Raw genomic sequence first — 72,089 nt, 5'->3', positions numbered from 1 at the left:
GGCGGCAAGGCCTTTTGAGCCTGTTCAAGAATTTGGGGGCTTTCAGGGACGTGAATAACATTTACGCCTCTATTGTTTTTTGTTTCTCTTAGTTCTCAGTCAGTTTTCTCCCTGTGCATGATGGGAAAAGAGCATAGTGCCTTCTGGCTGCACAGGCAGGCAGCTTTATTCATCCCTGTAGACCACAGCAGAGCCAGGCAGCTCTATTCATCCCTGTAGACCACAGCAGAGCCAGGCAGCTCTATTCATCCCTGTAGACCACAGCAGAGCCAGGCAGCTCTATTCATCCCTGTAGACCACAGCAGAGCCAGGCAGCTCTATTCATCCCTGTAGACCACAGCAGAGCCAGGCAGCTCTATTCATCCCTGTAGACCACAGCGGAGCCAGGCAGCTCTATTCATCCCTGTAGACCACAGCGGAGCCAGGCAGCTCTATTCATCCCTGTAGACCACAGCAGATCCAGGCAGCTTTATTCATCCCTGTAGACCACAGCAGAGCCAGGCAGCTCTATTCATCCCTGTAGACCACAGCAGAGCCAGACAGCTCTATTCATCCCTGTAAAACACAGCAGAGCCAGGCAGCTCTATTCATCCCTGTAGACCACAGCAGAGCCAGGCAGCTCTATTCATCCCTGTAGACCACAGCAGAGCCAGACAGCTCTATTCATCCCTGTAAAACACAGCAGAGCCAGGCAGCTCTTTTCATCCCTGTAGACCACAGCAGAGCCAGGCAGCTCTATTCATCCCTGTAGACCACAGCAGATCCAGGCAGCTTTACTCATCCCTGTAGACCACAGCAGAGCCAGGCAGCTTTACTCATCCCTGTAGACCACAGCAGAGCCAGGCAGCTCTATTCATCCCTGTAGACCACAGCGGAGCCAGGCAGCTCTATTCATCCCTGTAGACCACAGCGGAGCCAGGCAGCTCTATTCATCCCTGTAGACCACAGCAGAGCCAGACAGCTCTATTCATCCCTGTAAAACACAGCAGAGCCAGGCAGCTCTATTCATCCCTGTAGACCACAGCAGATGCAGGCAGCTTTACTCATCCCTGTAGACAACTGTGAGCATGTAGCTGTGTGCAGACAGTATGTACACATGCATCAACATTGAACGTCTCTAAATGAGGTGCATGTGATCTAGGAACAGGGCAACAATGTTTATGAAGTGATCCGATCTGAAGGTTTTTAGTGAACATAAAGCATGTCAGTCAGACTAGCGTAACGTTGGGGCTTCTCTTCTGTAATTTAAATGCTCCTGAGAAGCGTCTATTCCTGTGTTCTGGCCGTATGGTGAGCTGGCTGTGCCACAAAGGACAAAGCTGCGCCTCCGCCAAAGCTGCAATTTCTGCACCCACCTCATCTCGTCGGTAATCGAGGGCGGACATGTTCAGTATCATTAAACACCAGACTCAAACTTTTCAGAAGGCAGATAGGCTGAAGGTTAGACCAGAGGAGAAAGGTTAGACCATGGGAGCATTCAACTGTACATAGAAAAGCCTCGTTATGGATTTTGATTTTTCTGTCATGGAAACAATTATAAAATAGAATTTCCTGTAAATTCACTTTACACTTTTAGTAATGTGGATGTTAAGGGATTAGATGGAGTTTTAAGAGGTTATTTACTTATCCTTGTAATGTCTACAGTCTAGCTTCTGGCTCTTACGTCAGTGCAGTAAATGCATCTAAACCAAATCTAGCTTTGTTTCTCAGCAGTACTGTTTACTACAGTGGTGGAAAAAGTACCCAATTGTCATATTTGAGTAAAAGTAAAGATACCTTAACAGAAAATGACTCAAGTAAAAGCCACCCAGTAAAATATGTCTAAAAGTATTTGATTTTAAATATACTTAAGTATCAAAAGTAAAAGTATAAAACATTTCAAACTCCTTATATTAGTCAAACTAGACGGCACAATTTTCTTGTTTTTTACATTTACGGATAGCCAGGGGCACACTGACATAATTCACAAATTAAGTATTTGTGTTGAGTGAGTCCTCCAGACCAGAGGCAGAAGGGATGAGCAGGGATGTTCTCTGTTTAGTGAGTCCTCCAGACCAGAGGCAGAAGGGATGAGCAGGGATGTTCTCTGTTTAGTGAGTCCTCCAGACCAGAGGCAGAAGGGATGAGCAGGGATGTTCTCTGTTTAGTGAGTCCTCCAGACCAGAGGCAGAAGGGATGAGCAGGGATGTTCTCTGTTTAGTGAGTCCTCCAGACCAGAGGCAGAAGGGATGAGCAGGGATGTTCTCTGTTTAGTGAGTCCTCCAGACCAGAGGCAGAAGTGATGAGCAGGGATGTTCCCTGTTTAGTGAGTCCTCCAGACCAGAGGCAGAAGGGATGAGCAGGGATGTTCTCTGTTTAGTGAGTCCTCCAGACCAGAGGCAGAAGGGATGAGCAGGGATGTTCTCTTGATAAGTCTGTGAATTGGACCATTTTCCCGTCCTGCTAAGCATTCATAATGTAACGAGAACTTGTGGCTGTCAGGGAAAATGTATGGAGTAAAAAGTACATTATTTTCTTGCAGAATGTAGTGAAGTAAAAGTAATCAAAAATATAAATAGTAAAGTACAGATTCCCCCCAAAAACAACATAAGTAGTACTACTAATGAACCCTTTCAAGTTATTTTCCTTTTCCTTGATAGCTTGTTAAGCACAGGTGGTGAACCAGCCAAATGCTTCTAATTGGAGTTCTACACAGTTAGGATGTAGCCTAGTTAGGAAATCCCACAGCTGGGAGAGAAATTCATCTCTTACTGAATAGAGAGTAATCGTGTGATGGGGGAGAAGTGTGTGTGTGTGTTACCTCCATAAAATGTAAAACAGCTTAAATAGGAGAAACACTATACATCTAAATGCATTATCATTTAATATCATGAGTTTTGTTTTTTCCCCCCACAGAGAAGGAGGAGACGGAGGAGTGGAGTGCCTGGTCTCCGTGCTCTGTCACCTGTGGTCATGGAGAGAGGAAAAGGATACGGTCCTGTGGTTACTCCTGCACCCTGACAGAGGCCTCCAAATGTGACATGGAGCCTTGTCCAGACGATGTCAACACTGTGGCTGAAGCTTTCCCCTTCGAGATGGAGAACGGCACTGAACCTTTTGGCACAGGTACGTTGAATACACTTCATCAATTTACACCTGGGAAAAAATATATATATAACAGAACAGAGCAGAACAGAGCAGGGCGGAACAGAGCAGAACAGAACAGAGCAGGGCAGAACAGAACAGAACAGAACAGAGCAGAGCAGAACAGAGCAGGGCAGAACAGAGCAGAGCAGAACAGAGCAGAACAGAACAGAGCAGAACAGAGCAGAGCAGAACAGAGGCAGCTTTATTCATCCCTGTAGACCACAGCAGAACAGAGTAGGACAGGGCAGAACAGAACTGAAAAGAGCAGGGCAGAACAGAGTAGGACAGGGCAGAACAGAACTGAAAAGAGCAGGGCAGAACAGAGTAGGACAGAACAGAGCAGGGCAGAACAGAGCAGAGCAGAACAGAGCAGGGCAGAACAGAGCAGGGCAGAACAGAGCAGAGCAGAACAGAGCAGAGCAGAGCAGGGCAGAACAGAGCAGGGCAGAACAGAGCAGGGCAGAACAGAGCAGAACAGAACAGAGCAGAGCAGAACAGAGCAGAACAGAGGCAGCTTTATTCATCCCTGTAGACCACAGCAGAACAGAGTAGGACAGGGCAGAACAGAACTGAAAAGAGCAGGGCAGAACAGAGTAGGACAGGGCAGAACAGAACTGAAAAGAGCAGGGCAGAACAGAGTAGGACAGGGCAGAACAGAACTGAAAAGAGCAGGGCAGAACAGAACTGAAAAGAGCAGGACAGAACAGAGTAGGACAGAACAGAGCAGGACAGAACAGAGTAGGACAGGGCAGAACAGAACAGAACAGGGCAGAACAGAGCAGAAATAACTATGTAATTAGATGGTAATTGACACAATGGCCTCCCTCTGCTCTCCCTTTAGACGTGGACACCTGTGAGAAGTGGCTGAACTGTAAGAGCAACTTCCTCCAGAGATACCTCAACCAGGTCCTGTTAGAACTACCCAGCTGCCCCTGCACTTACCCCTCGGCCACCGCCGACACCGTGGTCAGCGTCTTCGACGAGGGACACGACCGGACGTTCCGTTGGCGCGACGCCAGCGGCCCTAAAGAACGCCTGGACATCTACAAACCCTCAGCGAGGACTTGCATCCGCTCGGCCCTCTCCGGCGACGTCGCCACGCTCGCCGCCCAGCACTGTTGCTACGACAACCGCGACCATCTGATCACGCGGGGGAAGGGTGCGGGAACGCCCAACCTGATCAGCACAGAGTTCTCACCGGAGCTCCACTTCAAGGTGGACGTGCTGCCCTGGATCCTGTGTAAAGGGGACTGGAGCCATTTCCACGCGCTGCGACCGCCCAACAACGGCCTGGTCTGCCCGGAGAACCCCCACCAGGACGTGTTCATGAACGAGCTGGAGGAGGCCCGGGAGTACTGAGAACGCAGGCAGTTGCCAAAACTACATTACCCAGAATGTGCCAGAACAGTGGGGTCCAATCATAACTTGAGAAAAGAAAGCAGGGATGTTTTGCATTGCATTAAAGTCAATAGGAAGTTTGGGGATTGTGAAGTTGAAGGTGCAAGTTAATCTCAAGTTAGGATTTGGCACATTAAACATCATGCGACCAGGCCCAACAGAAAATAATTGAACTTCATTGAACTGAACAAAAAAAAAAGAGATGCAGTCCTGCCGATGTGTTTTGCATCCAGTAAGATTCCCAGCTCTCTCGATGTCTGTCCACACTCCTGTGTGCATGTAAGCATGACGTTGTCATCTAGCCTGTTGGTGTTGTAGGAGCTCTGTCTGTGTGACTGACCATCAGTGTTGGGGGTAACGCATTACAAAAGTAACATGTTATATAATCAGATTACTTTTATGAGTAATGGAGTAAAGTAACGCGGTACTTTTTCAAATTGGGTAATACATGACATTACCAAAAGTATGTGGACACCTGCTCATCGAACATCTCACTCCAAAATCATTGGCATTAATATGGACTTGGTCCCCCCCTTTGCTGCTATAACAGCCTCTACTCTTCTGGGAAGGCTTTCCACTAGATGTTGGAACATTGCTTCCATTCAGCCACAAGAGCATTAGTGAGGTCGGAAGCTGATGTTGGGCGATTAGGCCTGGCTCACAGTTGGCGTTCCAATTCATCCCACAGGTGTTCAATGGGGTTGACGTCAGGGCTCTGTGCAGGCCAGTCAAGTTCTTCCATACCTATCTCAACAAACCATTTCTGTATGAACCTCGTTTTGTGCATGGGGGCATTGTCATGTTGAAACAGGAAAGGGCCTTCCCCAGAATTGGGCCTTAGACAGAATCGTCTAGAATGTCATTGTATGCTGTAGCGTTAAGATTTCAAATCAAATCAAATGTATTTATAAAGCCCTTCTTACATCAGCTGGTAAACCCCAAACAGCAAGCAATGCAGGTGTAGAAGCACGGTGGCTAGGAAAAACTCCCTAGAAAGGCCAGAACCTAGGAAGAAACCTAGAGAGGAACCAGGCTATGAGGGATGGCCAGTCCTCTACTGACTGTGCCGGGTGGAGATTGTAACAGAACATGGCCAAGATGTTCAAATGTTCATAGATGACCTGCAGGGTCAAATAATAATAATCACAGTGGTTGTCAAGGGTGCAACAGGTCAGCACCTCAGGAATAAATGTCAGTTGGCTTTTCATAGCCGATCATTCAGAGTATCTCTACCGCTCCTGCAGTCTCTAGAGAGTTGAAAACAGCAGGTCTGGCACGTCCGGTGAACAGGTCAGGGTTCCATAGCCGCAGGCAGAACAGTTGAATCTGGAGCAGCAGCACGGCCAGGTGGACTGGGGACAACAAGGAGTCATCAGGCCAGGTAGTCCTGAGGCATGGTCCTAAAGACTTAAAAGGTTGAGACTGAGTCTGCGTCTCTCACATGGGTAGGCAGACCATTCCATAAAAATTTAGCTATATTGGAGAAAGCCCTGCCTCCAGCTGTTTGCTTAGAAATTCTAGGGACAGTTAGGAGGCCTGCGTCTTGTGACCGTAGCGTACGTATGTATGGCAGGACCAAATCAGAGAGAGAGATAGGTAGGAGCAAGCCCATGTAATGCTTTGTAGGTTAGCAGTAAAACCTTGAAATCAGCCCTTGCCTTGACAGGAAGCCAGTGTAGATCACATTTTTTGGTTCTAGTCAGGATTCTTGCAGCCGTGTTTAGCACTAACAGAAGTTTATTTAGTGCTTTATCCGGGTAGCCGGAAAGTAGAGCATTGCAGTAGTCTAACCTAGAAGTAACAAAAGGATACATTTTTCTGCATCATTTTTGAACAGAAAGTTTCTGATTTTTGCAATGTTACATAGATGGAAAAAAGCTGTACTTGAAACAGTCTTGATATGTTCATCAAAAGAGAGATCAGGGTCCAGAGTAACGCCGAGGTCCCTTCACTGGTACTAAGGGGCCTAGCCTGAACCATGAAAAACAGCCACAGACCATTATTCCTCCTCCACCAAACTTTACAGTTGGCACTATACATTGGGGCAGTATGTCAGACTGCCAGATGGTGAACCGTGATTCAATACTCCAGAGAACGTGTTGCCAATGCTCCAGAGTTCAATGGCAGCGAGCTTTACACCACTCCAACCCACGCTTGGCCTTGTGCATTGTGATTTTAGGCTTGTGTGCGGTTGCTCGGCCATGGAAACCCATTTCATTTAGCTCCTGACGAACAGTTATTGTGCTGATGTTGCTTCCAGAGGCAGTTTGGAACTCGGTAGTGAATGTTACAACCGAGGACAAACAATTTATAAACGCTATGCGCTTCAGCACTTGGTGGTCCTGTCTGTGAGCTTTCACTTTGCAGCTGAGCCATTGTTGCTCCTAGACCACTTCACAATAACAGCTCTTACAGTTGACCGGGGCAGCTCTAGCAGGGAAGAAATTTGATGAACTGACTTGTTGGAAAGGTGGCATCCTTTGATGGTCCCACGTTGAAAGTCACTGAGCTCTTCAGTAACGCCATTCTACTGCCAATGTTTGTCTATGGAGATTTTAGACACCTGTCAGTAAGTGCTGCAATAGCCAAATCCATTCATTTGAAGGGGTGTCCACATACTTCTGTATATATAGTGTATTATTACATTTACTTTGTCAAACAACGCATGCGTTACTTTCAGAATCACATCTCTACAGGCCACGTGTTTCCGTGATCCGATCTCGAGTCGTTTCCTCATTTAGTTGTCGAGCAGCGGAGAAGCCTGTTTGTCGAAATGTCATGACAACTGCTGTCCATAGAAACGCCCTTAGAGGGCTGTTTTCCCGTCTACTGGCAGGTGTGTCCTCTATACATCATTATGGGTCCGTGTAGCCTACTTGCGCTCTATAACCATAACTGGCGGCTCGAGAGAAAGATTTTCAATGAAATGATAGAGACGTTTGTAGAGACGTTTGGCTGACAGTCTACATGGCTAATTAAGTAGCCCACATGATAGCACAGCACCTTTAGACTAGCTTTAGACTAAAGCAGCTCCAACCTGAGTTAGTAAGTAGCCTATTTTTGGTAGCGTGAGCAGCTCGCCTTTCTCCCTTCGAAAGTCCAACTAATTGTGAGATTGAGATTTTTTTAATGAAGGTAACACAAAGTAATATTGTAACGGAACGTGTTACTTTTGTTAAATGTAACTAGTAATACAACCTTTTCGAGTAACAGATCCCAACACTGCTGAACAGAGCAACATAAGTATGGTTAACGTACTTCCTTGTATGATTTTGCTATGTGAGATGTTTGATACTGTGGTAAATCTTATTTTGAAGAGGGGAATGGTGAGACGGAACATGTCTTGGCCAATTGAAAAGTCTTAACGATGCTGCTAAGAGAATATACTTCAGATGTGATAGGGACTGGCGAGGAATCTACATATCGTTGCACTAACGTGCATGAATTTGAGCGATTCTTCTTTAAAATATATATTTATGGCTGAGGAGAGAATTGGGTCTAAAGATCTTGACAAACAAGAACAACAACCTCCAGCAATTCATGGTAATTCATGATAACATGCATACCAGATGTTCTTACAAGGTGGCGTGATCTGGTCTGGACTGAATTTATGATCCACAGTCTCAACAATGACAGCTTGATAACCTTCAATCATGTATGTTTCTACAGTTTTCTCAGTCGAACTCAAGTTGTTAGAGAATATAGTCAATTTTTACATGTACCTCAACAGTGGAGAAGTATCGGGACCCAGTGGTTCAGAATGCTCATTCACATAAATGGTACATGTTAGGGAAATGGAAACTGCAGAGGAAAATGGGTAGTGGATAAATACACATAAAATTACCCTCTTTGTGCGTTATTTGGCATGTAGTCTTTCAATTAATGTAATTACATTTAAATAGCTTTTTGCGTTGCTGTGTTGTATTGGCAAAGGCTTCATTATAGAGGGAACACCTATAGTCTTAATGTTTACGCTCCAAACCTTTATCGGGAAATCTAGTTTTGGAATGACATGTAAAGAAGGCCTTTTATTTAATGTATAAAAACCACAAACGATGGTGTGTAAGCATATATACCCACGTTTATATATTATAATTGTGAAGGGATGACTTGGCAGAAATGCTGCATTGTTTATTTGTAAAGTATGTTATCATGTGAGTTTGTGTTTAAAAGCATGGTTGATCTTTTGTGATTTCCTAAACTAGTGTTACTACTGCATTGTACAGTATTTATTGTCCGTTTTCTAAAACCCACATGGTGCACTATTACGGACTAAGGTTGCAAAAAAATCGGACAACTTTCCCAGGTTTCTCTGAAATGCTGAACATTTCTGGAATCAGAAATGCTGCGAGAGGAATCATCCAACCTGGAATTCTTCAACCGGGATTTTCAGGAATTCAGGAAGTTTCAGGAATGTTGCAACTCTACTACGGACAGACACTGGCGCCACGGTGACGTCGGCACGACAGGACCACTCCCAACAGTGACTATATCAAGTGTCTGTATATCCTTTGATATTTTTTATTGTATTTCAGTGAAAAAATGTCGTGACAAATACAACGATTAATATAAAGCCATTTTCTGGCTCGTTTGAAGGTGTCCTTATGTAACGGATGTGAAACGGCTAGCTAGTTAGCGGTGGTGCAGCGCTAAATAGCGTTTCAATCGGTGACGTCACTTGCTCTGAGACCTTGAAGTAGTGGTTCCCCTTGCTCTGCAAGGGCCGCGGTTGTTGTGGAGCGATGGGTAACAATGCTTTGTTGGTGACTGTTGTTGATGTGTGCAGAGGGTCTCTGGTTTGCGCCCAGGTATGGGCGAGGGGACGGTCTGAAGTTACACTTATTCAGTCCAGTTTACACACATTGATGTCAAATCAAAGTGTGTTTGTCACATGAACAAAATGCAGTTCAGAACAAAATGTAAAGTAGCAAAACGATTAGTGTACAATGTTCTGTTTCTCTGTGTGGCTGACTTCACCTCAACTCCCACTAGGCCTCTACTCATCCACTACATTACAAAAACACAACAGGAAACACATTAGCGAACTTTGACAGGCCTGTGTTTTTACTCAGAGTAGCATCATTACCAAATGTAATGTTTTCACAAGAACCTGATCAGTGAAGGACGCCCTCGGTATCTCTCTCAGGGTTCCAGCTAGACAGCCAAGGAGAGAAGCCGACTTTGTTTTTCCATTTGATGTACCAGGACCGCTGACTGATCTTACAAAGCTGAACCCATAGAGATGCTGCTGAACCCATAGAGATGCTGCTGAACCCATAGAGATGCTGCTGAACCCATAGAGATGCTGCTGAACCCATAGAGATGCTGACCCATAGAGATTGAATGATCCCCAGCTTTAGCACGTGTAGAGCAGCAATCTGCTTTCAATTGGAGACAAAACAGACTGAAACTTCCTCCATATTAGAACAGGCAGAATGTTTTTTTGACGTGTTTATTTCCCGGAGCGAGCTCCTCTATCTCCAGTGTTGGATGCAAACAGAGGGATTGGATCAAAGAGGAACTTGTCTGTGGATGTTGATTTTGTTAGGAAGGGGGGGGGGGGGGGGGGTGGGGGGGGAATTGGAAAATTATGGAGTAGAACATTGAGATGAGATCTACACTGGAGACAAGGTTTCTTTGAAAATAAAAGTTCATTCTGGGACACATTAGAAGCTTCAGATGTGTATCAGTCAAGCTTATGAACTTCATTGACAAGTTCAATTTGACAGTGTGTTTCTCAAGTGTAGAATCACTGATGTGTATCCCTCAAAAGGTAGTCGGAATTTGTGACGTCATCACTGTGTGGATTAATAGGAATCTGGATTTATCTTTGCACCCCGATTCAATCACACATGGATATAATGTGTAATTTTACTAGAATTTTACTCGTGTGTTCAAACTGCTTACATTATTAGATTAGCTTAAACACCATGGATCAACAGGATTCGGATGTTGACTCAATTGTCTTCATCAACGGTGTTCTACAGATGACATCAATTTGTTTTTACAGTTCAACACAGATTTGGAGAACCCGGCAGAACTAACACTCTTAGACATACATTCTTACCTATTAGTTACTATAGAAATCACAGGGACTCAGCTCTCGGTCTTAATTCAGGGCATTATCAACTGGCAGGGATGCACACGGCAAACCTATAACCATGATAGTGTTGTGGAAGCAAGATGCTACAGGTTGGGAAGGAAACATCACATCTCCATTGATTCATGATTCTATGGTTCACAAACAGCATCAAGGCCATCAATCTGTTTTCACGGTTGTTCTACTGTATAATCATGTCTGTCCATATACCCTCACAGGCAGTGGTGTAAAGTACTTAAGCAAAAATACTTTAAAGTACTATTTAGTAGTTTTTGGGGGTATCTGTACTTTATCATTTATATTTTGAACTGTTTATGACCTGTACTTCACTACATTCCTAAAGGAAATAATGTACCTTTTAGATAGAAACTGTCTCTGAGCCTGTCGGTATCAGACCTCATGCTCCGATACCATCTGCCCGACGGTTAAGGTAGAGAACAGCTCGTGGCCGGGGTGTATGGGGGTCCTTGATGATACCGTTTCCAGTGATGTCCTGGATGGGGGGGGGGAGACGTTTCCAGTGATGTCCTGGATGGGGGGGGGGGGGGGGGGGGGGCGGTACCAGTGATGCCCTGGATTGGGGGGGGGCACAATTTCGGCGATGTCCTGGATGGGGGGGGCATGGTTCCGGCGATGTCCTGGATGGGTGAAGGGGGGGCACGGTACCAGTGATGCCCTGGATTGGGGGGGGGGCACGATTCCAGTGATGTCCTGGATGGGGGGGGGGGGGGGCACGGTACCAGTGATGCCCTGGATTGGGGGGGGCACGATTCCAGTGATGTCCTGGAGGTACGGGTCCTGGATGGGGGGAGGTACGGTTCCGGCAATGTCCTGGATGGGGGGAGGTACGGTTCCGGCGATGTCCTGGATAGGGGGGGGGGCACCAGTGATGTCCTGGATAGGGGGGGGCACCAGTGATGTCCTGGATGGGATGGTGGAGCGGTAGTATTTGGAGAGGACCCGAGGTGGCATGCCGAGTAGAGATGCTGTTTTACCCTCTCGACAAGAGTGGTGATGTTGTCGGTGCACAACTAGGGTCAGAACTTAACTTGTGACGCTCTATTGATGTGGATTGGGGCATGTCCCCCCCTGCTTTCTGTTTGACATTGACGGAGAGGTTGTTGTTATGACACCACTATGACAGTTCACTTACCTCCTCCCTATAGGCTGACTCATCATTGTTGGTTATCAGGCCTACAACCATGGTGTCGTCACCAACCCTGTATTAAGAGTCCATGTGGAGGGGTTGTTGCCAATCCTCAGCCTGTGGTCTGCCCTTCAGGAAGTTCAGGATCCCGTTACAGAGGGTGGTATCCAGACCCAGGGCTCTGAGCTTGGAGGGAACAATAGTGTTGAATGCTGAACTGTAGTCAATGAACAGCATTCTCACATAGGTGTTCCTCTTGTCCAGATGTGTTACGACCGTGTGATGGAAATGGCATCTTCCATGGTTCTGTTGGAGCGGTAGGCTAATTTGATTGGGTCTGAGAAGATAGCGGAGAATATGCCTGCAAGCTGGTCAGCACACACTCTGGGTGCCAGCGGCTTCGTGAGTATTCACTCTTTTGAGCGTTTTCCTCACATAAGCATTGGATAGCGAAAGCACCTAGACGTCAAGAGCAGCGGGAGTCTTCCTGAATGGCTCAGTATTGTCTGCCTTCGAAGCGAGCACAGAATGTGTTAAGTTTGGCTGGGAGGAAGGCTTCAGTGGGCACCACACAGCTGCATTTGTATTGTTTGGGTGTGATCGTCTGTAGTCCTTGCCACATGCGACGCATGTCTGAGTTGTCGAACAAGATAAAAACTAGACGAAAAGAGCCACCTACAATTCCCCACACGACAGCTTCTTGCATTGTTGCCATTCAGAATCGTAACAAAGCATGGCTTCTGGCCCCATCGAAGCGGGCGCATCTACAGTGAGTTGTACAGTTCTAAATTGACTACAAATTAGTTCTGTGTGGAATGCATCTAGACAGATCGTGAACACATTTGTTCTCAGAATAATAGATAAATAGCCACAGATGTTAAGACAGAACAGAGGAGGGGAGGGGTGGGGGGGGGGTATTTCAAAAATAATCAGCTCAAGGAAAGAACAAAAAAGACTGGAGACATTTTTGGGACGGACTAACAATGTTAAATAGGATATGTTGAATCATACAGGTAGGTGTTTTTTCAATGAGAGATGCATATATTTGCTTAACTCAACAATGAGAAGGATATACACACACACAATCATTTGTTCTATCATTTTCAATAGAAATACAGGTGTTGGTGTTAGTCATAGTGATAGATACATTTAATAGTGTGTGTAACAAATAAAACAGAATAAATGAGATGAGATGTCTTCTTTAAGATACAAACAGGTTGTAAGTCATTTAATGGTATTCATTCTGTAAAGACTTTCCGATAGATGACATTACACATCGTGCGTATGTGTATAGACCTTGGCCAAAAGACAAATCTAACCTAGAGCTTGATACAAACAAAGACAGATTTAATCTCAGCACCGTTTCCAACAGCACGGTTTAACACACACCATTGCTTCAAAAACCTCAAATGGTTTATCTTTCAACCCTAACTATCTCCAAACATTGAACTTGCCAAGGCTAAAAGCCTACTGATAACATACAGGATTTATACAGCCGCGTACATAGTAGGTCAGTTCACAAATCTCTCCCATTGCTGGTTAAACAATGTCATTTTACATCAAAGAACTTTTTAATCTTTTCATTTTAAAAACACATTTGCTTTAAAAAAAAAATGGGCCAGTGATTAATGACATATGAAGCTAAATGTTATTTGCTTTGTAGAAATGTAAAAAGCTTTCCTGAGATCATGTTGCTGGATATGAGCAATCACATCCTGTCTCAATAGAGATGGGAACAGGATACGGAGCAGGCATCCCAAATTGTGCCCCATTGCCTTTATAGTGCACTACTTTTGACTAAGGCTGTGGTTAAAAGTAGTACACTATAGGAAAAAAGAGTGCCATTCGGGACCAAGAGAGACTAACTACATGGGCCCACCCAGCTTGAACTAAATACAATGCAGAATCAACAAGGTTTCAGTTTTACTGTTAAACAAATTCTAGACACTTTAAAATGTCAAGAGATAGTTTAAAAGGAGCTTGTAGTGGTGGAATGATCACAGTGCTAGCCTCAGTTCTGTTCGATACATTTCTACACTCACACACCTCAACTACAAACCGGATATTTGACTTATCACAATATTACACTTGAAATGACCCATAGGTTGTCCCATTGAAAATCAAATATATAATTTACACAAATAAAATAAATATACAAGCCAGCCAAAACAAAATCAGCTAATTCTGGAATGCCATATCAGATAAGAAGAATCATTGTGAGACAGTCGGCGGTAAAAAGACGCTTCCTTCAAACCAAGCATTCGTTAGCCAGCCGTAAAGCCTGTCGTTAGCCAGCCGTTAAGTCTGCCGTTAGCCAGCCGTAAAGCCTGCCGTTAGCCAGCCGTAAAGCCTGTCGTTAGCCAGCCGTAAAGCCAGCCGTTAGCCAGCCGTAAAGCCTGTCGTTAGCCAGCCGTAAAGCCTGTCGTTAGCCAGCCGTAAAGCCTGTCGTTAGCCAGCCGTAAAGCCTGTCGTTAGCCAGCCGTAAAGCCTGTCGTTAGCCAGCCGTAAAGCCTGTCGTTAGCCAGCCGTAAAGCCTGTCGTTAGCCAGCCGTAAAGCCTGTCGTTAGCCAGCCGTAAAGCCAGCCGTTAGCCAGCCGTAAAGCCAGCCGTTAGCCAGCCGTAAAGCCTGTCGTTAGCCAGCCGTAAAGCCTGTCGTTAGCCAGCCGTAAAGCCTGTCGTTAGCCAGCCGTAAAGCCTGTCGTTTCAGTGAGGTTACATCATCTTTGCATTTCCAATGCCCATCAGTAGTACTAGCACTGAAGACATGTCAGTTATTAAAAACACACGTACATAGGTACTCTGGAACAGGGTTGGGGGTCAATTCCATTACAAATCAAGTCAATTCAGGAGGTCAATTCTAATAGTTTTCTGAATTTTCTGAATAAACATTTCCAAACTGAAATTCCATGAAATGTAACTTCCTGAAATGGCTGACTTTAAATGGAATTTAGAAGAACTGCTGTAGAACATAGAGCTGCAACCCACAGAGATACTATATTAGAAACATCTTCCCCAAAACAAGGCAGATTGAAATACTATAGGGAATTTGCAATAAATAGAAAAACGTCCTGTATTAAACCTATTTTGTGCATTATACATAGCTCATAAGGCATTATAATGCAATATTCATAGCTCATAAGGCATTATAATGCAATATACATAAGGCATTATAATGCAATATACATAAGGCATTATAATGCAATATACATAGCTCATAAGGCATTATAATGCAATATACATAGCTCATAAGGCATTATAATGCAATATACATAGCTCATAAGGCATTATAATGCAATATACATAGCTCATAAGGCATTATAATGCAATATACATAGCTCATAAGGCATTATAATGCAATATACATAGCTCATAAGGCATTATAATGCATTATACATAGCTCATAAGGCATTATACATAGATCATAAGGCATTATAATGCATAGCTCATAAGGCATTATGGATGCACTTATAATACCTTATAAAGAGGGTATCCATAGGAAGTGTTTTCCGAATAAGGACATATCTGTACATCAGAGAAGCATGGTTAGGATGCAGCATGGTCATACGTACAGATAGACAGTGTGGTTACATTACACCCAGCGTGTCATTGTTCAGGAAGAAGACATCAGCGCTGGGTTGTTTAATAATAGTATAAGCACTTAGGTTTAGATATACCGTTAGATATTCACATGACATGTGTCTTCAGTAACGGGCAGTTTCCCGCACACAGATGAAGGCAAGAATCTCCATTGAAATATATGTATTTTCTATTCCAGGAAGCCGATCCTAAGAAACACACAACACGACCTGGCTCTTATTTATCCTATAGCAGTATTAGAGCATCTTCATTCATGGATACGTTAAAGACTCTGTTTAAGACATATGAGTTCAAGTTATTCCAGCACAGGTGTAAAGAACACTAAATATTAAAGGCTGAAAAAGATGATAGAAAATAAAAAAAAACATTCACCACATGGTCGGCTCTTCAAAGGGATCCCCCCCCTACTATTCTAAATATCTCAACAGATCTTTTTGGAACAAAGTCGTGTTCATTAGGCACAAAATGGAACAAAAACTAACTGAAACTGGGAGGGACTACCAGGGCTTGTCCAATAAGAAATGCTTGTTTTGGCAGAGACGTGCCCTAATGAACATGAGCCAGGTGTGATACGTAGATTACAGAGAGAGCTAGGACTACTCATGGAAAGCAGCTCTGTGATTGGTGACTAGCTACGATGTTAAGTCAAAGAAGATGTTCACATGTTAATTTACAGTATAAACAGTAGATAATGTACAATACATATATTTGGTTAGAGAAAGGACCCAATGACAATATTCAAGTATAAAACACTGATTAGAGTGGAAAGGTTTAAGTTAAATAAAATAAAAAGGTTGACACTTGATGTACCCCATGTGATATGAAGGCCTATATTTAGGTGGGGATGGGGTATTTTACCCATATCAACAGTGCTCTACTAACGTAAGGAATGATAGATATTATTTATTTACTTTGTCTGTTACATAACTCCTGCCAGTAACCAACCATTGGTATAACCAAACAAGTGGTACTGTATATTTTAATATGAAAACCTATCTTAAAAGCTGAAAATACATGTAAGAACCGCAGCAGGTAGCCTATTGGTTTAAAGTGTTGGGCCTGTAAGCTAAAAAGGTAGCTGGTTCGAATCCCTGAGCCGAATCAGTGAAAAAGCTGTCAATGTGCCGTTGAGCAAGGTGCTCCAGTAAGTGGCTCTGGATAAGAGAGTCTTCGAAATTACTACAATGTCAATGTAATCTTGTTATTATTGCATTGGAAGACCCCATAATGCACAAAGACATATTTAAGACTCAACATTAAGGTACAAACTCAAAAAAAAAAAATGAAGTCACAATAAGTTAAGATGCATTATGAAAACCCTCTGGGCACATGGTGACTGTTCAGACCTGGTGAAGTTTCACTTAGGTACAGATCTAGGATCAGCTTTCCATCCCCCAATCCTAACAACAACTATTAGTGAGGAAAAATACTAAACTGACAAGATCAGCATCTAGAGGCAACTTGACCCTACACCAGTGTAGGCAATTTCAGTTAGTTACATGACAGAAGGCTTGATGTGGCTGGGCTCCTGGAGCAGACTCTCCTCAGAGGACCATGAACCCAGGGAGGAGGGGAGATGAGGACGTCTCTGGTGTCTAGAATACTTCAGCTGTAATATATCTCCTACCTCACTGATGGCCTCCAACGCCTGGGGAGAAGACAGGAGAGAAGATTAAACAACAAGTGGAGAAATGAGAAGCTACTCAACATCAACATGAAAGAGAGAGAGAGCTGGATGGATTCCATTTGGTCTCAGAAGCAGGATCCTCTACTGTGGAGAAATGAGAAGCTATACAACATCAAGATCAACAGCAGAATGTTGAGCATAAGAAGCAGGAGCATTTCCTGCTGACCCAGGAGATTGAGATGGGGGGGGGGGGGTTTCTTACAGCATTGTGAGGGTTGCTGAACCCTGAAATTCACCTGATCAAACTGTTAATGAAGATAAATGGGGGCCATTTGCGTAAGGGTGAACAAAGAATACACAACTAGAGCTAAAACTACACCACTTACCCCAGGAGACTTTATCTGCCCTGCAATACCATCGGTCCGCAACCCCCTTGGAAACAATCTATCTTCCTCCACTTTCTTTGTTTCATACCTTCTCTGAACTTTGTAAAGAGAGGAAAAAGTGTCTGTTGACCCACTCATCAAAAAGATGGACTGTCCTAGGTCAGACAACACTCCTTAAATAAAAGTGTCTGAGCTCGCTGATCCACCATAGTAAATGGCCTGTGCTGTCATCCTTCCAGGTCTCCCACCCACACCTGGGTTCAAACAATAGGTGTTCTCCCAAAACATGTTGTAGACGTGATTGAACCTGCCTGGGTGTACCAGACGGGCGGGGTTGGTAATTATGGGACGATTGTTGGTTCCATTGCGCCAGGCAAACTCTATTGAACCCAGTTTAAGTATTTGAAAGGAAAATATTTTCTGAACCCTCTCACCCTCTAATAAAGCACATATATCTAATAAAGCACATATATCTAATAAAGCACATATATCTAATAAAGCACATATATCTAATAAAGCACATATATCTAATAAAGCACATATATCTAATAAAGCACATATATCTAATAAAGCACATATATCTAATAAAGCACATATATCTAATAAAGCACATATATCTAATAAAGCACATATATCTAATAAAGCACATATATCTAATAAAGCACATATATCTAATAAAGCACATATATCTAATAAAGCACATATATCTAATAAAGCACATATATCTAATAAAGCACATATATCTAATAAAGCACATATATCTAATAAAGCACATATATCTAATAAAGCACATATATCTAATAAAGCACATATATCTAATAAAGCACATATATCTAATAAAGCACATATATCTAATAAAGCACATATATCTAATAAAGCACATATATCTAATAAAGCACATATATCTAATAAAGCACATATTGAAATGCCTTTCCTGTCTTCCACGCCAGCAGCACATCAGCCATGAAAGTCAGAAGCCAGGCTCGACTGACTCAACACTGGGGAAGTGTCAGTCAGTCAGTCCCACCGCTTTGAAGAGATGTGGAGGGATTCTTTCAGCTATTAAAAGGGATGACGCTGTCTTCACCATACAATCTAACCACTGATATACAACTTATATTCAACGTTCCCATCAATTGAACTGGACCCAATTCTAGGACCACAGAGACTTGAGGTGCATCTCAATACTAAAATGCAGTTTCTTCTCCTTCCATCCCATACTAACATCTCAGAGACTTGAATAGAATATAACTAGTGATGAACACAAACCCTATTGAGTGAGAGAGACAAAATATCCTATTGAGTGAGTGACAGACAGACAAGATGCAGGATAGAGAGGACGCCATGGGGGGGACGCCATGACTCTAGTCCGTGATTGGTTGTCTCACCGTGTCCAAAATATCTCTGGTGTGGGCAGCAGACACACAGAACCTGGCCCTGGACTCTATGATGGGCGTTGCCGGAAAGCCAACCACCACCGTCCCAATGTTCCTCTTCAACATCTCCCTACCGAACGCCCTGAGAGAAAACCAATCACAGAGCAGGGTTAGAGAACATGTGACCAATGTGTGAACAATCTGCTTATTCTGTGACTGACTGAGGAATGCCATATTGATCGTGTCAGAGGAAAGTGAACAGAAACAATCTGACCATGTTCACCGTGGTTATTTAGTCTAAAACTGTGCGAGTTGACCAAGGTGTTACGCGGCGGACTGATAAAACCTAGTCTATCTTGGTGTTTTGTTTGTGTTCTGGTAAACATCTCTAACTAGCCATTACCAGACCTACCCTATCTTGGCGGGCATGTAGAGCATCATGGGTACAACAGGAGAGTCATCGTTGCCATAGATGATGAAGCCCATCTCTCTGAGTTTCCTCCTGAAATACGTAGTGTTCTCTGACAGCTGCCTCAGACGAACCACACCTGGAAACACAATGAAACCATTCTCTATTTAATCCATTAACCTGTAAACCCATTAGTAAAAACCTGTTAAACCATTAGTGATTACAACCATTAACCAGTAAAACAATTAAACAGGTAAACCACACCCTTTAAAGGACTATTGGCCACGCCCTCTATTCCAGACCCTCCCCTTGTCACCTGATGGGTTTTAGTTTGTTACTACTCCATTGTCAATCCCATGAGGAGCTGGCAAGAGAGCAGAACCAGGCTGGCACACGGGCGACCTCTCTTAGGCCTTAGAGCCTAGTACCTGCCTGTTCACTAGGCATGGGTAGTGGGTAGTGGGTGACTTCAGCAACATGAGAAAAAAGCTCCAGTATCTGCCATTTAATTTTGAGACAGAAACATACAGCTTCAAAGGTACCCAAGACACAACAAGTCTGATATTCAATTCACACAGACTTATTTTTTACTTGCGCCTGGGAATTCAGAACCATTCTGCGAGAACTGAAGAGTGATATACGCTGAAAAAAAGGAGGGGGGTATTCTCAGGAGGGATTGTTTCCCACTTGTTTCACATTCCTTTTAAATTGATGTCCTGACTGTTCCCCATCCCATCCAGAGATGAAATATGTAACTGTTCCCCGTCCCATCCAGAGATGAAATATGTAACTGTTCCACATCCCATCCAGAGATGAAATATGTAACTGTTCCCCATCCCATCCAGAGATTAAATATGTAACTGTTCCCCATCCCATCCAGAGATGAAATATGTAACTGTTCCCCATCCCATCCAGAGATGAAATCTGTAATAAACTGTTCCCCATCCCATCCAGAGATGAAATCTGTAATAAATTGTTCCCCATCCCATCCAGAGATGAAATCTGTAATAAACTGTTCCCCATCCCATCCAGAGATGAAATCTGTAATAAATTGTTCCCCATCCCATCCAGAGATGAAATCTGTAATAAACTGTTCCCCATCCCATCCAGAGATGAAATCTGTAATAAATTGTTCCCCATCCCATCCAGAGATGAAATCTGTAATAAACTGTTCCCCATCCCATCCAGAGATTAAATATGTAACTGTTCCCCATCCCATCCAGAGATGAAATCTGTAATAAACTGTTCCCCATCCCATTCAGAGATTAAATATGTAACTGTTCCCCATCCCATCCAGAGATGAAATATGTAACTGTTCCCCGTCCCATCCAGAGATTAAATATGTAATACTGTTCCCCATCCCATCCAGAGATGAAATATGTAACTGTTCCCCGTCCCATCCAGAGATTAAATATGTAACTGTTCCCCATCCCATCCAGAGATGAAATATGTAACTGTTCCCCGTCCCATCCAGAGATGAAATATGCATTTTAGTTGTCTGTCCTATGCATACAATTGACTTTAGCTACAAACCAGAGAAAGTCATTCTGGTTGTGTAATGAGAGTATGATGGGTAACCTTGGCTGAGATCTGAAGACTCGTGTTAGTTCCCCGAGATGTGAAACCCAGTCACTCAACACTATGGCCAAAACATTCAGCCTCACTACCCCTCCTAGCGACCTAGCCTCAACTACCCCTCCTAGCGACCTAGCCTCAACTACCCCTCCTAGCGACCTAGCCTCAACTACCCCTCCTAGCGACCTAGCCTCAACTACCCCTCCTAGCGACCTAGCCTCAACTACCCCTCCTAGCGACCTAGCCTCAACTACCCCTCCTAGCGACCTAGCCTCAACTACCCCTCCTAGCGACCTAGCCTCAACTACCCCTCCTAGCGACCTAGCCTCAACTACCCCTCCTAGCGACCTAGCCTCAACTACCCCTCCTAGCGACCTAGCCTCAACTACCCCCCCTAGCGACCTAGCCTCACTACCTCTCCTAGCGACCTAGCCATGGCAGTAACTTCAAAGGCTTGAATTTCCAACACATATGAGGCTTTGAACAATAAAACTGCCAACATTCCTCTTTCCTGAGAAAACTATCAAGTGATTAGGTCAAGACTGTGAGATCAGCCATTTCCATGTCTTTGTGTCTGTCAGAGACTGGTCTGGACCATTGAGATAGTGGTGCAGAGACATCAGTTCTGTACTACTATGTCCCAATCCACTGGTACAGGATCAGATATGTTTTCATCCTCCAGTTGTTACTGTTAAGTTTGACTATAGGGTAATCTGAGCCGAGATCTGTGGTTTTTTGCAACTATCTAGGTAGGAACAGGAGGAACCTCCCTGTCAGAATAACATAATCCTGGAGTGACCCGGACCCTCGCTGGGTTTAGGCTGTGTCTGTGTATGTGTGTGTGTGTGTTGAGCATAGTGAACTCCTGAGAGAACTCTAATCCACAGTGGCACGTCGCTTTGTACACACACACACACACACACACACACAGACATCTGAAAGCCACGAAGCCATGTGGGGAAAGTCCATACTACCAGTTCACAGGCTTCAATCACTGAGAGCCCTGAGGGAAGCAGGGGACTGACTGGAGGTTTTAACCCAGCCTGGTGCTAACGAGAGGGGGATAGATACACTCTGGATGGGCTGAGCTGGTTCCAGATGTTTTCTGTACAGTGTGTGTAGGAGTGACCGTCAACTCCACAGCACCTGATGACAGCACTCAGGTTGAAGAGAGGAGATTGTGTTCTACAGATGGACCAGACAGGAGACCCAACTTTCACTAGTTTTTAAGTACAGGTCAACCAGAGGACTCAACAGCTATGGAATTTTATATTCGTATTAAGTTTTAATTTGGAAGAATCCACACACAGCTAATTGTATTTTAAGTCCATATTTTTTTTATCAATATAAACTGTGTTTTTCCTTCAGTTTTTCTGTGAGCAAGAATCAATTAATTTAATCAGAAGTCAGTAATGCTTTCCAGGTCTGTACTGTCACCTTGTGGTTACTGGTGGTAATGGCACTGTGCTGTACCAGGCACAGCCTAACCCAAGTGAAAACCTTGTGTATAGATAGCCATCATCATCAACCCTTTGGAGCAGATTCAACTCCTGATGATTAAGTATTGATGATGGAATCAGGTTTTACAGGGTCAGTGCCAATACCGTAGTTAATGTTCAGCAGTAGTTGATACAGCGCATTCGGAAAGTATTCAGACCCCTTGACTTATTCCACATTTTGTTACGTTACAGCCTTGTTCTAAAATTGATTAAACCCCCCCCAGACCAATCTACACACAATACCCTATAATGACAAAGCAAAAACAGATGGACATTTTTTTCAAGCTCTGTCAGGTTGGATGGGGAGCGTCACTGCACAGCTATTTTCAGGTCTCTCCAGAGATCTTCGATCGGGTTCAAGTCTGGACTCTGGCTGGGCCACTCAAGGATATTCAGATACTTGTCCCGAAGCCACTCCTGCATTGCCTTGCTGTGTGCTTAGGGTTGTTGTCCTGTTGGAAGGTTAACCTTCACCCCAGTCTGAGGCTCTGAGCGCTCTGAAGCAGGTTTTCATCAAGGATCTCTCTGCACTTTTCTCTGTTCATCTTTCCCTCGATCCTGACTGATCTCCGAGTCCCTGCCACTGAAAAATATCCCCACTGCATGATGCTGCCACCACCATGCTTCACCGTAGGGATGGTGCCAGGTTTCCTCCAGATGTGACGCTTGGCATTCAGGCCAAAGATTTCAATCTTGGTTTCATCAGACCAGAGAATCTTGTTTCTCTTGGTCTGAGAGTCTTTATGTCACAATTGGCAAACTCCAAGTGGGCTGTCATGTGCCTTTTATTGAGGAGTGGCTTCCCTCTGGCCATTCAACCATAAAGGCCTGATTTGTGCTGCAGAGATGGTTGTCCTTCTGGAAGGTTCTCTCATCTCCACAGAGGAACTCTAGAGCTCTGTTAGAGTGACCACTGGGTTCTTGGTCATCTCCCGGACCAAGGCCCTTCTCCCCTGATTGCTCAGTTTGGCCGGGCGGCCAGCTCTAGGAAGAGTCTTGGTGGTTACACACTTCTTCCATTTAAGAATGATGGAGGCCACTGTTCTTGGGCACCTTCAATGCTGTAGAAATGTTTTGGTACCCTTCCCCAGAACTATGCCTCAACACAATCATGGCTTGGTTTTTACTCTGACATGCGCTGTCAACTGTGGGACCTTATATAGACAGGTGTGTGCCTTTTCAAATCATGGCCAATCAATTGAATTTACCACAGGTTGACTCCAATCAAGTTGTAGAAACATCTCAAGGATGATCAATACAAACAGGATTCACCTGAGCTCAATTAAGTCTCGTAGCAAAGGGTCTGAATACTTGTGTAAATAAGGTATTTCTGTTGATTTTTAATAAACTGTTTTCGCTTTGTCATTTCGGGGGATTGTGTGTTGATTGATGAGGATTTAAAATCTATTTTAGAATAAGGCTGTAATGTAACAAAATGTGGAAAAAGTCAAGGGGTCTGAATACTTTCCGAATGCGCTGCATGTGCAGTATACTGAACCAAAATATAATGGAACAATTTCAAATATTTTGCTGAATTAGAGATCATTTAAGGAAATCATTGAATTTAAATACATTCATTTGGCCCTAATCTATGGATTTCACATGACTGGGCAGGGGCACAGCCACGGGTAAAGCCTGGGAGGGCTTAGACCCACCCACTGTGGAGCCAGGCCCAGCCAATCAGAATGAGTTTTTCCCCACAAAAGGGTTTTATTTTAAAACAGAAATACTCCTCAACACCCCTCCCTGACGATCCCTCAGGTGAAGAAGCCGGATGTTGAGGTCCTGGGCTGGCGTGATTACACGTGGTCTGCGGCTGTGAGGTCGGTTGTACGTACTGACAAATTCTCCGAAAATGAAGTTGGAGGAGGCTTATGGTCGAGAAATGGACATTAAATTATCTGGAAACTGCTCTGGTGGACATTCCTGCAGTCAGCATGCCAATTGCAAACTCCCTCAAAACCGAAAACATCTGTGACATTGTGTTTTGTGACAAAACAGCACATTTTAGAGAGGCCTTTTATTTTCCCCAGCACAAGGTGCACCTGTGTAATGATCGTGCTGTTTAAATCAGCTTCTTGATATGTGTTAATGATTGCAGGATTTGGGATAATAACTAGTTCTATTTCAGCTACACAGTGTGTTTCCTCCCAGCTGCAGCTGAGGGAGGCTGGCTGTGTAAACTCACCCAGAGTGGTACCGTCCTCCCCCATGATAATCTTCATAGAAGTGATGATCTGTTGGGACACAGGAGGAGACATGGAGGTGGCGTAGATAGCACTGTGGGAGTGGGACCGCAGGTAGTCTATCAACTCCTACGGGGGAACAGAAGAGACCATTGTCATTCTAATGTAGACAGTATGGGATCTATTCAGAAATTAAACATGCTCCAACTGAGCCATGGAAATCTGGTTTCACTAAGTACTGTGGGAAATGTCTCATATCATTGGGCAATGATGAAACCGGGTTGTCCTGTTGATGACGAAACCGCCACACCGAAACTTTTTCAGTAAACTGTATCAGTAACCATCCCTGAAAACAAAGGCTTCGACTCGTAATATACATGTCATGACTCATGCCAGTGGCGATTATCTGTGTATGAACACCCAGGGCAGTTTCAGTGTTAGAAGGGAGGGAGCCCTGCACCTAGCTCTAGTTTCCAGCACTGATGGCTGCTTCAGAGGTCTTGGCACCCCGTCAAGAGCATTTCTCCTAATCGCAGATCTTTTGGCGTTGCTTAGCCATACTTCCTAGTCTAGTATTCATTCACTTAACGGAATGGGAACATGAGGAAAAAAGCTGGAACTCAGGTTTCTGCCTTTGGAGACAGCCGGCTCACCTTCTTTCCTCCGATATACCCTCCAGCAACACTAAAGCTCTGGGTAAAAACTCCCATAATGACCTCCCCTGCCCTTTAACCTCTATCAGACAGCAGACTCACCTTCTTTCCTCCGATATACCCTCCAGCAGCACCAAAGCTCTTAGTGAACGTTCCCATCATGATGTCAACATCTTTGGGGTCCAGAGCAAAGTAGTCGACCACCCCTCCACCACGAGGTCCTAGTGCCCCGATGCTGTGGGCCTCGTCCAGGTAGAGAAAGGCCTTGTAGCGCTTCTTCAGGGCTATCACCTCAGGCAGACGCACGATGGATCCTTCCATACTGAAGATGGAGAGGATAATGGTGAGACGTGGAGGGAGGAGAGACAGACACACACATACATACATGACATGAACGCACAGCACACACACACTACAAATATTCTGTGGATCAACTGTTGGGTCTGGTAAATGACCACACAGCCGTACTAAGACGTGAACATCTCCCTGCAATCTAAAACAACGTAAACAGTGTGTTTCTTTTTGATCTTCATTTGCTGTGAGAAGTCAGTGACAGTGTTTCTCTAGATCACTCAGGGTGTGTCAGACCGTTCTAACGACACATTTAGTGAACTGATCAGGGACAGGCAGCTTCACCAGATCCACACTGAACAGAACGGATTGGTTGACCTTTACACTAAGTACATGACAAAGAACTGAAGTCGCACTATATTTATGCCCACTTCTACGTAAAGACTAGGCCGTGCCGAGTCTGCGGGGAGCCTTTCTGTACGACTAGGCCGTGCCTGCAGGGAGCCTTTCTGTACGACTAGGCCGTGCCGAGTCTGCGGGGAGCCTTTCTGTACGACTAGGCCGTGCCTGCAGGGAGCCTTTCTGTACGACTAGGCCGTGCCTGCAGGGAGCCTTTCTGTACGACTAGGCCGTGCCTGCAGGGAGACTTTCTGTACGACTAGGCCGTGCCTGCAGGGAGATTTTCTGTACGACTAGGCCGTGCCTGCAGGGAGCCTTTCTGTACGACTAGGCCGTGCCTGCAGGGAGCCTTTCTGTACGACTAGGCCGTGCCGAGTCTGCAGGGAGCCTTTCTGTACGACTAGGCCGTGCCGAGTCTGCAGGGAGCCTTTCTGTACGACTAAGCCGTGCCGAGTCTGCGGGGAGCCTTTCTGTACGACTAGGCCGTGCCGAGTCTGCGGGGAGCCTTTCTGTACGACTAGGCCGTGCCGAGTCTGCGGGGAGCCTTTCTGTACGACTAGGCCGTGCCGAGTCTGCGGGGAGCCTTTCTGTACGACTAGGCCGTGCCGAGTCTGCGGGGAGCCTTTCTGTACGACTAGGCCGTGCCTGCAGGGAGCCTTTCTGTACGACTAGGCCGTGCCGAGTCTGCGGGGAGCATTTCTGTACGACTAGGCCGTGCCGAGTCTGCGGGGAGCCTTTCTGTACGACTAGGCCGTGCCGAGTCTGCGGGGAGCCTTTCTGTACGACTAGGCCGTGCCTGCAGGGAGACTTTCTGTACGACTAGGCCGTGCCTGCAGGGAGACTTTCTGTACGACTAGGCCGTGCCTGCAGGGAGACTTTCTGTACGACTAGGCCGTGCCGAGTCTGCGGGGAGCCTTTCTGTATGACTAGGCCGTGCCTGCAGGGAGACTTTCTGTACGACTAGGCCGTGCCTGCAGGGAGACTTTCTGTACGACTAGGCCGTGCCGAGTCTGCGGGGAGCCTTTCTGTACGACTAGGCCGTGCCGAGTCTGCGGGGAGACTTTCTAAAATGTATTGTGAGCGTCTGATTCAGCTGGGGTTATTTCCATTATTTATTGGAATTCATTAATTAACGTTTAATAAGAAAACTCAGAAAAATAAATGCAGATGATAGCTGTACATGTGATATCATACGATACCTCTTGAAAAGGTACAGTACCTGTATATTCCTTCGACCAGTATGAGGATCTTCTTCCAGGGCCTGCGTGTTCTGGGCTGGCCGTGGACGATGGCGTCTCTCAACAGCTTCTCTAGACTCACCATATCTACAGAGACACACACAGAGCATAGAAAAGGGTCTGAATAATGCAGCCTAAGCACCTGAATGTTTAGACATTGGATCCCAAAGCAAGACAAAAACAAGATGGCTGGCTAACACCGAGTGGCAGCCAGTCTTCGAGTGAAGAAATGTGTTTATCCATCACATCTCCTCCGTCTTGTCAGTCTAAAATAGAATGCCAGAAGGAGCAATGAGAGAAAACAAAAAACACTGGCACGAAATATACAGATTTGCATTACTACCTGAAACCTAACTACAGAGTCACGTCTAACTGGATCGGGAGGAACAGTAGATGGTGTAGAGGAGGCCGGGGATGGACGGTGACATGGCTTACATGTGCTCAGACTCTAATATAAGACAAACAAAACAGCTAGACAGAGATCTGGAAGTTTACTGTAGAGAGCTGGCTGAGGTAATAGATAGATGGTGATCGAACATGGTCGTCTTGGACAACACTAAATGACTCACTGTTGTGCTTGAAGACTCTGATGATGGATCCAGACAGCCGAGCGCCCAGCACCAGAGAGGCATGGTTTAACTCATCACTCAGGATCAAACAGCCCTGGAATTACAACAAAATAATATCATGTATTTACATCGCAATACAAAAACACTGACACACTAAAGTGGTATACAGGACAGTCTCCCTGAATGGGGGGGGGGGGGGTCACAGACGCAGTCTCACAGTCAATGACACCTCAGACATCACACCACAGCCATTGTATAGTTACCACAAGACAAGTTACACAATTCCATCATCTAGTGATTGAACGATTGAGCAGAATGAGTGCATTACGCAATGACGTCATTTCCAAGGAGAGGCGAGGAGGAGGAAGTCTGTCAGGATCATGTGAATGGTCCTTCGCCTCTCCTTAATGTGTACGTCTGTCAAGACAGGAAGTGTCTTGACAACTTTCACGAGGACAACCACGCGCCTGCCAGTCAGAGACTTCTATTTTACTTTTTGTCAAAACAAAACTTAGAGGAAGAGAAGTAAAGGATTATATGAGTCAGAGAGAGTAGGGGGTGGATAGAGAGAGAGGGGCAGTGAGATGGGGGTGGAGAGAGAGAGGGGCGGAGAGATGGGGGTGGAGAGAAATGGGAGTGGGCAGAGAGATGGGAGTGGGCAGAGAGAGAGGGGCGGAGAGATGGGGGTGGAGAGAGAGAGGGGCAGAGAGATGGGGGTGGAGAGAGAGAGAGAGGGGCAGAGAGATGGGAGTGGGCAGAGAGAGGGGTGGGAAGAGAGACGGGTGGTCAGAGAGAGAGAGGGGTCAGAGGGAGAGAGAGGGGTCGGAGGGAGAGAGAGGGGTCGGAGGGAGAGAGAGGGGTCGGAGGGAGAGAGAGGGGTCGGAAGGAGAGAGAGGGGTCGGAGGGAGAGAGAGGGGTCGGAGGGAGAGAGAGGGGTCGGAGGGAGAGAGAGGGGTCGGAGGGAGAGAGAGGGGTCGGAGGGAGAGAGAGGGGTCGGAGGGAGAGAGAGGGGTCGGAGGGAGAGAGAGGGGTCGGAGGGAGAGAGAGGGGTCGGAGGGAGAGAGAGGGGTCGGAGGGAGAGAGAGGGGTCGGAGGGAGAGAGAGGGGTCGGAGAGAGAGAGAGCTTCCTATCCTAATAACTCAAGGCCTTTCAGGCATCATGATGATTCACGACCCGTTTCTCAATGTTTTGAAAACACACTGAGGAAACTAGAGGGTTTTGGAGCGGCGTGAACCCCCATATGGGGAACTTTGAGCAGTTCTGGACTGATTCCGAATGACATGTTAGTGTTGAAAGCGCTCTGTGAACGCCGTAGTGTCCCTTGCCTTATAATGCCAAAAAGCCCCAGCTGTCTGCTCTCTGTTTCCAAGTGTCAGGTTTCAGACCCTACATTTGCATAAGAAGTGACGTGTCACATTTTCTGGCCTATCCAGACAAAGAATCGATTATCTCTTCCTCTGAGCGAGTGAGCTGAGCTTGGGAGAAGGAAAATGAACGGTGACAGTCAAACGAATCCAGCCATTGTGGTTTCATCTCGGTGTGATATGCTCAGCCGGATTTACCTCTTAACTAAATCATTTTGTAGAATTGAAACAAGACCACTTTGTCTGGGTCAGAGAGAGACAAAATCACTTAGTGCTTAAAGCTGAAGTTGTAACGCAGACTCTTCTTGGAGTCTGCAAACATTGAATGGACCCAATCCAAGTCACATAACCGCCCAAACAAATCCACAGACGAGACAATCTATTTTGCACCCCACACTGCCCTTTCACACCTGGACAAAAGGAACACACACCTAAGTGAGAATGCTGTTCATTGACTACAGCTCAGCGTTCAACACCATAGAGCCCTCAAAGCTCATCACTAAGCTAAGGACCCTGGGACTGAACACTTCCTTTTGCAACTGGATTCCCGACTTCCTGATCGGCTGCCCCCAGGTGGTGGGGGTAGGCAACAAAACATCCCCCATGCGGAACCTCAACACGGGGCCCCTTAGTGGTGCGTGCTCAGTCCCCTCCTGTACTCCCTGTTCACCCACGGCCGCGCACAACTCCATTAGGTTGCAGAAGACGGTGGTGGGCCTGATCACCAGTGACGATGAGACAGCCTATAGGGAGGTCAGAGACCTGACAGTGTGGTGCCAGGACAACAACCTCTCCCTCAACCTCAGCAAGACAAATTCGCTGATCGTGGACACCAGGAAACGGAGGGCCGAGCCACGCCCTCATTTAAAATCAAAAAGGCTGTAGTGGAGCAGGTCGAGAGCTTCCAGTTCCTCAATGTCCACACCAATAAGGACATATTATGGTCCCCACACAGCAACCCAGTCGTGAAGAGGAAACAACAACGCTTTTTTCCCCCTCACGAGGCTGAACAGATTCAGCATGGGCCCTCAGATCCTCACAAAGTTCTACAGCTGTACCACTGAGAGCGTCTTGACCGGCTGCATCACTGGCTAGTATGGCAACTGCCTATCCTCCAATCACAAGCCACTACAGAGGATAGTGCATAGTACAGGTTGACACAGGAGTTCAAATCCATTCCTGTCCAGTCTTTCCTGATCACACAACAGTTCTATAACCCCGGAACATTCCTGTCCCTTCCAGATAAAAATAATCACTCCGGTCCCGTGCTCATTTTTGCACGCAGAAATATGTAGACCATTGTGTTTGATTAGGAAGTATTGAAAATAATTTCAGAAATGCAAATTGCGACTGTTATGTGGTCATTTTACCTATATCTTAGTTAAATGCACTGACTGTAGGCCTACGTCTCTGTAATGTAGATTGGTTAAGGCTGAAAGATGAGGACAGACACCCCCAACAGGACTGTCTGCTCAGCACTGCAGAAATCTGTAGCCTACAGCCGAGCACACATTAACAGATCATAAAACCTGAGTGGCAGGACTGCATAAGTCAATCTATGTTCATTTCCCTCCTCACCTCAGACAGCAGGGGTTTTAGTTAAATAAACAAACTACTGGGCCTGATGGTAAAGTTGTTAGGAGCAGAACAGCGATGCGGCTTCAGGCTGCTTGTCCCTCTCTCTGGTTGGCAGCCTATTTGATTAAACCACAGCCTTTTTAACAAGCCCTGTTCTGGTTCCTTTCCTGTTACAGACGACTCCATCAAATGTAGATAAAACGTTGCTCTAATGTTAATGATGGGTCCTTGGCTACAACGTTTCAAATCCTCTACTGAAGGCTTCCTCATTTAGCCTACTGATGCAGGTTGGTATCTGAGGTAGCCTAGTGACGGCGCCGACTGGAGAGAGGCGCGAGAGTGAGCTGATGGAAGGGGTCAGGAATCCCGTGGGACGCCCTGTACATACTTCCTGTAAAACAGCCATGTTATATTCTACTTCCTGTATACAGCCATGTTATATTCTACTCCCTGTATACAGCCATGTTATATTATATACTCCCTGTAAAACAGCCATGTTATATTATATACTCCCTGTAAAACAGCCATGTTATATTATATACTCCCTGTATACAGCCATGTTATATTATATACTCCCTGTAAAACAGCCATGTTATATTATATACTCCCTGTAAAACAGCCATGTTATATTATATACTCCCTGTAAAACAGCCATGTTATATTATATACTCCCTGTAAAACAGCCATGTTATATTATATACTCCCTGTATACAGCCATGTTATATTATATACTCCCTGTATACAGCCATGTTATATTATATACTCCCTGTAAAACAGCCATGTTATATTATATCCTCCCTGTATACAGCCATGTTATATTCTACTCCCTGTATACAGCCATGTAATATTATATACTCCCTGTATACAGCCATGTTATATTATATACTCCCTGTAAAACAGCCATGTTATATTATATACTCCCTGTAAAACAGCCATGTTATATTATATACTCCCTGTAAAACAGCCATGTTATAGTCTACTCCCTGTAAAACAGCCATGTTATATTATATTCTACTCCCTGTATACAGCGATGTTATATTATATACTCCCTGTAAAACAGCCATGTTATATTCTACTCCCTGTATACAGCCATGTTATATTCTATACTCCCTGTAAAACAGCCATGTTATATTATATACTCCCTGTAAAACAGCCATGTTATATTATATCCTCCCTGTAAAACAGCCATGTTATATTATATCCTCCCTGTAAAACAACCATGTTATATTATATACTCCCTGTAAAAACAGCCATGTTATATTATATACTCCCTGTAAAAACAGCCATGTTATATTATATACTCCCTGTAAAACAGCCATGTTATATTATATACTCCCTGTAAAAACAGCCATGTTATATTATATACTCCCTGTATACAGCCATGTTATATTATATACTCCCTGTATACAGCCATGTTATATTATATACTCCCTGTAAAACAGCCATGTTATATTATATACTCCCTGTAAAACAGCCATGTTATATTATATACTCCCTGTAAAACAGCCATGTTATATTATATACTCCCTGTAAAACAGCCATGTTATATTATATACTCCCTGTAAAAACAGCCATGTTATATTATATACTCCCTGTAAAACAGCCATGTTATATTATATACTCCCTGTAAAAACAGCCATGTTATATTATATACTCCCTGTATACAGCCATGTTATATTATATACTCCCTGTATACAGCCATGTTATATTATATACTCCCTGTAAAACAGCCATGTTATATTATATACTCCCTGTAAAAACAGCCATGTTATATTATATACTCCCTGTAAAACAGCCATGTTATATTATATACTCCCTGTAAAACAGCCATGTTATATTATATCCTCCCTGTATACAGCCATGTTATATTCTACTTCCTGTAAACCAGCCATGTTATATTCTACTTCCTGTAAACCAGCCATGTTATATTCTACTTCCTGTAAAACAGCCATGTTATATTATATACTCCCTGTATACAGCCATGTTATATTATATACTCCCTGTATACAGCCATGTTATATTCTACTCCCTGTAAAACAGCCATGTTATATTATATACTCCCTGTAAAACAGCCATGTTATATTATATACTTCCTGTATACAGCCATGTTATATTATATACTCCCTGTAAAAACAGCCATGTTGTATTATATACTCCCTGTAAAAACAGCCATGTTATATTATATACTCCCTGTAAAACAGCCATGTTATATTATATACTCCCTGTAAAACAGCCATGTTATATTATATCCTCCCTGTAAAACAACCATGTTATATTATATACTCCCTGTAAAAACAGCCATGTTATATTATATACTCCCTGTAAAAACAGCCATGTTATATTATATACTCCCTGTAAAAACAGCCATGTTATATTCTACTCCCTGTAAAACAGCCATGTTATATTATATACTCCCTGTAAAAACAGCCATGTTATATTATATACTCCCTGTATACAGCCATGTTATATTATATACTCCCTGTATACAGCCATGTTATATTATATACTCCCTGTAAAACAGCCATGTTATATTATATACTCCCTGTAAAACAGCCATGTTATATTCTACTCCCTGTATACAGCCATGTTATATTATATACTACCTGTATACAGCCATGTTATATTATATACTCCCTGTATACAGCCATGTTATATTATATACTCCCTGTAAAACAGCCATGTTATATTATATACTCCCTGTAAAACAGCCATGTTATATTCTACTCCCTGTATACAGCCATGTTATATTATATACTCCCTGTATACAGCCATGTTATATTATATTATATACTCCTTGTAAAACAGCCATGTTATATTATAAACTTCCTGTATACAGCCATGTTATATTATATACTCCTTGTAAAACAGCCATGTTATATTATATACTCCCTGTATACAGCCATGTTATATTATATACTTCCTGTATACAGCCATGTTATATTATATACTCCTTGTAAAACAGCCATGTTATATTATATACTCCCTGTATACAGCCATGTTATATTATATACTCCCTGTAAAACAGCCATGTTATATTATATACTCCCTGTATACAGCAATGATATATTATATACTCCCTGTAAAACAGCCATGTTATATTATATACTTCCTGTACACATGCCATGTTATATTATATACTTCCTGTATACAGCCATGTTATATTATATACTCCCTGTATACAGCCATGTTATATTCTACTTCCTGTATACAGCCATGTTATATTATATACTTCCTGTATACAGCCATGTTATATTCTACTACCTGTATACAGCCATGTTATATTATATACTCCCTGTAAAAACAGCCATGTTATATTATATCCTCCCTGTAAAACAACCATGTTATATTATATACTCCCTGTAAAACAGCCATGTTATATTATATCCTCCCTGTAAAAACAGCCATGTTATATTCTACTCCCTGTAAAACAGCCATGTTATATTCTACTCCCTGTAAAAACAGCCATGTTATATTATATCCTCCCTGTAAAACAGCCATGTTATATTATATCCTCCCTGTAAAACAGCCATGTTATATTATATCCTCCCTGTAAAACAGCCATGTTCTATTATATACTCCCTGTAAAACAGCCATGTTATATTATATACTCCCTGTAAAACAGCCATGTTATATTATATCCTCCCTGTAAAAACAGCCATGTTATATTCTACTCCCTGTAAAACAGCCATGTTATATTCTACTCCCTGTAAAAACAGCCATGTTATATTATATCCTCCCTGTATACAGCCATGTTATATTCTACTTCCTGTAAAACAGCCATGTTATATTATATACTCCCTGTAAAAACAGCCATGTTATATTATGTACTCCCTGTAAAACAGCCATGTTATATTATATACTCCCTGTAAAACAGCCATGTTATATTATATACTCCCTGTAAAACAGCCATGTTATATTATATACTCCCTGTAAAACAGCCATGTTATATTATATTATACTCCCTGTAAAACAGCCATGTTATATTATATCCTCCCTGTATACAGCCATGTTATATTCTACTCCCTGTAAAACAGCCATGTTATATTATATACTCCCTGTAAAACAGCCATGTTATATTCTACTCCCTGTAAAAACAGCCATGTTATATTATATCCTCCCTGTATACAGCCATGTTATATTCTACTTCCTGTAAAACAGCCATGTTATATTATATACTCCCTGTAAAAACAGCCATGTTATATTATGTACTCCCTGTAAAAACAGCCATGTTATATTATATACTCCCTGTAAAAACAGCCATGTTATATTATATCCTCCCTGTATACAGCCATGTTATATTCTACTTCCTGTAAAACAGCCATGTTATAGTATATACTCCCTGTAAAACAGCCATTTTATATTATATCCTCCCTGTATACAGCCATGTTATATTCTACTCCCTGTAAAACAGCCATGTTATATTATATACTCCCTGTAAAACAGCCATGTTATATTCTACTCCCTGTAAAACAGCCATGTTATATTCTACTCCCTGTAAAACAGCCATGTTATATTATATCCTCCCTGTAAAACAGCCATGTTATATAATATCCTCCCTGTAAAACAGCCATGTTATATTATATCCTCCCTGTAAAACAGCCATGTTATATTATATACTCCCTGTAAAACAGCCATGTTATATTATATCCTCCCTGTAAAACAGCCATGTTATATTATATACTCCCTGTAAAACAGCCATGTTATATTATATACTCCCTGTAAAACAGCCATGTTATAGTATATACTCCCTGTAAAACAGCCATGTTATATTATATCCTCCCTGTAAAACAGCCATGTTATATTATATCCTCCCTGTAAAACAGCCATGTCATATTATATACTCCCTGTAAAACAGCCATGTTATATTCTACTCCCTGTAAAACAGCCATGTTATATTCTACTCCCTGTAAAACAGCCATGTTATATTATATACTCACTGTAAAACAGCCATGTTATATTCTATACTCCCTGTATACAGCCATGTTATATTATATTATACTCCCTGTAAAACAGCCATGTTATATTATATCCTCCCTGTAAAACAGCCATGTTATATTATATACTCCCTGTAAAACAGCCATGTTATATTATATACTCCCTGTAAAACAGCCATGTTATATTATATTCTACTCCCTGTAAAACAGCCATGTTATATTATATTCTACTCCCTGTAAAACAGCCATGTTATATTATATTCTACTCCCTGTAAAACAGCCATGTTATATTATATTCTACTCCCTGTAAAACAGCCATGTTATATTATATTCTACTCCCTGTAAAACAGCCATGTTATATTATATTCTACTCCCTGTAAAACAGCCATGTTATATTATATTCTACTCCCTGTAAAACAGCCATGTTATATTATATTCTACTCCCTGTAAAACAGCCATGTTATATTATATTCTACTCCCTGTAAAACAGCCATGTTATATTATATTCTACTCCCTGTAAAACAGCCATGTTATATTATATACTACTCCCTGTAAAACAGCCATGTTATATTATATCCTCCCTGTAAAACAGCCATGTTATATTATATACTCCCTGTAAAACAGCCATGTTATATTATATACTCCCTGTAAAACAGCCATGTTATATTATATACTCCCTGTAAAACAGCAATGTTATATTATGTACTCCCTGTAAAACAGCCATGTTATATTATATTCTACTCCCTGTAAAACAGCCATGTTATATTATATTCTACTCCCTGTAAAACAGCCATGTTATATTATATTCTACTCCCTGTAAAACAGCCATGTTATATTATGTACTCCCTGTAAAACAGCCATGTTATATTATATTCTACTCCCTGTAAAACAGCCATGTTATATTATATTCTACTCCCTGTAAAACAGCCATGTTATATTATATTCTACTCCCTGTAAAACAGCCATGTTATATTATATTCTACTCCCTGTAAAACAGCCATGTTATATTATATTCTACTCCCTGTAAAACAGCCATGTTATATTATGTACTCCCTGTAAAACAGCCATGTTATATTATATTCTACTCCCTGTAAAACAGCCATGTTATATTATATTCTACTCCCTGTAAAACAGCCATGTTATATTATATTCTACTCCCTGTTAAACAGCCATGTTATATTATATTCTACTCCCTGTAAAACAGCCATGTTATATTATATTCTACTCCCTGTAAAACAGCCATGTTATATTATATAATCCCTGTAAAACAGCCATGTTATATTATATCCTCCCTGTAAAACAGCCATGTTATATTATATCCTCCCTGTAAAACAGCCATGTTATATTCTACTCCCTGTAAAACAGCCATGTTATATTCTACTCCCTGTAAAACAGCCATGTTATATTATATACTCACTGTAAAACAGCCATGTTATATTATATACTCCCTGTATACAGCCATGTTATATTATATTATACTCCCTGTAAAACAGCCATGTTATATTATATCCTCCCTGTAAAACAGCCATGTTATATTATATACTCCCTGTAAAACAGCCATGTTATATTATATACTCCCTGTAAAACAGCCATGTTATATTATATACTCCCTGTAAAACAGCCATGTTATATTATATTCTACTCCCTGTAAAACAGCCATGTTATATTATATTCTACTCCCTGTAAAACAGCCATGTTATATTATATTCTACTCCCTGTAAAACAGCCATGTTATATTATATTCTACTCCCTGTAAAACAGCCATGTTATATTATATTCTACTCCCTGTAAAACAGCCATGTTATATTATATTCTACTCCCTGTAAAACAGCCATGTTATATTATATTCTACTCCCTGTAAAACAGCCATGTTATATTATATTCTACTCCCTGTAAAACAGCCATGTTATATTATGTTCTACTCCCTGTAAAACAGCCATGTTATATTATGTACTCCCTGTAAAACAGCCATGTTATATTATATTCTACTCCCTGTAAAACAGCCATGTTATATTATATTCTACTCCCTGTAAAACAGCCATGTTATATTATATTCTACTCCCTGTAAAACAGCCATGTTATATTATATTCTACTCCCTGTAAAACAGCCATGTTATATTATATTCTACTCCCTGTAAAACAGCCATGTTATATTATATTCTACTCCCTGTTAAACAGCCATGTTATATTATATACTCCCTGTAAAACAGCCATGTTATATTATATTCTACTCCCTGTAAAACAGCCATGTTATATTCTATACTCCCTGTAAAACAGCCATGTTATATTCTATACTCCCTGTAAAACAGCCATGTTATATTCTATACTCCCTGTAAAACAGCCATGTTATATTCTATACTCCCTGTATACAGCCATGTTATATTATATACTCCCTGTAAAACAGCCATGTTATATTATATACTCCCTGTAAAACAGCCATGTTATATTCTATACTCCCTGTAAAAACAGCCATGTTATATTATATACTCCCTGTAAAACAGCCATGTTATATTATATACTCCCTGTATACAGCCATGTTATATTATATACTCCCTGTAAAACAGCCATGTTATATTATATACTCCCTGTAAAACAGCCATGTTATATTATATACTCCCTGTAAAACAGCCATGTTATATTATATACTTCCTGTAAAACAGCCATGTTATATTATATACTCCCTGTAAAACAGCCATGTTATATTATATACTCCCTGTAATACAGCCATGTTATATTATATACTCCCTGTAAAACAGCCATGTTATATTATATACTCCCTGTATACAGCCATGTTATATTATATACTCCCTGTAAAACAGCCATGTTATATTATATACTCCCTGTAAAACAGCCATGTTATATTCTACTCCCTGTAAAACAGCCATGTTATATTCTACTCCCTGTAAAACAGCCATGTTGTATTATATACTCCCTGTAAAACAGCCATGTTATATTATATACTCCCTGTAAAACAGCCATGTTATATTATATACTCCCTGTAAAACAGCCATGTTATATTATATACTCCCTGTAAAACAGCCATGTTATATTATATACTCCCTGTATACAGCCATGTTATATTATATACTCCCTGTAAAACAGCCATGTTATATTCTACTCCCTGTAAAAACAGCCATGTTATATTATATACTCCCTGTAAAACAGCCATGTTATATTATATACTCCCTGTATACAGCCATGTTATATTATATACTCCCTGTAAAACAGCCATGTTATATTCTACTCCCTGTAAAACAGCCATGTTATATTATATACTCCCTGTAAAACAGCCATGTTATATTATATACTCCCTGTAAAACAGCCATGTTATATTATATTATATACTCCCTGTAAAACAGCCATGTTATATTATATTATATACTCCCTGTAAAACAGCCATGTTATATTATATACTCCCTGTAAAAACAGCCATGTTATATTCTACTCCCTGTAAAAACAGCCATGTTATATTATATACTCCCTGTATACAGCCATGTTATATTATATTATACTCCCTGTAAAACAGCCATGTTATATTATATCCTCCCTGTAAAACAGCCATGTTATATTATATACTCCCTGTATACAGCCATGTTATATTATATACTCCCTGTAAAACAGCCATGTTATATTATATTATATACTCCCTGTAAAACAGCCATGTTATATTATATACACCCTGTAAAACAGCCATGTTATATTATATACTCCCTGTAAAACAGCCATGTTATATTATATACTCCCTGTATACAGCCATGTTATATTATATACTCCCTGTAAAACAGCCATGTTATATTATATTATATACTCCCTGTAAAACAGCCATGTTATATTATATACTCCCTGTAAAACAGCCATGTTATATTATATACTCCCTGTAAAACAGCCATGTTATATTATATTCTACTCCCTGTAAAACAGCCATGTTATATTATATACTCCCTGTAAAACAGCCATGTTATATTATATACTCCCTGTAAAACAGCCATGTTATATTATATACTCCCTGTAAAAACAGCCATGTTATATTCTACTCCCTGTAAAACAGCCATGTTATATTATATACTCCCTGTAAAACAGCCATGTTATATTATATTATATACTCCCTGTAAAAACAGCCATGTTATATTCTACTCCCTGTAAAAACAGCCATGTTATATTATATACTCCCTGTATACAGCCATGTTATATTATATTATATACTCCCTGTAAAACAGCCATGTTATATTATATACTCCCTGTAAAAACAGCCATGTTATATTCTACTCCCTGTAAAAACAGCCATGTTATATTATATACTCCCTGTAAAAACAGCCATGTTATATTCTACTCCCTGTAAAAACAGCCATGTTATATTATATACTCCCTGTAAAACAGCCATGTTATATTATATACTCCCTGTAAAACAGCCATGTTATATTATATACTCCCTGTAAAACAGCCATGTTATATTATATACTCCCTGTATACAGCCATGTTATATTATATACTCCCTGTAAAACAGCCATGTTATATTATATACTCCCTGTAAAACAGCCATGTTATATTATATACTCCCTGTAAAACAGCCATGTTATATTATATACTCCCTGTAAAACAGCCATGTTATATTATATACTCCCTGTAAAACAGCCATGTTATATTATATACTCCCTGTAAAACAGCCATGTTATATTATATACTCCCTGTAAAAACAGCCATGTTATATTCTACTCCCTGTAAAACAGCCATGTTATATTATATACTCCCTGTAAAACAGCCATGTTATATTATATTCTACTCCCTGTAAAACAGCCATGTTATATTATATTCTACTCCCTGTAAAACAGCCATGTTATATTATATACTCCCTGTAAAACAGCCATGTTATATTATATTATATACTCCCTGTAAAACAGCCATGTTATATTATATTCTACTCCCTGTAAAACAGCCATGTTATATTATATCCTCCCTGTAAAACAACCATGTTGTATTATATACTCCCTGTATACAGCCATGTTATATTATATACTCCCTGTAAAACAGCCATGTTATATTATGTACTCCCTGTAAAACAGCCATGTTATATTATATTCTACTCCCTGTAAAACAGCCATGTTATATTATATTCTACTCCCTGTAAAACAGCCATGTTATATTATATTCTACTCCCTGTAAAACAGCCATGTTATATTATATTCTACTCCCTGTTAAACAGCCATGTTATATTATATACTCCCTGTAAAACAGCCATGTTATATTATATTCTACTCCCTGTAAAACAGCCATGTTATATTATATAATCCCTGTAAAACAGCCATGTTATATTATATACTCCCTGTAAAACAGCCATGTTATATTATATACTCCCTGTAAAAACAGCCATGTTATATTCTACTCCCTGTAAAACAGCCATGTTATATTATATACTCCCTGTAAAACAGCCATGTTATATTATATTCTACTCCCTGTAAAACAGCCATGTTATATTATATTCTACTCCCTGTAAAACAGCCATGTTATATTATATTATATACTCCCTGTAAAACAGCCATGTTATATTATATACTCCCTGTAAAACAGCCATGTTATATTATATTCTACTCCCTGTAAAACAGCCATGTTATATTATATTCTACTCCCTGTAAAACAGCCATGTTATATTATATTCTACTCCCTGTAAAACAGCCATGTTATATTATATTCTACTCCCTGTTAAACAGCCATGTTATATTATATACTCCCTGTAAAACAGCCATGTTATATTATATTCTACTCCCTGTAAAACAGCCATGTTATATTATATAATCCCTGTAAAACAGCCATGTTATATTATATACTCCCTGTAAAACAGCCATGTTATATTATATACTCCCTGTAAAAACAGCCATGTTATATTCTACTCCCTGTAAAACAGCCATGTTATATTATATACTCCCTGTAAAACAGCCATGTTATATTATATTCTACTCCCTGTAAAACAGCCATGTTATATTATATACTCCCTGTATACAGCCATGTTATATTATATACTCCCTGTATACAGCCATGTTATATTATATACTCCCTGTATACAGCCATGTTATATTATATACTCCCTGTAAAACAGCCATGTTATATTATATACTCCCTGTATACAGCCATGTTATATTATATACTCCCTGTATACAGCCATGTTATATTATATACTCCCTGTATACAGCCATGTTATATTATATTCTACTCCCTGTAAAACAGCCATGTTATATTATATACTCCCTGTAAAACAGCCATGTTATATTATATACTCCCTGTAAAACAGCCATGTTATATTATATACTCCCTGTAAAACAGCCATGTTATATTATATACTCCCTGTAAAACAGCCATGTTATATTATATACTCCCTGTAAAACAGCCATGTTATATTATATACTCCCTGTAAAACAGCCATGTTATATTATATACTACTCCCTGTATACAGCCATGTTATATTATATACTCCCTGTAAAACAGCCATGTTATATTATATACTCCCTGTAAAACAGCCATGTTATATTATATACTCCCTGTAAAACAGCCATGTTATATTATATACTCCCTGTAAAACAGCCATGTTATATTATATACTACTCCCTGTATACAGCCATGTTATATTATATACTCCCTGTAAAACAGCCATGTTATATTATATACTCCCTGTAAAACAGCCATGTTATATTATATACTCCCTGTAAAACAGCCATGTTATATTATATACTCCCTGTAAAACAGCCATGTTATATTATATACTCCCTGTAAAACAGCCATGTTATATTATATTCTACTCCCTGTTAAACAGCCATGTTATATTATATACTCCCTGTAAAACAGCCATGTTATATTATATACTCCCTGTAAAAACAGCCATGTTATATTCTACTCCCTGTAAAACAGCCATGTTATATTATATACTCCCTGTAAAACAGCCATGTTATAGTCTACTCCCTGTAAAACAGCCATGTTATATTATATACTCCCTGTATACAGCCATGTTATATTATATACTCCCTGTAAAACAGCCATGTTATATTATATACTCCCTGTATACAGCCATGTTATATTATATACTCCCTGTAAAACAGCCATGTTATATTATATACTTCCTGTAAAACAGCCATGTTATATTATATACTCCCTGTAAAACAGCCATGTTATATTATATACTCCCTGTAAAACAGCCATGTTATATTATATACTTCCTGTAAAACAGCCATGTTATATTATATACTCCCTGTAAAACAGCCATGTTATATTATATACTCCCTGTAAAACAGCCATGTTATAGTCTACTCCCTGTAAAACAGCCATGTTATATTATATACTCCCTGTATACAGCCATGTTATATTATATACTCCCTGTATACAGCCATGTTATATTATATACTCCCTGTAAAACAGCCATGTTATATTATATACTCCCTGTAAAACAGCCATGTTATATTATATACTCCCTGTAAAACAGCCATGTTATATTATATACTCCCTGTAAAACAGCCATGTTATATTATATACTCCCTGTAAAACAGCCATGTTATATTATATACTCCCTGTAAAACAGCCATGTTATATTATATACTCCCTGTATACAGCCATGTTATATTATATACTCCCTGTAAAACAGCCATGTTATATTATATCCTCCCTGTATACAGCCATGTTATATTATATACCCCCTGTAAAACAGCCATGTTATATTATATACTCCCTGTAAAACAGCCATGTTATATTCCACTCCCTGTATACAGCCATGTTATATTATATACTCCCTGTAAAACAGCCATGTTATATTATATACTCCCTGTAAAACAGCCATGTTATATTATATACTCCCTGTAAAACAGCCATGTTATATTATATACTCCCTGTATACAGCCATGTTATATTATATACTCCCTGTAAAACAGCCATGTTATATTATATCCTCCCTGTATACAGCCATGTTATATTATATACTCCCTGTAAAACAGCCATGTTATATTATATACTCCCTGTAAAAACAGCCATGTTATATTATATACTCCCTGTAAAACAGCCATGTTATATTATATACTCCCTGTATACAGCCATGTTATATTATATACTCCCTGTAAAACAGCCATGTTATATTATATACTCCCTGTAAAAACAGCCATGTTATATTATATACTCCCTGTAAAACAGCCATGTTATATTCTACTCCCTGTAAAACAGCCATGTTATATTATATACTCCCTGTAAAACAGCCATGTTATATTATACTCCCTGTAAAACAGCCATGTTATATTATATACTCCCTGTATACAGCCATGTTATATTCTACTCCCTGTATACAGCCATGTTATATTATATACTCCCTGTAAAACAGCCATGTTATATTATATACTCCCTGTAAAACAGCCATGTTATATTATATACTCCCTGTAAAACAGCCATGTTATATGAACTTAATATTTGTATTCGTTATTCACTGTGTATTTAATGCTTGTGTCACTATTTCTCTGTTTTAATGCATCTTTAATTATACATTGTTAGATAAGGACGCGTAAGTAACCATTTACCTGTTGTTTATGAAGCATGTGAGAAATAAATATATATTGTTATCCCTACCTTTCCAGCCAGAGCCGGAATGTTCATGGAGTTGGTAGCGAAGCCCATCCCAAAGGCCATAGATGACTCCACCCCCAGGAACCTAGCAACCAGCTGTTCCAACTCCTCATGGATGTCCAGGTTACCTGGACACAGCAGGAACAGAAAGATGGAAACAAAAAGGATGTCTTACTTTAACAAGTGTTCGTGTCAACATAAAGTGTGCATGACATCAATACAGATGTACTAAAACTCACTGGGATCCAGCTCAGTTACAGTGATGCTCTAAATCAACATCACTATCCATTTTTAACTCAATACAACAACACAAAGATGCACTACCTCAGAACAACAGCTTCCTTGCACATAAAGGCCTGCACATGAACGACGCATGGAGGACGACTTGACTAGAATGTTAATGTCCAACCTGTCGTTCTATTCCGTGCTCTGTCATTGTGGGGTACATGACAACAGAGGACTTTTTATTTCTTGTTTCCTTTAAAAATGGCAAAACGACTGAAGTAGACGGCACAACCAAGCCCAACAACAGAATGACTGGGCCAGTTTGTCCCCAGAAGGTTGTCTGCAGTGGATATTTTACCAACGTTGTGTATCAGCGCTTCCTTTTAAATAACAGCCATTTAGAAGATAAGTTTATCCATGCGATTTACCAGTCACGTGTGCATACATTTTAGGTACTGGTGGTACCGGGAATCGAACCCACTATCCTGGCGTTGTAAGCAACATGCTCTACCTGCGGTCCACAGAGTGTTTAAAAACAAAACGTCCCTCGTCCCCAACAAGAAGGTGATTATATATCCATGTCTTACCCATCTCATAGCGGGTGCTACCCACTCCAACGCCATAGTGGTGGGTGGACTCTGTGGCAGCGTCGGCACACCTCCCAGTGTTCTCAGCAAAGCCCAGGTAGTTATATGAACCCATGTTGATCACGTCTTTCACCACCTTGCCTGTGTGTCTGGGTAGAGAGACAGCTCTGACGAGACAGAACTACTGTTGGAGGAAGTCTGATCTTACGTTGTCCTGTATTTTAAAACCTTCTGATAACGCTAAACACACCAAACCAAGGCTTCTGTTTTTTTTTGGTTTTAAACTGTACTTGTGAATTTTGACAAGCAGCAAGAGTAGCTATCGTGTTGACAATAACATCAGGTTTTGTTTTCAACTTGTTCTTGACGGGTTCCCTAACACTTACATGCAGTTGTGACAACAGCATATCATGCCTAGCAAAGAGTGAATGAGGTTAACCATTACCACGCAACGATACGTGACAGATATCTGTTGGTTTCTACACATCACGTTCGTCCCCAGATAGACTTTCCTCTCTTATCATTGTAAGTAGGGCAATGACCTGTAGGTGATAGAGGGGCCATGACATTTGGGACAGCAGCGTAGCCTAGTGGTTAGAGTGTTGCAACGGAAAGGTTGCAAGTTCGAATCTCCGAGCTGACAAGGTACAAATCTGTCATTCTGCCCCTGAACTGTTCCTAGGCCATCATTGAAAATAAGAATTTGTTCTTAACTGACTTGCCTAGTTCTCACACAGACCCATCTACTCCCTGTAAAAGCCAGGTCCAGTTCTCACACAGACCCATCTACTCCCTGTAAAAGCCATGGCTAGTTATCTCACAAAAGCCAGGTCCAGAGTGTACAGTACCAAATACAAACTGTAACAGAGTTATTATGGTTGGGATGGGCCACTCACTGGAAGGTCCAGTTGTAGTCTTTGGAGGCCCTCTCCAACAGGTCCATCTTGGCTCCTGGAACACTGCAGATCGGCCTGTTCCAGTTGTCACGGATACGCATGTATAGATTCCGGGTGTAGAAGTTCTCAAAGTCCTGGTACAGTGGAACAAAGTCCTAGAAAACACAAGAGACAGACTTGTCAGTCATTGTTGCAATCAATACCACGGGTCTGAATTTATGCAAACACACAAGCTTTCAAAGAAATCGTTTGACCTAACTGTTCAAAAGCATTTGGTGTGCACTAGCTGTTGCCAGAAAGAGTGTGTTTATAGACGAAGCGCATTTCTCACAGGAATAGGTGCGTCTCTTTTACAGCTTCAGGACAACTGGTTTGGCACAGCGGTTGCACTGAGCATTGCGGTTTACAGAAAACAGGTTTTGAAAACGCTAAAGCTGTAGTGGAATGTGAATGGAGAAATCACTTTCACACCTTCCCATGTTACACGCCTGTATTGTTCAGGCATATTTCACACCCTATTCACACAGCACCAGAGTAAATATTAGCACTGTAACAGCCTACATCATAAAACCGTTTTAGAGAGGGGTTTTAGAGGGGCGTTTTAAAGCAGAAGCAATTAATGAATGGCAATGAAGGAAGGTAGACAGAAGTTGCCCCTAACCAGTAACCACTGACACAGGGTCAGCTATTTCTCCAAACCCTTAACTTCTTGGTGACAGGGGGCAGTATTTTCATGTCCGGATGAAATGCATGCCCAAATTCAACTGCCTGCTACTCATCCCCAGAAGATATGCATATTATTAGTAGATTTGAATAGAAAACACTCTGCAGTTTCTAAAACTGTTTGAATCAGACGAAACGCCGAGGACAAACAATTCAGATTTCATTTTTTTTTTAGGTCACTTTCTTTTCAATGGGTTTTCATTGGGAATCCAGATTTCTAGGGGACCTTCTTGCAATTCCTATCGCTTCCATTGGATGTAAACAGTCTTTAGAAATTGGTTGAGGTTATTCCTTTGTGTAATGAAGAGGTACGGCCATCTTGAACGAGGGTCACTTCAAGTGTACTGTTTGAATAATTTTGCACGCCCAATTTTTCAGTTTTTGATTTGTTAAAAAAGTTTGAAATATCCAATAAATGTCATTCCACTTCATGATTGTGTTGATTGTTGATTCTTCACCAAAAAATACAGTTTTATATCTTTATGTTTGAAGCCTGAAATGTGGCAAAAGGTCGCAAAGTTCAAGGGGGCCGAATACTTTCGCAAGGCACTGTATATTGCATGATTGACTTAATGAAAGTTTGATTTTTATAGTCATTTATTTGAATTTGGCGCTCTGCACTTCCCCTGGCTTTTGGCCAGGCCACTAGCATCCCAGAGAGGTTAATGGTAAAATAAAATAAATCAGGGGTGGGGTAATCCCATTCAGGGGCGGGGTAATCCCATTCAGGGGCGGGGTAATCCCATTCAGGGGCGGGGTAATCCCATTCAGGGGCGGGGTAATCTCATTCAGGGGCGGGGTAATCCCATTCTAGATCTGTCAGCAAGAACAAACACCCATCCAAGACAGGAGCTAAACAGAAAAAAGTGAATAGCCTCCAAGGAAAAACTAATCTGCATCTCTTACCTTCTGCTCTTCCCTTTCTCTGGCTACATGGCACTTCTCCATGCCCCAGTGCCGGAGGAAGTCCCGCAGGTACCCGAAGATGGTCAGGATCCCATAGCCCACGTATGTGAGAACCGCCACAAGCAGAGGAGTCTCCTCAAACTGCTCCACAAACTCTTTGTTGTACAGGCTGGCGTTACGAACAACATGGTTGTTCTGGAGAAGAAGAAAATACACAGACAAACAGAAGATTGTTGTGTTGCTGACTGGAAGGGAGTTGGTGTCCATCTTTTAAATGCAATTTTGGTCATGCAAAAGAGGGAGCATTGGAAACACCATTTGTTGGGTAGCCTAGTCTGTTCTAATGTTAGACTTTTCTGCAGACATCACAGGTTAATAATGGTGGTTGCACCATTGCAGTCTGTCCCATGGGACACACCCAAGCTGAGAAAAGATCAACAAAATGGCATTTGAGTGAATAAAATGAGCTATTGATCACAGAAGTGTGAAACTAATCTACATAGCACAAATACAGAAGTGTGAAACGAATCTACATATAACAAGGATACAGAAGTGTGAAACGCAGCAGACATACTGTATCTGACTCTCCTTACAAGGTCATGGTTTACTTTTAGTCAGGCCTAATCTGTTTGCTCTATAGAAACATGCAGAATATTTGAGACAGTCTGAAGTTTACATACACCTTCGCCAAATATATTTACACTCAATTGAATCCAGATAAAAATTCAGTTTTAGGTCAGTTAGGATCACCAATTTAAGAATGTGAAATGTCAGAATAATAGTAGAGAGAGTGATTTATTTCAGCTTTTATTTCTTTCATCACATTCTCAGTGGGTTAGAAGTTTACATACATTCATTTAGTATTTGGTAGCATTGCCTTTAAATTGTTGAACTTGGGTCAAACATTTCATGTAGCCCATTCCTCCTGACAGAGCTGGTGTAACTGAGTCAGGTTTGTAGGCCTCCTTGCTCACACAAGCTTTTTCAGTTCTGCTCACACATTTTCTATAGGATTGAGGTCAAGGTTTTGTGATGGCCACTCCAATACCTTGACTGTTGTCCTTAAGCAATTTTGCCAAACATTGGGAAGTATGCTTGCGGTCATTGTCCATTTGGAAGACTCATTTGCAACCAAGCTTTAACTTGAAACTGATGTCTTGAAATGTTGCTTTAATATAACCACATCATTTTTCCTTCCTCATGATGCCATCTATTTTGTGAAGTGCACCAGTCCCTCTTGCAGCAAAGCACCCCCACAACATGATGCTGCCACCCCCGTGCTTCGCGGTTGGGATGGTGTTCTTCGGCTTGCAAGCCTCCCCCTTTTCCTCCAAATATAACGATGGTCATTATGGCCAAACAGTTCTATTTTTGTTTCATCAGACCAGAGGACATTGCACCAAAAAGTGTGATCTTTGTCCCCATGTGCAGTTGCAAATCGTAGTCTGGATTTTTTATGGCGGTTTTGGAGCAGTGGCTTCTTCCTTGCTGAGCAGCCTTTCAGGTTATGTCGATATAGGACTCGTTTTACTGTGGATATAGATACTTTTGTACCCGTTTCCTCCAGCATCTTCACAAGGTCCTTTGCTGTTGTTCTGGGATTGATTTGCACTTTTCACACCAAAGTACGTTCATCGCTTGGAGACAGAAGGCGTCTCCTTCCTGAACGGTATGACAGCTGCGTGGTCCCAAGGTGTTTATAATTGCGTACTATTGCTTGTACAGATGAACGTGGTACCTTCAGGCATTTGGAAATGGCTCCCAACGATGAACCAGACTTGTGGAGATCTACAATTTTTTTCTGAGGTCTTGGCTGATTTCTTTTGATTTTCCCATGATGACCAGCAAAGAGGCACTGAGTTTGAAGGTAGGCCTTGAAATACATCCACAGGCACACCTCCAATTGACTCAAATGATGTCAATTAGCCTATCAAAAGCTTCTAAAGCCATGACATCATTTTCTTGATTTTTCCAAGCTGTTTAAAGGCTCAGTCAACTTAGTGTATGCAAACTTCTGATCCACTGGAATTGTGATAGTGAATTATAAGTGAAATAATCTGTCTGTAAACAATTGTTGGAAAAATTACTTGTGTCATGCACAAAGTAGATGTCCTAACCGACTTGCCAAAACAAGTTTGTTAACAAGATATTTGTGGAGTGGTTGAAATACGAATTTTAAATGACTCCATCCCAAGTGTATGTAAACTTCCAACTTCAACTCTATGCATGCAGCTTAGATCCTTTGAATAAAGATGGTTTGTTAAAAACAGTGGGACAAAACAGATCCCTGAATACAAGGACAGTGTTTTTGATCCCTCTTGCAAAACCAGATCACCTGGACTGTGGGCTCAGAGGGCTACCCAGAGGGTTTTCATTGAGGCTGAACTGTGGCTTATTGTGTTGAAAACTAAACTCTCAAATCAAATGACCTAAAGTCAGTCAGCCTGGTCACCCATTAAACCCTGGCTGCTTAGCAACCACATGTGACCCAGTCATGCCTCTCTCTACCTTTATGGTGGGTGAGCGTGTGGACTACGTGCTCAATGCAGCTCAGAACCAATCAAACTGATCCCAGAGTCATTCTCCCATAAGGGACGAACGTGATGATGAAATAGCCCTCTAAACTACACCACATACAGGTCTGACAGCTAACAACTAGACCTTCAAGCGAACTGAAAACACAAAGAGAAATGTTTAAAGTCAAATATATGTTCAGAGGGACCAGTTAGTGACCTAGGCCCTCCAGCCACTACCACAGACTACAAAAACCAGACAGATCATATCTGAACACATTTTATAGCTGTGCATTAGCAACCGCCCGAAGACCAACTGTCGTGTGAGGAACAGTAGTCTACAGTATAGGGATCTAATAGGGTGTTTCCTGTTCCATGAAAAGAGAGGAGTTCCACACATCCAGGACGTGTCTCTGTCACATGAGCTGGATAAAGAGGTCTATTAGAGGGCAATGCCAACAAAGCGAATGCCTAGGCTCTCAATTTTTGCCACTCCTAAACCTAATCTTTATTAAACTCTCCACGGTGATACAACACCAGGATTATCAACCAAGGAGGATAAGGAGGGTACTGTTGTATTATCGGCATCACTAGCTCAACAAAGATCACGTTTGAGTTGAGAGCAACAAACTGTTAAAGGGGCAAATAAATTCATTAAAAATCCTACAATGTGATTTTCGGGATTTTTTTTTCTAATTTTGTCTGTCATAGTTGAAGTGTACCTATGATGAAAATTACAGGCCTCTCATCTTTTTAATACATACAACACCAGGATTATCAACCAAGGAGGATAAGGAGGGTACTGTTGTATTATCGGCATCACTAGCTCAACAAAGATCACGTTTGAGTTGAGAGCAACAAACTGTTAAAGGGGCAAATAAATTCATTAAAAATCCTACAATGTGATTTTCGGGATTTTTTTTTCTAATTTTGTCTGTCATAGTTGAAGTGTACCTATGATGAAAATTACAGGCCTCTCATCTTTTTAAGTGGGAGAACTTGCACAATTGGTGGCTGACTAAATACTTTTTTGCCCCACTGTATGTTATTACCATGTTGTTTGGTTTCTATACAACCCTTTCATATCTACATTGCCCGAGGGGTATAGGAAAAACGATTCAATTTAGAATTCCGCAGTAGCCTCAAGTGTGTGTCCAACCACCCAAAGCTCCCAACATATCAAAGCCTAGCTGTCAGTGTCCATTTTCCTCATCCTCTCTCCTTCTGTCCTCAGAGACATTCAACCCTCGCAAGGACCACTTCCTATAGCCAGCAGCCATTATCCCCAGGGGGAGGCTTGTGTTGGGTCATGTGTGTGTTGCCTGGGAGACAAAGTACTCCTCTGCAGTTGCGTTGCACAACCAACTGCCCAGCCTCCCCGTTCTGACATGTACTCTGCATGGTAGTGTCAGTGTCAGCAGAACTTCTACAACGCGCAAACTACATGTTCACGTGTTTAAATGTTTAGTCTTTTAGGTTATGGTGTTTGGACCCCAGTAAGACTAGCTGTCACCATTGGCTTTGGCTAATTGGGGGATCCTAAAAAAAATCTAATCGTCATGTTATGCAAACTGGAAACCACATATCGTGAGGCCGCATTATGGTTGAGGATTTTAACAAAGAAAATTTGAGAAAAAGGCTGCCGAAGTTCTCACAGACTGTAGTACTCGCACTGCTAAAATACTCGACCATTGCTACTCCAACTTCCGGGACGCTTACAAGGCCCCCACGACTTAATTTTGCTCCTCCCTTCCTATAGGCAGAAACTCAAACAGGAAGTACCCGTGCTAAGGACTATTCAACACTGGTCTGACCAATCGGAATCCACGCTTCAAGATTGATCACGCGGACTGGGAAATGATCCTGGTAGCTTTAGCAAATAACATCAGCGTATATACTGATACGGTAACTGAGTATATCAGGAAGTATATAGGAGATGTTGTATCCACTGTGACTATTAAAACCTACCCTAACCAGAAACCGTGGATAGATGGCAGCATTTGGACAAAACTGAAAGCAGGAACCACCGCATTTAACCATGGCAAGGTGACTGGGAATATGGCCGAATACAAACAGTGTAGTTATTCCCTCCGTAAGGCAATCAAACAGGCAAAAGGTCAGTACAGAGACAAAGAGGAGTCGCAATTCAACGGCTCAGACACAAGACGTATTTTCCACCTTCACTCCTCAACACTGGGGTTCCACAAAGGCTTGATCACCAACAATGACAAGACGGCCTACAGCAAGGAGGTGAGGGATCTGGGAGTGTGGTGCCAGGAAAATAACCTCTCACTCAACGTCAACAAAACAAAGGAGATGATCGTGGACTTCAGGAAACAGCAGAGGGAGCACCCCCCTATCCACATCGGCAGGACCGCAGTGGAGAAGGTGGAAAGCTTCAAGTTCCTTGGCGTACACATCACTGACAAACTGAAATGGTCCACCCACACAGACAGTGTGGTGAAGAAGAAGCAACAAGCGCCTCTCAAACCTCAGGAGGGTGAAGAAAATGTGGCTTGTCACCTAAGACCTTCACAAACTCTTACAGATGCACAATTGAGAGCATCCTGTCGGGCTGTATCACCGCCTGGTTTGGCAACTGCACCACCCGCAACACATCACCGGGGGAAAACGACCTGCCCTCCAGGACACCAACAGCACCCGATGTCACAGGAAGGCCAAAAAGATCATCAAGGACAACAACCACCCGAGCCACTGCCTGTTCATCCCGCTATCATCCAGAAGGCGAGGTCAGTACAGGTGCATCAAAGCTGGGACCGAGACTGAAAAACAGCTTCTATCTCAAGGCCATCAGACTGTTAAATAGCCATCACTAGCACATTAGAGGCTGCTGCCTAGATACATATACTTGGAATCACTGGCCACTTCAATTTATTAAACACTAGTCACTTTAATAATGTTCACATATCTTACATTTCTCATCTCATATGTATATACTGTATTCTATTCTACTGAATCTTAGGCTGTCGTTCTGACATTGCTCATCCATATATTTATATATTCATCATTCTTAGATGTGTGTATTGTGTATATGTGCAATTGTTAGATATTATTCATTAGAAATTACTGCACTGTCGGAGCTAGAAACACAAGCATTTCACTAAACCAGCAAATAACATCTGCTAAACACGTGCACGCCACCAATAAAATGTTATTTGATCATTTAAAATCCGGATAGGAGTTTGGAGTTTATAAGAGTGACTTTATGTCGTAAATGATTCCTTTAAAAGTGAGTTTTGGGAAAACAATGGTGAAAATGAGTCTAGCATGTGGCTGATTGTTAATTAGTTTGTAAACTAAATAACCTACACAGTGAAAGCATAGCAGCCTATGATTGCGCTGTCTAACACCCATAGCCTATTCTTCAGTCTAATCGAGGGGTCCAGGATGACTACAGGACAGAAATAACATACTTCACAGAATGGTTCAAAGAAAACAGACTAATTCTTAATGTTAAAAAAAAAACAAGGAAATGACAAACTTCAGAACCATAGAAGATGACACCGGGCCAATCCACATAGACTCAGAACAAATAGAATCAATTGGGGCAATACAAATATCTTGGAACTATAAAGTCGACTCAAAACTCTCTCGGATTGCAAATACACAACAGACATACAAAAAAGGGACAACGACTGTATTTCATGAGGAGATCAAATAAATCCCCGGTCAATAAAATAATATCAGCCATATTCTAAACATACATTGTTCAGTGTTCTCACTTTCTGTTTCCAAGCCTGGGACAATCAGCTATCCATCTAAAACAAAAACTAGTTGTGAGGGCAGGAGCGAGACCGACCCGACACACCCACTCAACCAGGAGTACCTGCTACCATCACCCCGCCGATACAGAGTCCATCTTTACAGAACCACCTGAGCCCAGAAATCATTCATCCCCACCAGTATATGTCAACTGAATAAATAACGGCTCCCTCCACCATACGAACTGTTATCTGTAACCACATGTGTTGCCGATGTAGTTGTTTGTAACTTATATATATATATATATATAAAATTGATGTAGCTATGTGGTGATGCTTTGCTGTGTTGAGATGCAAGACACATTTTCACGAAACAGACACGATAAATAATGATTATAATTCAGTCAACACATTGAGGCTTAATCACTTCGTCACACCCTATCAAACTTGTTACAATGACTCAACTTCAATACCAGTTTAAAAAAGCGACAGATCAAAATAGTTGGAATAAGTCGCTACATTTTATTGCGCTGTGTTTATTCAATCTATATTGTTGACGGATATCCTAATGGTCATTCCCTCTTCTCATCGAGCGGTAGTAGCAGTAGTGTTGACGGGTGGGCCTCACCTCACTCGGGCGCCGATTCTTCTGTTGCGGTTGTTGGAACAAGCAATGATTCTTCACGAAACCGTTCCTTCTCGATGATGTCTTACCGTTGGATGTCCGGTGGAAAACATCTCCATTTGTCAGTTTATTCGCCGAGCTCTTGGTCATACTTGGTGGCATTTATTCGCCCGAATATCCAGGTTTGTATACTTACGTGACCGGGACCTCTCTTCTCTCTGTTTTCTGGAGAAACTGCAAATACACAATATGAGATTACCGGAAATACACGCCCCTGTTAACTTTCAGCGACCAATGAGGAGTTTATGACGTCATGTAAAACTGAATAAATCCGGAATTAGCCATGTAAATGACCATCGAAAGAGCCTGTAGTAACCTTTTGCATGGGTTTACGATTTTTTTTTCCAGTGAAGTATCACCTCACTTGTGAGTAAAGGACTTTGGTCATGTGCCATGGCCTACAGGAAAACAGTCTAAGGAGACGATTTTCCTTACACCCACCCACTGAGCCAGATGTCCCTGAATAGGATGTTTGTGAAAATAGTATTTTTGGGAAACTGAATACAATGACATCATCTCCAGCGTTCATGACTTAACGCCACCTGTTTAATGTTTACAGTTAATCGATTTACAATCCTCCAAGATTACAGAACATGTTTCCTCACCCACCCAGTCTACAAGATACCTAGTCTAAACCAATTAAATATATCCCAAATAGCACCCTATCCCCTATGTAGGGCACTACTTTTGACTAGGACCCATAGGCCTCTGATGAAAAGTAGATCACTATATAGGGACTAGGGTGCCATTTGGGACGTAGCTCAATTGCACATTATACCTTTTTTTGATGAATTACCCGAGTAATAGCCTACTGTTGAACACAAACATAGCAAAATACTGTCACACAGCAAAATACTGTCACACAGCAAAATACTGCCACACAGCAACATACTGCCACACAGCAAAATACTGCCACACAGCAAAATACTGTCACACAGCAAAATACTGCCACACAGCAACATACTGCCACACAGCAACATACTGCCACACAGCAAAATACTGCCACACAGCAACATACTGCCACACAGCAAAATACTGTCACACAGCAAAATACTGCCACACAGCAACATACTGCCACACAGCAACATACTGCCACACAGCAAAATACTGCCACACAGCAACATACTGCCACACAGCAAAATACTGTCACACAGCAAAATACTGCCACACAGCAAAATACTGTCACACAGCAAAATACTGCCACACAGCAACATACTGCCACACAGCAACATACTGCCACACAGCAACATACTGCCACACAGCAACATACTGTCACACAGCAAAATACTGCCACACAGCAACATACTGCCACACAGCAACATACTGCCACACAGCAACATACTGCCACCCAGCATCATACTGCCACATAGCAAAATACTGCCACACAGCAACATACTGCCACATAGCAAAATACTGCCACACAGCAACATACTGCCACATAGCAAAATACTGCCACACAGCAACATACTGCCACACAGCATCATACTGCCACACAGCATCATACTGCCACATAGCAAAATACTGCCACACAGCATCATACTGCCACCCAGCATCATACTGCCACATAGCAAAATACTGCCACACAGCAACATACTGCCACACAGCAACATACTGCCACACAGCAACATACTGCCACACAGCAACATACTGCCACACAGCAAAATACTGCCACACAGCAACATACTGCCACACAGCATCATACTGCCACACAGCAACATACTGCCACACAGCAACATACTGCCACACAGCATCATACTGCCACATAGCAAAATACTGCCGCAATGACTGGCCCGGGGCCTGAAACAGTAACCTGATCCTTATCTGCTCCTCTTTCAGTGGGCCTTTCTTCACCTACACAATATCCCGCTCGCTAAAGCTTTAAAACCTTTTTAAACAGCTATAATTTGTTGTTTAAAATTGTGTGATAGTCATTCGTAAACACTTCATAACATAGGTAACCTTAATAATAAAAGGTAACCTTCATAATATAGGTAACCTTAATAATAAAAGGTAACCTTAATAATAAAAGGTAACCTTAATAATAAAAGGTAACCTTAATAATAAAAGGTAACCTTCATAATAAAAGGTAACCTTCATAATAAAAGGTAACCTTCATAATAAAAGGTAACCTTCATAATAAAAGGTAACCTTAATAATAAAAGGTAACCTTCATAATAAAAGGTAACCTTCATAATAAAAGGTAACCTTCATAATAAAAGGTAACCTTCATAATAAAAGGTAACCTTCATAATAAAAGGTAACCTTCATAATAAAAGGTAACCTTAATAATAAAAGGTAACCTTCATAATAAAAGGTAACCTTCATAATAAAAGGTAACCTTCATAATAAAAGGTAACCTTAATAATAAAAGGTAACCTTAATAATAAAAGGTAACCTTCATAATAAAAGGTAACCTTCATAATATAGGTAACCTTCATAATAAAAGGTAACCTTCATAATAAAAGGTAACCTTCATAATAAAAGGTAACCTTCATAATATAGGTAACCTTCATAATAAAAGGTAACCTTAATAATAAAAGGTAACCTTCATAATAAAAGGTAACCTTCATAATAAAAGGTAACCTTCATAATAAAAGGTAACCTTAATAATAAAAGGTAACCTTCATAATAAAAGGTAACCTTCATAATAAAAGGTAACCTTCATAATAAAAGGTAACCTTAATAATAAAAGGTAACCTTAATAATAAAAGGTAACCTTCATAATAAAAGGTAACCTTCATAATATAGGTAACCTTCATAATAAAAGGTAACCTTCATAATAAAAGGTAACCTTAATAATAAAAGGTAACCTTCATAATAAAAGGTAACCTTAATAATAAAAGGTAACCTTCATAATAAAAGGTAACCTTAATAATAAAAGGTAACCTTCATAATAAAAGGTAACCTTAATAATAAAAGGTAACCTTCATAATAAAAGGTAACCTTAATAATAAAAGGTAACCTTCATAATAAAAGGTAACCTTAATAATAAAAGGTAACCTTAATAATATAGGTAACCTTAATAATAAAAGGTAACCTTCATAATAAAAGGTAACCTTAATAATATAGGTAACCTTCATAATAAAAGGTAACCTTCATAATAAAAGGTAACCTTCATAATAAAAGGTAACCTTAATAATAAAAGGTAACCTTAATAATATAGGTAACCTTCATAATAAAAGGTAACCTTCATAATAAAAGGTAACCTTCATAATATAGGTAACCTTAATAATAAAAGGTAACCTTCATAATATAGGTAACCTTAATAATAAAAGGTAACCTTCATAATAAAAGGTAACCTTATCGCATAACGCTATTTCATTTATCTACCAGTCATTTCCTCTTGTACCTCCCAGTGCAAGAAGTGGAAGATAACAAATGTAGTCGTCATAGCCTGTGCTTTGGTTGGAATTGCCAGCTGAAACATTCCTGGAGTAGAAGGAAATAACACTCCTGATCCTTGCAGTCAATGTCACGGAGAGAACATAAAACAATAGTCCTTGTTATCCTGAGGTCAAGTGCAGTAAAAATAAAGATACCTTAATAGAAAATGGACAATTTTCCTGTCCTGCTTAACAATTCAAAATGTAACAAGTACTTTTGGGTGTCTGGGAAATGTATAGAATTAAAAGTACATTATTTTCTTTAGGAATGTAAGTGAAGTAAAATAAAAAGTAAAAAAAGATATATAAATAGTAAAGTAAAGTACAGATACCCCCAAAAAACAACTTAAGTAGTAGTTTAAAGTATTTTATTTACTGTGAGTACGATACACCACCGGCTGTTGTGAAGGAAGTTGTCAAGAAAGTGAGTTTGTGTGTATACAGGACCTCCCGCCCTTACCTACCTGTCAACCAATCAAGTCAATACGGAGGTATACGGAGTCATCTACATTGTTACAAAATTTGAGAGGGGCACGGCGGAAGCTGTACCAGAGGTCAATCTGGCCTCCCGAGGCTTCGCAATTGCGTCACACCATCCATATTGGGCCTCCGATCGACCACATTTTCAAATCGAGCCTAATTCGTCTCTTAAAAGCCTTCCAGGTCATGTTAACGCATCTCTCCCTGTTTGGTCAACATGTTCGTGCACACTACACATGTACACACACGCGCATTCACGCATGCACCGACACACACACCACTGTTAATACCCAAAATAGACTACAACCACTCCAAACAGTAGACAGCATGCTCCAACAGCCTTTAGATATACACTGAGTGTACAAAACATGAAAAACGCCTTCCTAATATTGAGTTGCACCCCCTCACCCCCCTTTTCTTCAAAACAGTAAGAACACCATATGAACATCCCTGCGTCCCACAGTTACATCAAGTTTATCATTTTGTGTTTTTTATTAACACATCCCACCTCTTCAGAGGACAAATATATATTTTTGATTTTAAACAGGTAATCTACTACATATACATACATTTTACATACATGGTACTTTTATATAAAGCAGTCACATAATAATACATGACTGAACATAAACTCTTTAATCCCACCTATCACCATAGACCTCAGCTCTTTAATCCCTCCCCCTCAGTCACTCTCAGCCCATCCCACCTCTCACCATAGACCTCAGCTCTTTAATCCCTCCCCCTCAGCCACTCTCAGTCCATCCCACCTATCACCATAGACCTCAGCTCTTTAATCCCAACCCTCAGCCACTCTCAGCCCATCCCACCTATCACCATAGACCTCAGCTCTTTAATCCCTCCCCCTCAGTCTCTCTCAGCCCATCCCACCTATCACCATAGACCTCAGCTCTTTAAACCCACCCTTCAGCCACTCTCAGCCCATCCCACCTATCACCATGGACCTCAGCTCTTTAATCCCTCCCCCTCAGCCACTCTCAGCCCATCCCACCTATCACCATAGACCTCAGCTCTTTAATCCCTCCCCCTCAGCCACTCTCAGCCCATCCCACCTATCACCATAGACCAACCCTCAGCCACTCTCAGCCCATCCCACCTATCACCATAGACCTCAGCTCTTTAATCCCTCCCCCTCAGCCACTCTCAGCCCATCCCACCTATCACCATAGACCTCAGCTCTTTAATCCCTCCCCCTCAATCACTCTCAGCCCATCCCACCTATCACCATAGACCTCAGCTCTTTAATCCCTCCCCCTCAATCACTCTCAGCCCATCCCACCTATCACCATAGACCTCAGCTCTTTAATCCCTCCCCCTCAATCACTCTCAGCCCATCCCACCTATCACCATAGACCTCAGCTCTTTAATCCCACCCCTCAGCCACTCTCAGCCCATCCCACCTATCACCATAGACCAACCCTCAGCCACTCTCAGCCCATCCCACCTATCACCATAGACCTCAGCTCTTTAATCCCTCCCCCTCAGCCACTCTCAGCCCATCCCACCTATCACCATAGATCTCAGCTCTTTAATCCCAACCCTCAGCCACTCTCAGCCCATCCCACCTATCACCATAGACCTCAGCTCTTTAATCCCTCCCCCTCAGTCACTCTCAGCCCATCCCACCTATCACCATAGACCTCAGCTCTTTAATCCCTCCCCCTCAATCACTCTCAGCCCATCCCACCTATCACCATAGACCTCAGCTCTTTAATCCCTCCCCCTCAATCACTCTCAGCCCATCCCACCTATCACCATAGACCTCAGCTCTTTAATCCCTCCCCCTCAATCACTCTCAGCCCATCCCACCTATCACCATAGACCTCAGCTCTTTAATCCCACCCCTCAGCCACTCTCAGCCCATCCCACCTATCACCATAGACCTCAGCTCTTTAAACCCACCCCTCAGCCACTCTCAGCCCATCCCACCTATCACCATAGACCTCAGCTCTTAAATCCCTCCCCCTCAGCCACTCTCAGCCCATCCCACCTATCACCATAGATCTCAGCTCTTTAATCCCAACCCTCAGCCACTCTCAGCCCATCCCACCTATCACCATAGACCTCAGCTCTTTAATCCCTCCCCCTCAATCACTCTCAGCCCATCCCACCTATCACCATAGACCTCAGCTCTTTAATCCCACCCCTCAGCCACTCTCAGCCCATCCCACCTATCACCATAGACCTCAGCTCTTTAAACCCACCCCTCAGCCACTCTCAGCCCATCCCACCTATCACCATAGACCTCAGCTCTTTAATCCCTCCCCCTCAGCCACTCTCAGCCCATCCCACCTATCACCATAGATCTCAGCTCTTTAATCCCAACCCTCAGCCACTCTCAGCCCATCCCACCTATCACCATAGACCTCAGCTCTTTAATCCCTCCCCCTCAGCCACTCTCAGCCCATCCCACCTATCACCATAGACCTCAGCTCTTTAATCCCTCCCCCTCAGCCACTCTCAGCCCATCCCACCTATCACCATAGATCTCAGCTCTTTAATCCCAACCCTCAGCCACTCTCAGCCCATCCCACCTATCACCATAGACCTCAGCTCTTTAATCCCTCCCCCTTAGTCACTCTCAGCCCATCCCACCTATCACCATAGACCTCAGCTCTTTAATCCCTCCCCCTCAATCACTCTCAGCCCATCCCACCTATCACCATAGACCTCAGCTCTTTAATCCCACCCCTCAGCCACTCTCAGCCCATCCCACCTATCACCATAGACCTCAGCTCTTTAATCCCTCCCCCTCAATCACTCTCAGCCCATCCCACCTATCACCATAGACCTCAGCTCTTTAATCCCTCCCCCTCAATCACTCTCAGCCCATCCCACCTATCACCATAGACCTCAGCTCTTTAATCCCACCCCTCAGCCACTCTCAGCCCATCCCACCTATCACCATAGACCTCAGCTCTTTAAACCCACCCCTCAGCCACTCTCAGCCCATCCCACCTATCACCATAGACCTCAGCTCTTTAATCCCTCCCCCTCAGCCACTCTCAGCCCATCCCACCTATCACCATAGATCTCAGCTCTTTAATCCCAACCCTCAGCCACTCTCAGCCCATCCCACCTATCACCATAGACCTCAGCTCTTTAATCCCACCCCTCAGCCACTCTCAGCCCATCCCACCTATCACCATAGACCTCAGCTCTTTAAACCCACCCCTCAGCCACTCTCAGCCCATCCCACCTATCACCATAGACCTCAGCTCTTTACTCCCTCCCCCTCAGCCACTCTCAGCCCATCCCACCTATCACCATAGATCTCAGCTCTTTAATCCCAACCCTCAGCCACTCTCAGCCCATCCCACCTATCACCATAGACCTCAGCTCTTTAATCCCTCCCCCTCAGTCACTCTCAGCCCATCCCACCTCTCACCATAGACCTCAGCTCTTTAATCCCTCCCCCTCAGCCACTCTCAGCCCATCCCACCTATCACCATAGACCTCAGCTTTTTAATCCCTCCCCCTCAGTCACTCTCAGCCCATCCCACCTATCACCATAGACCTCAGCTCTTTAATCCCACCCCTCAGCCACTCTCAGCCCATCCCACCTATCACCATAGACCTCAGCTCTTTAAACCCACCCCTCAGCCACTCTCAGCCCATCCCACCTATCACCATAGACCTCAGCTCTTTAATCCCTCCCCCTCAGTCACTCTCAGCCCATCCCTCCTATCACCATAGTCCTCAGCTCTTTAATCCCGCCCCCTCAGCCACTCTCAACCCATCCCACCTACCACCATAGACCTCAGCTCTTTAATCCCGCCCCCTCAGCCCATCCCATTTATCGCCATAGACCACTCCTCAACCTCTCAGCCCACCTCACCTAACACCATAGACCACCCTCGTTTGGTTTCCATGTGCCATATATTTTTCAATTGCACTGTGATGTTTTACATACATTTTTTAACCTTTCTAATTGTATAGTATCCACAGATTGTGAGCTAAAGATGAACATCTTTCCTACGAGTATTATTATATTATTTATTGACTGACTATGGCTTTCCAAATCACCCAACAGTGTAAGGTTAATTTTACATGCATGTTGTGATTTTTTAAACATTCCTGAACCTGTGACCAGAAACAAACTGCATAGGGGAAATACCAGAATAAATGATCTATTGATTCTGTATCTTCGCAGCAAAATCTACAGAGCTGAGATTATTATGCCCCATATATACAGTGGGGCAAAAAAGTATTTAGTCAGCCACCAATTGTGCAAGTTCTCCCACTTAAAAAGATGAGAGAGGCCTGTAATTTTCATCATAGGTACACTTCCACTATGACAGACAAAATGACGAAAAAAAATCCAGAAAATCACATTGTAGGATTTTTAATGAATTTATTTGCAAATTATGGTGGAAAATAAGTGTTTGGTCACCTACAAACAAGCAAGATTTCTGGCTCTCACAGACCTGTAACTTCTTCTTTAAGAGGCTCCTCTGTCCTCCACTCGTTACCTGTATTAATGGCACCTGTTGAACTTATCAGTATAAAAGACACAGAACCCCCTGAAAAATCGGAAGAAACAAACAAAACATTTTTCTTTTTATGTTTTTTTGCGACAAAACTAGTGCACTAGGCCTTTACCAGTCCTGTTTTAGCGGGCCGACATAGCCATCTGTAGCGTGGGCAAAACAACTTTTCAGCACCACCGCCTACCCAACCCCAAACTACTTCCAGCAGCTATGCTGTCTCCTGCCCTTCATCTACATTGATTGAAGCGGATTTAACAGGTGACATCAATAAGGGATCAGAACTTTCACCTGGTCAGTCAATGTCAATGGAAAGAGAAAGTGTTCTTAATGTTTTGTACACTCAGTGTAGAGCGACATGAGTCTTCACCCTGCAGTATTATTAAACGTTAGAAACACACACTTGCTTTCTTGGCACAGGATACTCTCTCAAGTGGACTATGAGGTTAGCCACAGGCTAAATAGAACACAACACTAACCTGTGGGGGCAATAGAACTAGTAACTGTGTTTGGAGAATATCAATACATCCAAGTTTGATTGAACAGGGTTGTGTATAGGTGTTTCACTACTCCTCTCACCCTCCTAGATGGCGCTGTGGGACCATAGAAACAGCGGAGAAGATCATATCGCCAAATATTAAGCTCTTTGGTTTAATACCGCTGTTGGTTATACAGTATACCTCAATGTACAACAGCAATGTTCTGACCTAACTCAATGTGAACTCTGAGATCAAGACATTTATATCCTGACAACATCAAACCAATTGATTCTCTGTCCAATCGATTTTCAACGGGAGACTTTTATGCTTCTGTACCCTATTCAAGGTTATATACCTTCACTGTGTTATGTCCACTAGCTCTGCCAACGTGCTTAGAGGTTGTTAAGATGAATAGTGGGCGTCTCAAAATGGTACTACCATTGACCAGAGCCCTATGAGCTGGCCCTGTTTAAAGAAGGAGTGCACTGTCAAGGGAATAGGGGGCCATTTTGGGCAACAGCCTTAGATCTTTTCTTAATAGCAGACTGTAAAGCTTTAATAGGATCTAGGACAGGGTTAAGTGGGAGAAGGCAAGGGATCTAATGGATGACACATTGTAAGTCACAAGGTTGTTTCACCAAATAGATTTAGACCTGACCTGATTGGTTATTGAATCAAATCTGATTGAATTGATATTGTGTTTCTGAACAATATTATCTTCTCCGGGCAGATTATTTATTGGAAGAAAAAAATGACATATGAAATCACAACACACATCGTTCAATTACTTGTTACTTTTTTTCCCCACAGAGGTATGCATTTGCTGTAATAGTTTTTGTGATCAGATGTACTGCAGACACAGCCAAAACAACCAGTACTGTAACAGCATAGATTGATTTTGCCTGTGGTAAAACACTTTCATGTATCTGTTATCTCTATACAATTGAATACATAGATACATAGATACAGGTAGCCAATGTCGTTGTTGCAGACGAGCCACTTAGGTAAGAACACCTTCCTAATATTGAGTTGCACCGACACCCCTTTTTTCCTCAGACGAGCCTCAATTCATCGGGGCATCGACTCTACAAGGTGTCGAAAGCATTGCACAGGGATGCTGGCCCATGTTGACTCCAATAGTTTCCACGGACGTGTCAAGTTGGCTGAATGTCCCTTGGGTGGAGGACCATTCTTGATACACACGGGACACTTTTGAGCCTGAAATACCCAGTAGCGTTAAAGTTCTTGACACAAACCGGTGCGCCTGGCACCTACTACCATACCCTGTTCTAAGGGACTTAAATATCCTGCCGATTCACCCTCTGAATGGCACATACAGAAGCCATGTCTCAACTGTCTCAAGGCTTAAAAAGTATTCTTTAACCTGACTCCTCCCCTTCATCTTTAACCTGTCTCCTCCCCTTCATCTTTAACCTGTCTCCTCCCCTTCATTTTTAACCTGTCTCCTCCCCTTCATTTTTAACCTGTCTCCTCCCCTTCATTTTTAACCTGTCTCCTCCCCTTCATTTTTAACCTGTCTCCTCCCCTTCATTTTTAACCTGTCTCCTCCCCTTCATCTTTAACCCTGTCTCATCTCCTTCATCTTTAACCTGTCTCATCCCCTTCATCTTTAACCTGTCTCCTCCCCTTCATCTTTAACCTGTCTCCTCCCCTTCATCTTTAACCTGTCTCCTCCCCTTCATCTTTAACCTGTCTCCTCCCCTTCATCTTTAACCTGTCTCATCCCCTTCATCTTTAACCTGTCTCCTCCCCTTCATCTTTAACCTGTCTCCTCCCCCCTTCATCTACACTGATTGAAGTGGATTTAACAAGTGAGATCAATAAGGGATCATAGCTTTCACCTGGATAGTCTGAATTCAGAGCACGTGTTCTTAATGTTTTGTACACTCAGTGTACATCACAATCATTTCCTGCAAAGTTAAATCCCTGCAAACCAATCTCCACAATATGACATGGACAGATGTGTCTGTAATCGTGAAAATGCATCAACTCATATTAAATACCCATATAGGAACAACAACTGAATTATTGTGTGTCTCCTCTGACAGGTAAACACATCGTTGGAATTGTATTGAATGGTGTTGCCTGTGAGTTACATTCAATTGATGGCTCCCCTTTCCTCCCCTTCTCCAGATGATGTATTCACAGCCTGTGTAGTTGTTTCACTACTGTAGATGTGATCTAATGAAATCATCCTGGGGCATCAATCTCTCCCTATACACCCCAGACAGCCTGTTGGGAAACAGTGTTTTTAAACAACACACGCACACACAGTGGTGGAAACAGTGGTTGGTTTTAAATATAGTTAAGTATAGTTAAGTATCAAAAGTAAATGGAATTGCTAAAAATATCCTTAAATAAATCATTTCAAATTCCTTATTTGAAGCAATTCAGATGGCACCATTTTCTTGTTTTTAAAATGTACAATATTTTCTTTCAGAATGTAGTGAAGTAAAAGTTATCAAAAATATAAATAGTAAAGTACAGATACCCCCCAAAACTACATAAGTAGTAATTGAAAGTATTCTTACTTACAGATGAAGTCGGAAGTTTACATACACCTAGGTTGGAATCATTAAAACTAGTTTTTCAACCACTCCACAAATTTCTTGTTAACAATTTATAGTTTTGGAAAGTCGGTTAGGACATCTACTTTGTGCAAAACACAAGTAATTTTTCCAACAATTGTTTACAGACAAATTATTTCACTTATAACTCACTGTATCACAATTCCAGTGGGTCAGAAGTTTACACACACTAAGTTGACTGTGCCTTTAAACAGCTTGGAAAATTCAAGAAAATTATGACATGGCTTTAGAAGCTTCTGATAGGCTAATTGAAATAATTTGAGTCAATTGGAGGTGTACCCGTGGATGTATTTCAAGGCCTACCTTCAAACTCAGTGCCTCTTTGCTTGACATCATGGGAAAATCTAAATTAATCAGCCAAGACCTCATGAAAAAAAATGTAGACCTCCACAAGTCTGGTTCATCCTTGGGATTTCCAAACACTTGAAGGTACCACGTTCATCTCTACAAACAACAGTATGCAAGTATAAACACCATGGGACCACGCAGCCGTCATACCGCTCAGGAAGGTAACGCGTTCTGTCTCCTAGAGATGAACGTACTTTGGTGAGAAAAGTGCAAATCAATCCCAGAACAACAGCAAAGGACCTTGTGAAGAAGGAAACAGGTACAAAAGTATCTACATCCACAGTAAAACAAGTCTTATATCGACATAACCTGAAAGGCCGCTCAGCAAGGAAGAAGCCACTGCTCCAAAACCACCATAAAAAAGCCAGACTACGGTTTGCAACTGCACATGGGGACAAAGATCATACTTTTTGGAGAAATGTCCTCTGGTCTGATGAAACAAAAATAGAACTGTTTGGCCATAATGACCATCGTTATGTTTGGAGGAAAAAGGGGGAGGCTTGCAAGCCGAAGACCCCATCCCAACCATGAAGCACGGGGGTGGCAGCATCATGTTGTGGGGGTGCTTTGCTGCAAGAGGGACTGGTGCACTTCACAAAATAGATGGCATCACGAGGCAAGAAAATTATGTGGATATATTGAAGCAACAGCTCAAGACATCAGTCAGGAAGTTAAAGCTTGGTCGCAAATGGGTCTTCCAATTGGACAATGACCACAAATATACTTCCAAAGTTGTGGCAAAATGGCTTAAGGACAACAAAGTCAAGGTATTGGAGTGGCCATCACAAAGCCCTGACCTCCATCCTATAGAACATTTGTGGGAAGAAATGAAAAAGTGTGTGCGAGCAATGAAGCCTACAAACCTGACTCAGTTACACCACAGAGCGTCCTGACAGAGCGTCAGGAGGAATGGGCCAAAATTCACCCAACTTATTGTGGGAAGCTTGTGAAGGGATACCCAAAACATATTTCCCAAGTTAAACAATTTAAAGGGAACGCTACCAAATACTAATTGAGTGTATGTAAACTTCTGACCCACTGGGAATGTAATGAAATAATTAAAAGCTGAATTAAATCACTCTCTACTATTATTCTGACATTTCACATTCTTAAAATAAAGTGGTGATCCTAACTGACCTAAGACAATGAATTTTTACCTGTATTAAATGTCAGGAATTGTGAAAAATAGAGTTTAAATGTATTTGGCTAAGGTGTATGTAAACTTCCGACTTCAACTGTAAGTACTTTACACTACTGCTAATAAGTCCCAGACTGTATTGTGTGTTATCCTCCACGATTTAACAATGGAAATAAGTCCCAGACTGTATTGTGTGTTATCCTCCATGATTTAACAATGGAAATAAGTCCCAGAATGCATTGTGTGTTATCCTCCATGATTTAACAATGGAAATAAGTCCCAGAATGCATTGTGTGTTATCCTCCATGATTTTATTCATGTGCATGTATGGTTTTTTTCAAGTTTTATGTGTGCTTGTTATTTTGTTGTTGAAATGGTCGAATTAATAAACTAAACATTTGCCATACTACAGACCAAGCCATGTCCTTAACAAAATGATGAACTGAGATCTATAATGCAGTCTGATTAGTAAAAAATGACTAGGTTCACTGTTTATTTATAATCCTAAACAGGGGCGCGAATTTGATTTTAGAAGTGGGGGGTAGGGGGGGGGAACATAACTTTTATTTTATCCAGTCGGATCAAACACTCCAAACAGTCGACCCGACCCGCTCGGAGGCGTCCACATGGTCCTAAAGCACACCGTTGCCTCATTTTGTATCACATTCCAATGATAAAACTGGCGGGGGGGACAAAAATGCAATTTCATGTCCCTCGTCCCCGTCCCCAGTGAAAGTTGAGCCCCTGATCCTAAGTAACACCAATCACCCTGATGGCCAAGGTGACTCCCAATAATGAGATAGATGCATAATATCTCAACGTTATAGTTTTAGAAGGTTGAGATAAAATAAAAATAAAAATCCAGAGAAATCTCAGGTCTTGGACAGAAACAACCTATTATTTAGCTCTAGCACAATATGACATCACAATATGTGCGTGGTAAATGGTATAATGAAGACAGGACACTGCCGAGTCATAACCTATTATGATTGACCTCTCTGTGTGAACGTGTGTGTGTGAGAGAAAGAAAACAGAGGGAGGGAAAGCAAAAGGGAGAAATGATCAACCTAGACACCTAGACAAGATCAACCACCAGAACAGCAACAACCACAGGAAACTACTATGAGCCATTTGGCCCCACAGTAAGACACTTGGTCTTTTATTAAATTAAGACTTTGTCCCAGCTGTCACTCAATCACACATCACAACACATTCCAGAGCTGTCAGTGTGCTAAACATTGAATTCCAGGAAGCCATGCCTCTCTCAGCAACTATGTGTGTGTGTGTGTGTGTGTGACTGCTAGGCGGGGGCCGGTCTCTGACTGACACAACCATTAGAGAGTTTTTACGCCTGTCTAAACCTTCTCCTTATAATGGATTATACTCTGAGCTCTCTGTCATACTTGGGAAGGGGAGCCACGACTGAGGAGAGAGGAGAGGGAAAGAACAGGAGAACAGCTCTCCGGAATTCAGAGGCTAGCCTCAGTGCAACAGACGTGGTTTGGGAACCATGCTTGCGTGGTGAGTAAACTTGTCTTGCATAATGATTAGGCTTTTCCTCAGTGGAAAAACACAGTGGGCAGCTGCTGAGGAGAGGAGACTACTGTGTGTCTGCAGCTCTCCAGGATTCAGAGGCTAGCCTCAGCCTCTGCTACACACCCACTGACGGACTGCTCAGTCATCCAATGAGTATTCTCACGAGCCATAGACAAATCTCAAGCTATATGAATGTTGGTCTGGAATGACTACCAAATGAGTGTCAAGCCAAGACCACCAGACTCCACTAGTCTGTTGTGATGAGGAAACGATGCAAGACAGTTAACATGGAATAGTGAATGGGTGAGGAATATTAGATTGGCATGATGGGGCGAATCTCAATTGCATGTTCCTCGTGTCCTCTCTCCTTGCCTCCTTCTCAAACCCCATTGGAGGAGAAGGTCAGAGGGGCTGGAAACTCTGGCTTTCTCATACACTGGGGTTTGAGAAGGAGGCAAGGAGAGAGGATACGAGGAGTACGCAATTGAGATTCTCACAGAGTATTTTGAATAGATGCCTAAATATGGATTTGCCTGCGTCACTCACATCAGAATCAAAATACTCAGACTGACTCATAAGAGTAGGCAGTTCTATAAAAATAAAGAGTGACTCAGCATGACCTTATAAGTACAGCACAACCTTATAAGCAGTGGAACAACAAGCCATCAGTCTGCTGGGATCTTTGTCCAGAACTTTCAACAGGTAAAAGGGGCACAGAGCACACCCATTCATCACTGAGACTCATTGCTTTGTCTTTCCTGACAGGGAAGGAAAATATCACAAAAACACATAGATAATAACAAATAACTAGAAAAACGCCCCATGAATTGAAAAGTGTGAAAGATAGATTTTCTGTACAACGCAATATTGTTTCTGTCCGGGGGTTGTTCCATTCTGCAACGGAGATAAACACCTATCAATCGTGTTCCGTCTGCACACTGAAGATTCCATTATGGAAGGACACAATAGTGTTTAGCTGTTTGTGTTCAAAGCCACACAAAAGCTGGACCAAAGAACCAATTTCCTTTTCTTAAGAAACTCATTCATCTTCCACTGTTCCACATTCACAGCCAGAACAACAGACTAGTGAAGAGCCATTATCAAGCTGTCCGAGAAAATTAAATACACCTCACGGTCTCAACAATAATGGTCAAAGCTCAACTGAGAACTGAAAGAATACGTTGAGGGTGGCTGTGGTAGGGTTATGCTTCTAAAAGCTCAATTGAATTTGCAGACTACAGCATCATACAGAATGGGGTGCTCCGGAAGTTAAAAAACGTGTTTACTTAGGGCCAGGAGTCTTTCCCTACCGTATGGCTTGACCCCCCCAAAAAAACTCTGGGCCCTCACCCCGAAAGTCAGGTACTTGGTCAGTAAAGCTCTCGGTTCTATCAGTTCAAACAACCAAAACCTCCAAAGAGACCATACGAGCAATATTAGACACTACACACTACAGACTGCAGACTACACACCACACACTACACACTATAGACCGCACATACTACACACTGCAGACTACACACTATAGACCGCACATACTACACACTGCAGACTACACACTATAGACCGCACATACTACACACTGCAGACTACACACTATAGACCGCACATACTACACACTACAGACTACAGACCGCACAGACAACACACTGCAGACTACACACTGCAGACCACACATACTACACACTACAGACTACGGACCGCACAGACAACACACTGCAGACTACACACTGCAGACCACACTCTGCAGACTACACACTGCAGACTACACACTGAAGAGTAAACATACTACACACTACAGACCGCACAGACAACACACTGCAGACTACACACTGCAGACCACACTCTGCAGACTACACACTGAAGAGTAAACATACTACACACTACAGACAACACACTGCAGACTACACACTGCAGACCACACTCTGCAGACTACACACTGCAGACCACACATACTACACACTACAGACTACGGACCGCACAGACAACACACTGCAGACTACACACTGCAGACCACACACTGCAGACTACACACTGAAGAGTACACACACTGCACACTACATACTACACACTAGACTACATGCTACAGATTACACACTACAGACTACACACTGCAGACCACACACTACAGACTACACACTGCAGACTACACACTGCAGACCACACACTGCAGACTACACACTGCAGACCACACACTGCAGACCACACACTGCAGACTACAGACCGCACAGACTACACACTGCAGACTACACACTGCAGACTACACACTGCAGACCACACATACTACACACTACAGACTACGGACCGCACAGACAACACACTGCAGACTACACACTGCAGACCACACACTGCAGACTACACACTGAAGAGTACACACACTGCACACTACATACTACACACTAGACTACATGCTACAGATTACACACTACAGACTACACACTGCAGACCACACACTACAGACTACACACTGCAGACTACACACTGCAGACTACACACTGCAGACCACACACTGCAGACCACACACTGCAGACTACACACTGCAGACCACACACTGCAGACCACGCTCTGCAGACTACAGAGTGTACACTACAAAGAGTACACACACTGCACACTAGACTACATGCTACAGATTACACACTACAGACTACAGATTACACACTACAGACTACACACTACAGACTACATGCCACACACTACATACTACACACTACTGACTAGACACTACAGACTACATACCACACTCTACACCCTAGACACTACAGATTACACACTACATACTACACACTAGACAGTACAGATCACACACTACAGACTAGACACTACAGATTACACACTATTTACTAAACACTACACACTACAGATTACACACTATTTACTAAACACTACACACTACAGATTACACACTACACACTACATACTACACACTACAGATTACACTTGACACTACAGATTACACACTAGACACTACACACTACAGATTACACACTAGACAATACAGACTACACACTACATATTACACACTACAGACTATACTACAGATTACACACTACATACTACACACTACAGATTACACACTAGACACTACACACTACAGATTACACACTAGACACTACAGACTACACACTACAGATTACACACTACAGACTAGATACTACACACTACAGACTAGACACTACAGATTACACACTACACACTACATACTACACACTACAGACTACACACTCCAACTAGACACTACATACTACACACTACCGACTACAGATTACACACTACAGACTAGACACTACAGACTACAGACTACAGAGACAACACTGA

The 72,089-nt window shown here is 41.9% G+C and overlaps 2 protein-coding genes across 2 annotated transcripts in view; one reads left to right on the top strand and one right to left on the bottom strand.

Annotated features, from left to right (window-relative positions):
• Positions 1 to 9,120, top strand: part of LOC110521093 (isthmin-2-like) — a 19,532-nt gene extending 10,412 nt beyond the window's left edge. The window contains exons 4-5 of the mRNA XM_090233500.1: positions 2,896 to 3,105; positions 3,968 to 9,120. Of these exons, the coding sequence (XP_090089626.1) occupies positions 2,896 to 3,105; positions 3,968 to 4,485 (728 nt within the window). The 3' untranslated portion in view covers positions 4,486 to 9,120. The remainder of the gene's footprint in view (positions 1 to 2,895; positions 3,106 to 3,967) is intronic.
• Positions 9,121 to 12,968: 3,848 nt separating this feature from the next.
• On the bottom strand, positions 12,969 to 54,673 carry LOC110517371 (serine palmitoyltransferase 2). Its single transcript, XM_036976211.2, has 12 exons — positions 54,240 to 54,673; positions 47,377 to 47,571; positions 45,748 to 45,902; positions 44,852 to 45,000; positions 44,043 to 44,167; positions 27,577 to 27,670; positions 26,989 to 27,094; positions 25,182 to 25,401; positions 24,429 to 24,555; positions 19,170 to 19,305; positions 18,770 to 18,899; positions 12,969 to 17,016 (listed from the first exon to the last, which is right to left on the bottom strand). Exons 1-12 carry the CDS (start codon positions 54,396 to 54,398, stop codon positions 16,864 to 16,866), a joined length of 1,749 nt encoding a protein of 582 aa, XP_036832106.1. The 5' UTR covers positions 54,399 to 54,673; the 3' UTR covers positions 12,969 to 16,863.
• Between the last annotated feature and the right edge of the window lie 17,416 nt (positions 54,674 to 72,089).

The sequence above is a fragment of the Oncorhynchus mykiss genome, chromosome 4, assembly GCF_057628025.1.
Source record: "Oncorhynchus mykiss isolate SJ-2025 chromosome 4, ASM5762802v1, whole genome shotgun sequence".
Classification (NCBI taxonomy): Eukaryota; Metazoa; Chordata; class Actinopteri; order Salmoniformes; family Salmonidae; genus Oncorhynchus; species Oncorhynchus mykiss.
Note: the sequence above shows the minus strand (reverse complement) of the source record. Positions and strands in the feature narration are given on the sequence as shown.

Bases quoted from the DNA above. Each gene is read 5' to 3' on its own strand.
- LOC110517371 (XM_036976211.2), bottom strand. From the start codon at position 54,398: ATGCCACCAAGTATGACCAAGAGCTCGGCGAATAAACTGACAAATGGA. The intron at 27,095-27,576 runs GTGAGTCATTTA...GTGTCTCTGTAG, and splicing joins CAGAGTCTTCAAGCACAACA to ATATGGTGAGTCTAGAGAAG. The intron at 17,017-18,769 runs GTGAGACAACCA...TCTTCTCCCCAG, and splicing joins CCAGAGATATTTTGGACACG to GCGTTGGAGGCCATCAGTGA.